The sequence below is a fragment of the Triturus cristatus genome, chromosome 4_2 (genome assembly GCF_964204655.1).
Source record: "Triturus cristatus chromosome 4_2, aTriCri1.1, whole genome shotgun sequence".
Classification (NCBI taxonomy): domain Eukaryota; kingdom Metazoa; phylum Chordata; class Amphibia; order Caudata; family Salamandridae; genus Triturus; species Triturus cristatus.
The window spans coordinates 892,653,614-892,725,702 of NC_140586.1; the positions used below are offsets into that span (position 1 = coordinate 892,653,614).

Consider the following 72,089-nt stretch of genomic DNA (forward strand, 5'->3'; position numbering starts at 1 on the left):
CAATGTAGGGAATCGTGCATGGGGTGGTGTTTTAGGGTTTAAGGCAATGCAGTGGTGTTCGGGCAGTGTAAGGGGCCATGCAGGGGGGTGGTGTTTTAGGGTTCAGGGCAATGCATTGGTGTTCAGGCAGCGTAGGGGGTCATGCAGGGGGTGGTTTTGTAGTGTTTAGGGCAGTGCAGTGGTGGTCGGGCAGTGTAGGGGGTCGTGCAGGGGGGTGGTGTTTTAGGGTTTTGGGCAGTGCAGTGGTGTTCGGGCAGTGTAGGGGGTTGTGCAGGGGGTTGTGTTTTAGGGTTTAGGGCAGTGCAGTGTTGTTCGGGCAGTGTAGGGGGTTGTGCTGGGGGTGGTGTTTTAGGGTTCAGTGCAGTCTAGTGGTGTTCGGGCAGTGTAGGAGGTTGTGAAGGGGGTGGTGTTTTAGGGTTCAGGGCACCGCAGTGGTGTTCGGGTAGTGTAGGGGGTCATGCAGGGTGTGGTGTGTTAGGGTTAGGGTTAAGGGCAGTGCAGTGTTGTTCGGGCAGTGTAGGGGGTTGTGCTGGGGGTGGTGTTTTAGGGTTCAGGGCAGTCTAGTTGTGTTCGGGCAGTGTAGGGGGTAGTGCTGGGGGTGGTGTTTTAGGGTTCAGGGCAGTGCAGTTGTTTTTGGGCAGTGTAGGGGGTCGTGCTGAGGGTGGTGTTTTAGGGTTAAGGGCAGTGCAGTGGTGTTCAGGCAGTGTAGGGTGTCATGCAGGGTGTGGTGTTATAGGGTTTAGGGCAGTCCAGTGTTGTTCGGGCAATGTAGGGGGTCATGCATGGGGTGGTGTTTTAGGGTTTAGGGCAGTGCAGTGGTGTTCGGGCAGCGCAGAGGGTCTTGCAGGGGCTGGTGTTTTAGGGTTTAGGGCAGTGCAATGGTGTTCGGCAGTGTAGGGAGCTATGCAGGGGGGTTGTGTATTAGGGTTCAGGGCAGTGCAGTGGTGTTCGGGCAGCATAGGGGGTCATGCAGCGGTGGTTTTTTAGAGTTTAGGGCAGTGCAGTGGTGTTCGGGCAGTGTAGGGGGTCATGCAGGGGTGGTGTTTTAGGGTTTAGGGCAGTGCAGTGGTGTTCGGGCAGTGTACGGGGTCGTGAAGGGGGTGGTGTTTTAGGGTTTAGGGCAGTGCAGTGGTGTTCGGGCAGTGTAGGGGGTCATGCAGGGGGTGGTGTTTTAGGGTTCAGGGCAGTGCAGTGGTGTTCGGGCAGTGTAGGGGGTCGTGCTGGGTGTGGTGTTTTAGGGTTCAGGGCAGTGCAGTGGTGTACAGGCAGTATAGGGGGTCGTGCAGGGGTGGTGTTTTAGGGTTCAGGGCAGTGCAGTGCTGTGGTGTCCAGGCAGTGTAGGGTGTCATGCAGGGTGTGGTGTTATAGGGTTTAGGGCAGTCCAGTGTTGTTCGGGCAATGTAGGGGGTCATGCATGGGGTGGTGTTTTAGGGTTTAGGGCAGTGCAGTGGTGTTTGGGCAGCGTAGGAGGTCATGCAGGAGAAGGTGTTTTAGGGTTTAGGGCAGTGCTGTGGTATTCGGGCAGCGCAGAGGGTCTTGCAGGGGGTGGTGTTTTAGGGTTTAGGGCAGTGCAATGTTGTTCGGGCAGTGTAGGGAGCTATGCAGGGGGGTTGTGTATTAGGGTTCAGGGCAGTGCAGTGGTGTTCGGGCAGCATAGGGGGTCATGCAGGGGGTGGTTTTTTTAGCGTTTAGGGCAGTGCAGTGGTGTTCGGGCAGTGTAGGGGGTCGTGCAGGGGAGTGGTGTTTTAGCGTTTTGGGCAATGCAGTGGTGTTCGGGCAGTGTAGGGGTTCGTGCAGGGGTGGTGTTTTAGGGTTTAGGGCAGTGCAGTGGTGTTCGGGCAGTGTACGGGGTCGTGAAGGGGTGGTGTTTTAGGGTTTAGGGCAGTGCAGTGGTGTTCGGGCAGTGTAGGGGGTCGTGCAGGGGGTGGTGTTTTAGGGTTCAGGGCAGTGCAGTGCTGTTCGGGCAGTGTAGGGGGTCGTGCTGGGTGTGGTGTTTTAGCGTTCAGGGCAGTGCAGTGGTGTACAGGCAGTATAGGGGGTCGTGCAGGGGTGGTGTTTTAGGGTTCAGGGCAGTGCAGTGCTGTGGTGTCCAGGCAGTGTAGGGGTTGTGCGGGTGTGGTGTTTTAGGGTTTAGGGCAGAGCAGTGGTGTTCAGGCAGTGTAGGGTGTTTTGCAGGGATGGTGTTTTAGGGTTTAGAGCTGTGCAGTGCAGTGGTGTTCGGGCAGTGTAGCGGGTCGTGCAGGGGGTGGTGTTTTAGGGTTCAGGGCAGTGCAGTGGTGTTCGGGCAGTGTAGGGGGTCGTGCTGTGTGTGGTGTTGTAGGGTTTAGGGCAGTGCAGAGGTGTTTGGACAATGTAGGGAATCGTGCATGGGGTGGTGTTTTAGGGTTTAAGGCAATGCAGTGGTGTTCCGGCAGCGTAGGTGGTCATGCAGGGGGGGGGTTTTAGGGTTCAGGGCAGTGCAGTGGTGTTTGGGCAGCGTAGGAGGTCATGCAGGAGAAGGTGTTTTAGGGTTTAGGGCAGTGCAGTGGTGTTCGGGCAGCGCAGAGGGTCTTGCAGGGGGTGGTGTTTTAGGGTTTAGGGCAGTGCAATGGTGTTCGGACAGTGTATGGAGCTATGCAGGGGGGTTGTGTATTAGGGTTCAGGGCAGTGCAGTGGTGTTCGGGCAGCATAGGGGGTCATGCAGGGGGTGGTTTTTTAGAGTTTAGGGCAGTGCAGTGGTGTTCGGGCAGTGTAGGGGGTCGTGCAGGCGGGTGGTGTTTTAGGGTTTTGGGCAATGCAGTGGTGTTCGGGCAGTGTAGGGGGTGGTGCAGGGTTGGTGTTTTAGGGTTTAGGGCAGTGCAGTGATGTTCGGGCAGTGTACGGGGTCGTGAAGGGGGTGGTGTTTTAGGGTTTAGGGCAGTGCAGTGGTGTTCGGGCAGTGTAGGGGGTCGTGCAGGGGGTGGTGTTTTAGGGTTCAGGGCAGTGCAGTGGTGTTCGGGCAGTGTAGGGGGTCGTGCTGGGTGTGGTTTTTTAGGGTTCAGGGCAGTGCAGTGGTGTACAGGCAGTATAGAGGGTCGTGCAGGGGTGGTGTTTTAGGGTTCAGGGCAGTGCAGTGCTGTGGTGTCCAGGCAGTGTAGGGGTTGTGCGGGTGTGGTTTTTTAGGGTTTAGGGCAGAGCAGTGGTGTTCAGGCAGTGTAGGGGGTCGTGCAGGGATGGTGTTTTAGGGTTTAGAGCTGTGCAGTGCAGTGGTGTTCGGGCAGTGTAGCGGGTCGTGCAGGGGGGTGGTGTTTTAGGGTTCAGAGCAGTGCAGTGGTGTTCGGGCAGTGTAGGGGGTTGTGCTGGGTGTGGTGTTGTAGGGTTTAGGGCAGTGCAGAGGTGTTTGGACAATGTAGGGAATCGTGCATGGGGTGGTGTTTTAGGGTTTAAGGCAATGCAGTGGTGTTCCGGCAGCATAGGTGGTCATGCAGGGGGTGTGTTTTAGGGTTTAGGGCAGTGCAGTGGTGTTCGGGCAGCGTAGGGGGTCGTGCAGGGGGTGGTGTTTTAGGGTTTAGGACAGTGCAGTGGTGTTCGGGCAGTGTAAGGGGCCATGCAGGGGGGTGGTGTTTTAGGGTTCAGGGTAATGCATTGGTGTTCAGGCAGCGTAGGGGGTCATGCAGGGGGTAGTTTTGTGGTGTTTAGGGCAGTGCAGTGGTGGTCGGGCAGTGTAGGGGGTCGTGCAGGGGGGTGGTGTTTTAGGGTTTTGGGCAGTGCAGTGGTGTTCGGGCAGTGTAGGGGGTTGTGCAGGGGGTGGTGTTTTAGGGTTTAGGGCAGTGCAGTGTTGTTCCGGCAGTGTAAGGGGCCATGCAGCGGGGTGGTGTTTTAAGGTTCAGGGCAATGCATTGGTGTTCAGGCAGCATAGGGGGTCATGCAGGGGGTGGTTTTGTAGTGTTTAGGGCAGTGCAGTGGTGGTCGGGCAGTGTAGGGGGTCGTGCAGGGGGGTGGTGTTTTAGGGTTTTGGGCAGTGCAGTGGTGTTCGGGCAGTGTAGGGGGTTGTGCAGGGGGTGGTGTTTTAGGGTTTAGGGCAGTGCAGTGTTGTTCGGGCAGTGTAGGGGGTTGTGCTGGGGGTGGTGTTTTAGGGTTCAGTGCAGTCTAGTGGTGTTCGGGCAGTGTAGGAGGTTGTGAAGGGGGTGGTGTTTTAGGGTTCAGGGCACCGCAGTGGTGTTCGGGTAGTGTAGGGGGTCATGCAGGGTGTGGTGTGTTAGGGTTAAGGGCAGTGCAGTGTTGTTCGGGCAGTGTAGGGGGTCATGCATGGGGTGGTGTTTTAGGGTTTAGGGCAGTGCAGTGGTGTTTGGGCAGTGTAGGATGTCATGCAGGAGAAGGTGTTTTAGGGTTTAGGGCAGTGCAGTGGTGTTCGGGCAGCGCAGAGGGTCTTGCAGGGGGTGGTGTTTTAGGGTTTAGGGCAGTGCAATGGTATTCGGGCAGTGTAGGGAGCTATGCAGGGGGTTGTGTATTAGGGTTCAGGGCAGTGCAGTGGTGTTCGGGCAGCATAGGGGGTCATGCAGGGGGTGGTTTTTTAGAGTTTAGGGCAGTGCAGTGGTGTTCGGGCAGTGTAGGGGGTCGTGCTGGGTGTGGTGTTGTAGGGTTTAGGGCAGTGCAGAGGTGTTTAGACAATGTAGGGAATCGTGCATGGGGTGGTGTTTTAGGGTTTAAGGCAATGCAGTGGTGTTCCGGCAGCGTAGGTGGTCATGCAGGGGGGGGTGTTTTAGGGTTTAGGGCAGTGCAGTGGTGTTTGGGCAGCGTAGGAGGTCATGCAAGAGAAGGTGTTTTAGGGTTTAGGGCAGTGCAGTGGTGTTCGGGCAGCACAGAGGGTCTTGCAGGGGGTGGTGTTTTAGGGTTTAGGGCAGTGCAATGGTGTTCGGGCAGTGTAGGGAGCTATGCAGGGGGGTTGTGTATTAGGGTTCAGGGCAGTGCAGTGGTGTTCGGGCAGCATAGGGGGTCATGCAGGGGGTGTTTTTTTAGAGTTTAGGGCAGTGCAGTGGTGTTCGTGCAGTAAAGGGGGTCGTGCAGGGGGTGGTGTTTTAGGGTTTTGGGCAATGCAGTGGTGTTCGGGCAGTGTAGGGGGTCGTGCAGGGGTGGTGTTTTAGGGTTTAGGGCAGTGCAGTGGTGTTCGGGCAGTGTACGGGGTCGTGAAGGGGGTGGTGTTTTAGGGTTTAGGGCAGTGCAGTGGTGATCGGGCAGTGTAGGGGGTCGTGCAGGGGGTGGTGTTTTAGGGTTCAGGGCAGTGCAGTGGTGTTCGGGCAGTGTAGGGGGTCGTGCCGGGTGTGGTGTTTTAGGGTTCAGGGCAGTGCAGTGGTGTACAGGCAGTATAGGGGGTCGTGCAGGGGTGGTGTTTTAGGGTTCAGGGCAGTGCAGTGCTGTGGTGTCCAGGCACTGTAGGGGTTGTGCGGGTGTGGTGTTTTAGGATTTAGGGCAGAGCAGTGGTGTTCAGGCAGTGTAGGGGGTCGTGCAGGGATGGTATTTTAGGGTTTAGAGCTGTGCAGTGCAGTGGTGTTCGGGCAGTGTAGCGGGTCGTGCAGGGGGGTGGTGTTTTAGGGTTCAGGGCAGTGCAGTGGTGTTCGGGCAGTGTAGGGGGTCGTGCTGGGTGTGGTGTTGTAGGGTTTAGGGCAGTGCAGAGGTGTTTGGACAATGTAGGGAATCGTGCATGGGGTGGTGTTTTAGGGTTTAAGGCAATGCAGTGGTGTTCCGGCAGCGTAGGTGGTCATGCAGGGGGGTGTGTTTTAGGGTTTAGGGCAGTGGAGTGGTGTTCGGGCAGCGCAGAGGGTCTTGCAGGGGGTGGTGTTTTAGGGTTTAGGGCAGTGCAATGGTGTTCGGGCAGTGTAGTGAGCTATGCAGGGGGGTTGTGTATTAGGGTTCAGGGCAGTGCAGTGGTGTTCGGGCAGCATAGGGGGTCATGCAGGGGGTGTTTTTTTAGAGTTTAGGGCAGTGCAGTGGTGTTCGGGCAGTGTAGGGGGTCGTGCAGGGGGGTGGTGTTTTAGGGTTTTGGGCAATGCAGTGGTGTTCGGGCAGTGTAGGGGGTCGTGCAGGGGTGGTGTTTTAGGGTTTAGGGCAGTGCAGTGGTGTTCGGGCAGTGTACGGGGTCGTGAAGGGGGTGGTGTTTTAGGGTTTAGGGCAGTGCAGTGGTGTTCGGGCAGTGTAGGGGGTCATGCAGGGGGTGGTGTTTTAGGGTTCAGGGCAGTGCAGTGGTGTACAGGCAGTATAGGGGGTCGTGCAGGGGTGGGGTTTTAGGGTTCAGGACAGTGCAGTGCTGTGGTGTCCAGGCAGTGTAGGGGTTGTGCGAGTGTGGTGTTTTAGGGTTTAGGGCAGAGCAGTGGTGTTCAGGCAGTGTAGGGGGTCGTGCAGGGATGGTGTTTTAGGGTTTAGAGCTGTGCAGTGCAGTGGTGTTCGGGCAGTGTAGCGGGTCGTGCAGGGGGGTGGTGTTTTAGGGTTCAGGGCAATGCAGTGGTGTTCGGGCAGTGTAGGGGGTCGTGCTGGGTGTGGTGTTGTAGGGTTTAGGGCAGTGCAGAGGTGTTTGGACAATGTAGGGAATCGTGCATGGGGTGGTGTTTTAGGGTTTAAGGCAATGCAGTGGTGTTCCGGCAGTGTAGGTGGTCATGCAGGGGGTGTGTTTTAGGGTTTAGGGCAGTGCAGTGGTGTTCGGGCAGTGTAGGGGGTCGTGCAGGGGGTGGTGTTTTAGGGTTTAGGACAGTGCAGTGGTGTTCGGGCAGTGTAAGGGGCCATGCAGGGGGGTGGTGTTTTAGGGTTCAGGGCAATGCATTGGTGTTCAGGCAGCGTAGGGGGTCATGCAGGGGGTGGTTTTGTAGTGTTTAGGGCAGTGCAGTGGTGGTCGGGCAGTGTAGGGGGTCGTGCAGGGGGGTGGTGTTTTAGGGTTTTGGGCAGTGCAGTGGTGTTCGGGCAGTGTAGGGGGTTGTGCAGGGGGTTGTGTTTTAGGGTTTAGGGCAGTGCAGTGTTGTTCGGGCAGTGTAGGGGGTTGTGCTGGGGGTGGTGTTTTAGGGTTCAGTGCAGTCTAGTGGTGTTCGGGCAGTGTAGGAGGTTGTGAAGGGGGTGGTGTTTTAGGGTTCAGGGCACCGCAGTGGTGTTCGGGTAGTGTAGGGGGTCATGCAGGGTGTGGTGTGTTAGGGTTAGGGTTAAGGGCAGTGCAGTGTTGTTCGGGCAGTGTAGGGGGTTGTGCTGGGGGTGGTGTTTTAGGGTTCAGGGCAGTCTAGTTGTGTTCGGGCAGTGTAGGGGGTAGTGCTGGGGGTGGTGTTTTAGGGTTCAGGGCAGTGCAGTTGTTTTTGGGCAGTGTAGGGGGTCGTGCTGAGGGTGGTGTTTTAGGGTTAAGGGCAGTGCAGTGGTGTTCAGGCAGTGTAGGGTGTCATGCAGGGTGTGGTGTTATAGGGTTTAGGGCAGTCCAGTGTTGTTCGGGCAATGTAGGGGGTCATGCATGGGGTGGTGTTTTAGGGTTTAGGGCAGTGCAGTGGTGTTTGGGCAGCGTAGGAGGTCATCCAGGAGAAGGTGTTTTAGGGTTTAGGGCAGTGCAGTGGTGTTCGGGCAGCGCAGAGGGTCTTGCAGGGGCTGGTGTTTTAGGGTTTAGGGCAGTGCAATGGTGTTCGGGCAGTGTAGGGAGCTATGCAGGGGGGTTGTGTATTAGGGTTCAGGGCAGTGCAGTGGTGTTCGGGCAGCATAGGGGGTCATGCAGGGGGTGTTTTTTTAGAGTTTAGGGCAGTGCAGTGGTGTTCGTGCAGTAAAGGGGGTCGTGCAGGGGGTGGTGTTTTAGGGTTTTGGGCAATGCAGTGGTGTTCGGGCAGTGTAGGGGGTCGTGCAGGGGTGGTGTTTTAGGGTTTAGGGCAGTGCAGTGGTGTTCGGGCAGTGTACGGGGTCGTGAAGGGGGTGGTGTTTTAGGGTTTAGGGCAGTGCAGTGGTGATCGGGCAGTGTAGGGGGTCGTGCAGGGGGTGGTGTTTTAGGGTTCAGGGCAGTGCAGTGGTGTTCGGGCAGTGTAGGGGGTCGTGCTGGGTGTGGTGTTTTAGGGTTCAGGGCAGTGCAGTGGTGTACAGGCAGTATAGGGGGTCGTGCAGGGGTGGTGTTTTAGGGTTCAGGGCAGTGCAGTGCTGTGGTGTCCAGGCACTGTAGGGGTTGTGCGGGTGTGGTGTTTTAGGATTTAGGGCAGAGCAGTGGTGTTCAGGCAGTGTAGGGGGTCGTGCAGGGATGGTATTTTAGGGTTTAGAGCTGTGCAGTGCAGTGGTGTTCGGGCAGTGTAGCTGGTCGTGCAGGGGGGTGGTGTTTTAGGGTTCAGGGCAGTGCAGTGGTGTTCGGGCAGTGTAGGGGGTCGTGCTGGGTGTGGTGTTGTAGGGTTTAGGGCAGTGCAGAGGTGTTTGGACAATGTAGGGAATCGTGCATGGGGTGGTGTTTTAGGGTTTAAGGCAATGCAGTGGTGTTCCGGCAGCGTAGGTGGTCATGCAGGGGGGTGTGTTTTAGGGTTTAGGGCAGTGGAGTGGTGTTCGGGCAGCGCAGAGGGTCTTGCAGGGGGTGGTGTTTTAGGGTTTAGGGCAGTGCAATGGTGTTCGGGCAGTGTAGTGAGCTATGCAGGGGGGTTGTGTATTAGGGTTCAGGGCAGTGCAGTGGTGTTCGGGCAGCATAGGGGGTCATGCAGGGGGTGTTTTTTTAGAGTTTAGGGCAGTGCAGTGGTGTTCGGGCAGTGTAGGGGGTCGTGCAGGGGGGTGGTGTTTTAGGGTTTTGGGCAATGCAGTGGTGTTCGGGCAGTGTAGGGGGTCGTGCAGGGGTGGTGTTTTAGGGTTTAGGGCAGTGCAGTGGTGTTCGGGCAGTGTACGGGGTCGTGAAGGGGGTGGTGTTTTAGGGTTTAGGGCAGTGCAGTGGTGTTCGGGCAGTGTAGGGGGTCATGCAGGGGGTGGTGTTTTAGGGTTCAGGGCAGTGCAGTGGTGTACAGGCAGTATAGGGGGTCGTGCAGGGGTGGGGTTTTAGGGTTCAGGGCAGTGCAGTGCTGTGGTGTCCAGGCAGTGTAGGGGTTGTGCGAGTGTGGTGTTTTAGGGTTTAGGGCAGAGCAGTGGTGTTCAGGCAGTGTAGGGGGTCGTGCAGGGATGGTGTTTTAGGGTTTAGAGCTGTGCAGTGCAGTGGTGTTCGGGCAGTGTAGCGGGCCGTGCAGGGGGGTGGTGTTTTAGGGTTCAGGGCAATGCAGTGGTGTTCGGGCAGTGTAGGGGGTCGTGCTGGGTGTGGTGTTGTAGGGTTTAGGGCAGTGCAGAGGTGTTTGGACAATGTAGGGAATCGTGCATGGGGTGGTGTTTTAGGGTTTAAGGCAATGCAGTGGTGTTCCGGCAGTGTAGGTGGTCATGCAGGGGGTGTGTTTTAGGGTTTAGGGCAGTGCAGTGGTGTTCGGGCAGTGTAGGGGGTCGTGCAGGGGGTGGTGTTTTAGGGTTTAGGACAGTGCAGTGGTGTTCGGGCAGTGTAAGGGGCCATGCAGGGGGGTGGTGTTTTAGGGTTCAGGGCAATGCATTGGTGTTCAGGCAGCGTAGGGGGTCATGCAGGGGGTGGTTTTGTAGTGTTTAGGGCAGTGCAGTGGTGGTCGGGCAGTGTAGGGGGTCGTGCAGGGGGGTGGTGTTTTAGGGTTTTGGGCAGTGCAGTGGTGTTCGGGCAGTGTAGGGGGTTGTGCAGGGGGTTGTGTTTTAGGGTTTAGGGCAGTGCAGTGTTGTTCGGGCAGTGTAGGGGGTTGTGCTTGGGGTGGTGTTTTAGGGTTCAGTGCAGTCTAGTGGTGTTCGGGCAGTGTAGGAGGTTGTGAAGGGGGTGGTGTTTTAGGGTTCAGGGCACCGCAGTGGTGTTCGGGTAGTGTAGGGGGTCATGCAGGGTGTGGTGTGTTAGGGTTAGGGTTAAGGGGAGTGCAGTGTTGTTCGGGCAGTGTAGGGGGTTGTGCTGGGGGTGGTGTTTTAGGGTTCAGGGCAGTCTAGTTGTGTTCGGGCAGTGTAGGGGGTAGTGCTGGGGGTGGTGTTTTAGGGTTCAGGGCAGTGCAGTTGTTTTTGGGCAGTGTAGGGGGTCGTGCTGAGGGTGGTGTTTTAGGGTTAAGGGCAGGGCAGTGGTGTTCAGGCAGTGTAGGGTGTCATGCAGGGTGTGGTGTTATGGGGTTTAGGGCAGTCCAGTGTTGTTCGGGCAATGTAGGGGGTCATGCATGGGGTGGTGTTTTAGGGTTTAGGGCAGTGCAGTGGTGTTTGGGCAGCGTAGGAGGTCATCCAGGAGAAGGTGTTTTAGGGTTTAGGGCAGTGCAGTGGTGTTCGGGCAGCGCAGAGGGTCTTGCAGGGGCTGGTGTTTTAGGGTTTAGGGCAGTGCAATGGTGTTCGGGCAGTGTAGGGAGCTATGCAGGGGGGTTGTGTATTAGGGTTCAGGGCAGTGCAGTGGTGTTCGGGCAGCATAGGGGGTCATGCAGGGGGTGGTTTTTTAGAGTTTAGGGCAGTGCAGTGGTGTTCGGGCAGTGTAGGGGGTCGTGCAGAGGTGGTATTTTAGGGTTTAGGGCAGTGCAGTGGTGTTCGGGCAGTGTACGGGGTCGTGAAGGGGGTGGTGTTTTAGGGTTTAGGGCAGTGCAGTGGTGTTCGGGCAGTGTAGGGGGTCGTGCAGGGGGTGGTGTTTTAGGGTTCAGGGCAGTGCAGTGGTGTTCGGGCAGTGTAGGGGGTCATGCTGGGTGTGGTGTTTTAGGGTTCAGGGCAGTGCAGTGGTGTACAGGCAGTATAGGGGGTCGTGCAGGGGTGGTGTTTTAGGGTTCAGGGCAGTGCAGTGCTGTGGTGTCCAGGCAGTGTAGGGTGTCATGCAGGGTGTGGTGTTATAGGGTTTAGGGCAGTCCAGTGTTGTTCGGGCAATGTAGGGGGTCATGCATGGGGTGGTGTTTTAGGGTTTAGGGCAGTGCAGTGGTGTTTGGGCAGCGTAGGAGGTCATGCAGGAGAAGGTGTTTTAGGGTTTAGGGCAGTGCAGTGGTATTCGGGCAGCGCAGAGGGTCTTGCAGGGGGTGGTGTTTTAGGGTTTAGGGCAGTGCAATGGTGTTCGGGCAGTGTAGGGAGCTATGCAGGGGGGTTGTGTATTAGGGTTCAGCGCAGTGCAGTGGTGTTCGGGCAGGATAGGGGGTCATGCAGGGGGTGGTTTTTTAGAGTTTAGGGCAGTGCAGTGGTGTTCGGGCAGTGTAGGGGGTCGTGCAGGGGTGGTGTTTTAGGGTTTAGGGCAGTGCAGTGGTGTTCGGGCAGTGTACGGGGTCGTGAAGGGGTGGTGTTTTAGGGTTTAGGGCAGTGCAGTGGTGTTCGGGCAGTGTAGGGGGTCGTGCAGGGGGTGGTGTTTTAGGGTTCAGGGCAGTGCAGTGCTGTTCGGGCAGTGTAGGGGGTCGTGCTGGGTGTGGTGTTTTAGGGTTCAGGGCAGTGCAGTGGTGTACAGGCAGTATAGGGGGTCGTGCAGGGGTGGTGTTTTAGGGTTCAGGGCAGTGCAGTGCTGTGGTGTCCAGGCAGTGTAGGGGTTGTGCGGGTGTGGTGTTTTAGGGTTTAGGGCAGAGCAGTGGTGTTCAGGCAGTGTAGGGTGTCGTGCAGGGATGGTGTTTTAGGGTTTAGAGCTGTGCAGTGCAGTGGTGTTCGGGCAGTGTAGCGGGTCGTGCAGGGGGGTGGTGTTTTAGGGTTCAGGGCAGTGCAGTGGTGTTCGGGCAGTGTAGGGGGTCGTGCCGGGTGTGGTGTTGTAGGGTTTAGGGCAGTGCAGAGGTGTTTGGACAATGTAGGGAATCGTGCATGGGGTGGTGTTTTAGGGTTTAAGGCAATGCAGTGGTGTTCCGGCAGCGTAGGTGGTCATGCAGGGGGGGGTGTTTTAGGGTTCAGGGCAGTGCAGTGGTGTTTGGGCAGCGTAGGAGGTCATGCAGGAGAAGGTGTTTTAGGGTTTAGGGCAGTGCAGTGGTGTTCGGGCAGCGCAGAGGGTCTTGCAGGGGGTGGTGTTTTAGGGTTTAGGGCAGTGCAATGGTGTTCGGGCAGTGTATGGAGCTATGCAGGGGGGTTGTGTATTAGGGTTCAGGGCAGTGCAGTGGTGTTCGGGCAGCATAGGGGGTCATGCAGGGGGTGGTTTTTTAGAGTTTAGGGCAGTGCAGTGGTGTTCGGGCAGTGTAGGGGGTCGTGCAGGGGGGTGGTGTTTTAGGGTTTTGGGCAATGCAGTGGTGTTCGGGCAGTGTGGGGGGTGGTGCAGGGGTGGTGTTTTAGGGTTTAGGGCAGTGCAGTGGTGTTCGGGCAGTGTACGGGGTCGTGAAGGGGGTGGTGTTTTAGGGTTTAGGGCAGTGCAGTGGTGTTCGGGCAGTGTAGGGGGTCGTGCAGGGGGTGGTGTTTTAGGGTTCAGGGCAGTGCAGTGGTGTTCGGGCACTGTAGGGGGTTGTGCTGGGTGTGGTGTTTTAGGGTTCAGGGCAGTGCAGTGGTGTACAGGCAGTATAGGGGGTCGTGCAGGGGTGGTGTTTTAGGGTTCAGGGCAGTGCAGTGCTGTGGTGTCCAGGCAGTGTAGGGGTTGTGCGGGTGTGGTTTTTTAGGGTTTAGGGCAGAGCAGTGGTGTTCAGGCAGTGTAGGGGGTCGTGCAGGGATGGTGTTTTAGGGTTTAGAGCTGTGCAGTGCAGTGGTGTTCGGGCAGTGTAGCGGGTCGTGCAGGGGGGTGGTGTTTTAGGGTTCAGAGCAGTGCAGTGGTGTTCGGGCAGTGTAGGGGGTTGTGCTGGGTGTGGTGTTGTAGGGTTTAGGGCAGTGCAGAGGTGTTTGGACAATGTAGGGAATCGTGCATGGGGTGGTGTTTTAGGGTTTAAGGCAATGCAGTGGTGTTCCAGCAGCATAGGTGGTCATGCAGGGGGTGTGTTTTAGGGTTTAGGGCAGTGCAGTGGTGTTCGGGCAGCGTAGGGGGTCGTGCAGGGGGTGGTGTTTTAGGGTTTAGGACAGTGCAGTGGTGTTCGGGCAGTGTAAGGGGCCATGCAGGGGGGTGGTGTTTTAGGGTTCAGGGCAATGCATTGGTGTTCAGGCAGCGTAGGGGGTCATGCAGGGGGTAGTTTTGTGGTGTTTAGGGCAGTGCAGTGGTGGTCGGGCAGTGTAGGGGGTCGTGCAGGGGGGTGGTGTTTTAGGGTTTTGGGCTGTGCAGTGGTGTTCGGGCAGTGTAGGGGGTTGTGCAGGGGGTGGTGTTTTAGGGTTTAGGGCAGTGCAGTGTTGTTCCGGCAGTGTAAGGGGCCATGCAGCGGGGTGGTGTTTTAGGGTTCAGGGCAATGCATTGGTGTTCAGGCAGCGTAGGGGGTCATGCAGGGGGTGGTTTTGTAGTGTTTAGGGCAGTGCAGTGGTGGTCGGGCAGTGTAGGGGGTCGTGCAGGGGGGTGGTGTTTTAGGGTTTTGGGCAGTGCAGTGGTGTTCGGGCAGTGTAGGGGGTTGTGCAGGGGGTGGTGTTTTAGGGTTTAGGGCAGTGCAGTGTTGTTCGGGCAGTGTAGGGGGTTGTGCTGGGGGTGGTGTTTTAGGGTTCAGTGCAGTCTAGTGGTGTTTGGGCAGTGTAGGAGGTTGTGAAGGGGGTGGTGTTTTAGGGTTCAGGGCACCGCAGTGGTGTTCGGGTAGTGTAGGGGGTCATGCAGGGTGTGGTGTGTTAGGGTTAAGGGCAGTGCAGTGTTGTTCGGGCAGTGTAGGGGGTTGTGCTGAAGGTGGTGTTTTAGGGTTCAGGGCAGTCTAGTTGTGTTCGGGCAGTGTAGGGGGTAGTGCTGGGGGTGGTGTTTTAGGGTTCAGGGCAGTGCAGTGGTGTTTGGGCAGTGTAGGGGGTCGTGCTGAGGGTGGTGTTTTAGGGTTCAGGGCAGTGCAGTGGTGTACGGGCATTATTGGGGATCGTGCAGGGGTGGTGTTTTAGGGTTTAGGGCAGTGCAGTGGTGTTCAGGCAGTGTAGGGAGTCGTGCAGGAGGTGGTGTTTTAGGGTTTAGGGCAGAGCATTGGTGTTCGGGCAGTTTAGGGGGTCGTGCAGGGGTGGTGTTTTAGGGTTTAGGGCTGTGCAGTACAGTGGTGTTCGGGCAGTGTAGAGGGTCGTGCAGGGGGTGGTGTTTTAGGGTTCAGGGCAGTGCAGTGGTGTTCGGGCAGTGTAGGGGGTCGTGCAGGGGGGTGGTGTTTTAGGGTTCAGGGCAGTGCAGTGGTGTTCTGGCAGTGTAGGGGCTCATGCAGGGGGTGGTGTTTTAGGTTTCAGGGCAGTGCAGTGGTGTTCGGGCAGTGTAGGGGGTTGTGCACGGGGTGGTTTTGTAATGTTTAGGGCAGTGCAGTGGTGTTCGGGCAGTGTAGGGGGTCGTGCAGGGGGGTGGTGTTTTAAGGTTTTGGGCAGTGCAGTGGTGTTCGGGCAGTGTAGGAGGTCATGAAGGGGGTGGTGTTTTTTTGGGGTCAGGGCAGTGCAGTGGTGTTCGGGCAGTGTAGGGGGTCGTGCAGGGGGTGGTGTTTTAGGGTTCAGGGCAGTGCAGTGGTGTTCGGGCAGTGTAGAGGGTCGTGCAGGGGGTGGAGTTTTAGGGTTTAGGGCAGTGCAGTGGTGTTCGGGCAGTGTAGGGTGTTGTGCCAGGGATGGTGGTTTAGGGCAGTGCAGTGCTGTTTGGGCAGTGTAGAGGGCCATGCAGGGGGGTGTTGTTTTAAGGTTTAGAGCAGTGCAATGGTGTGCAGGCAGTGTAGGGGGTCGTGCAGGGGGTGGCGTTTTAGGGTTTAGGGCAGGGCAGTGGTGTTCGGGCAGTGTAGAGGGTGGTGCAGGGGTGGTGTTTTAGGGTTTAGGGCAGGGCAGTGGTGTTCGGGCAGTGTAGGGGGTCATGCTGGGGGTGGTGTTTTACGGTATAGGGCAGGGTAGTGGTGTTCGGGCAGTGTAAGGGGTCATGCAGGGGGTGGTGTTTTAGGGTTTAGGGCAGTACAGTGGTGTTCGTGCAGTGTAGGAGGTCGTGCAGGGGGTAGTGTTTTACAGTTTAGGGCAGCGCAGTGGTGTTCGGGCAGTGTAGGGGGTCGTGCAGGGTGTGGTGTTTTAGGGTTTAGGGCAGTGCAGTCGTGTTCGGGCAGTGTAGGGGGTCGTGCAGGGGGTGGTGTTTTAGGTTTTAGGGCAGTGTAGTGTTGTTCAGGCAGTATAGGGGTCATTCAGGGGGTGGTGTTTTAGGGTTTAGGGCAGTGCAGTGGTGTTCGGCCATTGTAGGGGGTCATGCAGGAGGTAGTATTTTAGGGTTTAGGGTAGTGCAGTGGTGTTTGTGTAGTGAACAGCACATGCGCTGCATCACTAGGCGAGACCTATAAAGCATTGCACCAAGATGGCTGCCAACACTTCCTGGATTGAAGGGTTGGCATTCAATTAGAACCAAGCTTGTGCTTGTGTAGTTAGGTCTAGCCCAGATATATAAAGATTTCTTTCCTTTAATATCTCAAAAACTAAGGAACGGATTTTCACCATTTAAACAAAACGAACGCTTTCTGAACCAAGCACTACCTTTTTGGCAAATTTGGTGTAATTCCGTTCAGCAATTTGAGCCGTAGCAGTGTCTAAAGTTTCCTATGGGAAATTGATTTTCCGAACTCTATATTTCAAATTCCTCAGGAACTACTGAACGGATTTACACCATTTAACAAAAAGGGCTCTTTCTGACCCAAGGGCTACCTTTTAGCAAAATTTGGTATAATTCCGTTCAGCAGTTCGGGCTGTAGCCGTGTCTAAAGTTTCCTATGGAAAATAACATGGAGAAAACACGTTTTGGGACCCCCGTTTTATCTCGGCCCCAGCTTGGCGAATCACCCCAAAACTTTCAAGGGAGAAGCTGACTGGAGCGCCCCACTAGTTTTGAAACTTTCACGATGATTTGTCAAACGATGCCAAATTTATTGGGAAAACAAAAAATGCTTTTCCTATATAATACATGACACACTTTGATTGCCCAGTTCCCACCCATGCGTTCCCAGTAGTATTCGCTATTTTCTTTTTCTTCCAGAGTGTGAGAAGTTGGCCTGGTATATGCTGTCCATTAGTTATAGTGGGCACCCTGCACCAGTCCAACCAAACCCTTATTGATGATAGGTGAAAGACAACCTTTATTGAAAGCTATCCTAGTGGTAGCTATGGAGAGCAGCATCCAGGCTAAGTCTTGAAGGAATGTAAAGCAGCTTGTTTTACCAGTCTATAATCTCCTGAATGACCAAATGAAAGGCAACCACACCAGGTATATATATAAAATATATGTATTTATTTCTAAACACACCCTACTAGTCTCTTTATGAGGCTAGAGGTCTAAACACATAAGTTACACTTCAAATATTACAGTAAAATAGCACAAATACACGTTATGCCCTAGCGGCGAGCCAAACCGTATTCTAAAATAGTGGTATAAGAACCACGACTTAACTAGACACAAGGCCTAGGGCATGTAGAATCGCTGGGACCCCAAGGAACTACCCAAGGTAGTGACACAGGGGACCCACGGGTGCCGTGTGCAGTGTGAGAACACAGCCGCGAGCTCCCGTTAGCTTCTATGGGTTAAGTCGCGGTTAGATTTTTAAAGATTAGGGACACTTAGAGATGAGCTAGGACCAAACCCTTTTAGACTTAGGAAGTTCTAGGGTCAACACCCATGAGAGCACTGGAGTACTCGTGTTACCCCGCCCAGGGAAGCCGGGTGCATAGGTGTCAAATGGACGCTACATTGATGACATCTTTATGATCTGGCACGGCACAGTTGAGAGTCTAAACATGTATAATGATTATCTGAACATGAACAGCTTCAATGTCAAATTAACCATCCAACACTCTGAGGTCAGCATGGAGTTTCTTGACTTGAGACTGTTTATAAGTGGGACAAATATACATAGTGATATGTATAAGAAAAAGACATCTTGCAATAGCTATTTACATGCCACCAGCGCTCATCCTCAATCCACCATTAAAGCCATACCATATGGTGAAATGGTACGCGCTAGACGTAACTGCAGCATGGACAAAGATTTCACTAAAAATATTCATCAAATCAAAACGAATTTCTCTAAGAGAGGTTACAATCAATCATGTTTCGACAATGCAGAGAAAAGAGTTTTGTCTCGGAATAGGAAGGAGACATTGACGTCCAAAGTTAAGGGTAAACAATAAACCTATTATTGACTCTAGTGTAAAAATAGACCCCGTATAGAATTGGACATGGTGCTGTAACTGTTTTTGAAACCCTTATATCTCACTTACTATCGTCCTTTTCGTCTGTATGACAGATACGTGGTCATGATGTCTCTGTACCTATATTTCTATTTGCTTTACACATCATGCAAGCAGCATTGTATGATTAAGATATTGTGCCTATTCCATCCATAATAATGTTTTTGACCACTACTTTTGACATTTTCGGTCCGTGTGTACTATTTAAAGATGGCCGCCGCTTTTATAAGTTGTATGTGGCGTTTGAGACTCGTATTTGATTTATGTGAGACTCCCGAATTATACTGTTCATCGGTCTGATGTAATCTCTATTCATAACTGTTGATATTAAAGCATAGAGATAATCCCAAATAAAATCTGTAATTTGGATTTTCGGAACTCATGGTATAACATACAATAACATCTTAGCTGATTCGCTTATTTTACTATTTAAAGATGGCCGCCGCATTTACTTTTCATTTTGCTGCGTTCAAGGTCGTCGTTGATCCTTACTCCTCAACAGGTGGTGCATATCATAGAGCGGGGGATTTAAATACGCCCACGTTTAGGTGCTCGGTTTACTATCTGAAAACGATGAGACCGGGAGTCACGGGCCACCATGCCACTTTGGTGAGTTTATTTAGGAAATAGTAACCTTTCCTTTTGTAGAAAAGATAGTGCGATTCTTCTATCAATAAGTGGGGAGCTGTGCACTGAATACGTTCTCAGACCAACAGAGTAGGTTTTTAATTTCCATATTGATAGTATGTCATGCTTATATTGTTTTTACAATTATAACATCGTGCGCACCCTGATCAATGCTTAATGTATACATTTAATTTTGTGGTCCTTGTTACCATGGTACTTTGCACCAACCCGCAACTATTGACACAATAAGCCAATATATTTATATCAACTTGATTTGGTTTACCATGGACAGTAGATCATTATACTTCTCGTTCTTTCTTCGTTTATGTTGGACGTTGCTAAATATGATATGACATTGTGTGCGCTGATATTTTTGAACAATATAGCTTGTCTTGATTTAAACCAATTTTGTGTATAATGGCATTGATAGTTTTGGGCAATGTTAATGTAGAGACAATATTTGATGACATCTATACTTATATGGGCATATGTGGGTAGATCTAGATTTTATCTTGCCCACATATTTTATGGGATTATACTAAACATGTTTTTTTAAGATAGAACTAGTTGAACATACAGGAATGCTAATTAATTTTTTTCTGCTATTGGTGTTTACACAGACATTCAAACTATTGTATTTTATGTTTTTTGTATATATAATTGCACCGTCATCATATACCAAATATTAGATTACGTTGGCGGCTTTAAGCCGAAAATGAATATTTAGGAACTTTTTGTAGATCATGGTTCTTATTAATGAATATATGGACAAATACTTGACTGTTCGTTTCGATTAAATGGCAGTAGCAGCTATTTTGTAGGTAGCATGATATAGCGGCTGGCTTGCCATTTAAGGTCACATAACATTTTAATGTGATTTTCCCAGCTTTTGCTCTCATTTCCGAAATCTCTTAAATATTTCTCTTCATTGTTGCTTGAACATCAAATGACAAAATACTGATAATTATAGACATAAAATGTTTATTCAAATTGGGTTTCGAGAATATCATGTCGCTTGTACATGCGCTGAGAATTCATAAAATGGTGATATATTTATGTATAGATATATTGAGTAGACATTAATTGATGTTATCTTACCAGTCATATATTTACTCTTTTAGATAATGTTCATCATACAAGAAGTTTATTGAAATATTGGAATTTTCAGTCATCAGTTCGAATTACATTAATAATGAATCTGAACACCCTCTATATTGATCTTTGAAGAAATTATATCAATTACTATACAAAGATTTATGGTGATATTTTTGGATCAACAAATGAGCATCCGAATAGGGTGTAAACTTCACTAAAGTTTGTCTTATCATATTTAGATTTTTTTGATAAAAAAACTTTGTCAGTATACAGGACTTTCTTCTTAAATCAAGAGATAATTATTGCTCATTCTTTATAAATGTTAACTATTCAGTAATTTAAGTTACTAGATTTGTCTTTTTTTAAATGTTTTGGTTTTGCATTTGTATGTATGTTAATATTCTCTGAGAAGTAAATTATATTTTACATATGTTTTCTCAATAGCTCTGAAGAAGTCTCTTTTTAAGAGATGAAACGCTTCGGCTATGATTCTTCATGTCTATAAGGCTATGATTCTTCATGTTTATGAAAATACGAAATAAAGAAAAGAATTTTTCAAAGAAAACTACATCGACGTTTTGGACATTCCTTCATATATTCATTGACTTTTCTTGAATAGTGCTGAACCCTGTTGTGTTTAATTTTGTGATAGGACTTGTTCCTGGTTGAGGAGCGTAGAGGGGAGTGCTCCTTGGTTCGTTGCACTGTATGATTCTTAAATAAAAACACTATTCATCTGTCAGGTGCGGTATCAACAGCCTTCACCCTCATTTTGTTTGCTTTAGATGTCAAATGGTGTCGGGTCGCATCGTCGTTTTCAATGGGAGCCAGCGAAGAAGTGCTGCTGCCGGGAAGATGCGAAGTGTTCAAAGAGATCCAAGCCTGGATTAAAGTTGAGAAGAACCTGAAACCAGAGGGGACAGAGTCTAGGTCACTAGCCAGTGACCAGGGGCATGATAGGCGAATGCCCACCGATGTCGGGTGATTTCAGGTGAAGAAGGTGAAGCTTGACTCTTCAGCCACGAGGACCAGGTGCTGTCGAGGACAACCAGGAGCTGGATTCGAGCTGTCCCACGAAAGATGTCGAGTGCTGCAGCGTCGGTGCCTGGATTGGACACAACAAGCCTTGGCAACAGCAACCCACACAGAAAGAAGAAAGATGCTTCGGTGCAGACCAGCAAGGTCTGAGGTACTCACCACTTGGTGGGGAGTCAGGGCACATCTGGAGCAATCAGGGAAGCCCAAGGAAAATCAAAGTTGCTTTCACAGTGACCCACCAGTCAACGGACCAGGGATCACGAAGGGACCTCAAGAGGAGTCACAAAATGGTAGCCCACGGGTCATTCGGGGTGAATATGCCGAAAATCTTCAGTGGATTCTCTGCTCGAGGTAGGGGCTACAAGTAACCCTAAGCTGAATTTCAAGAGACGTTGAGAAGTCAATGCACTTGCAAATGTGCACGGTGACCAGGAGTTCTGGTTCCACGTTACTCACGAGGGCTGCGCATCTCAGCCTTGCTGGGGACTCGGGTCAGTCTCTGAGAAGTCTGGAGATCCTCTTCCTGGGCTGCAAATAAATCGGAGTCCGGCGGTAGCTTTGTAGATGCAGACCGGCAAAATGCTTCGTTGGTGCCTGCCAAGCAGGGGAGTCACTCCTTGACCCCAAGGGAGATTTCTTCAGTCCTCTAGTCTTGAGTAGAGCGTTGAAGTTCCAGGATTCAGTTGGAGAATTTTGTCTAGGGATATCTAAAGTCCTGTTGCCAGGGGCTCCTTACTTATACCTAAGGAAGGGGTTGGGCTAACTCTAGGGACCCACTTATGGGAGGGTTTGGAAAGAGGGGTGGTGCCAGAGCAGGGGCTGGAAGCCCCTGAACCAGTTTGAGCTGGACTATGCATAGAGACGCCAAATGTGCCCCCAGTACAGGGCTTCAAAGCACTCTGAGAGTGCTCCCACCCAGCCCCAATACACATCAGCCTGTCTGTCTGAGAGGTGGTTACACCTCCCTGTGACAGGAAACCTTTTGTCCAGGCCTCCCATGCCGGAGATCGGTCAGCAGCAGGTGGCCAGACCCGTGTCTGTGGCTGCAGCATCCATTTTGTGATGCCAGGGCTTTGTTAAGTTGGTATCTGGTATACCGGTGCTGTCATGTCTCTCCCTCTAGAAGGGTGGAATCATATCCTCACATCAGGAATTGATGTGGGGGTATGATTCCAAGGTGTTTGACATCAAACACGACATGTTTCCGAGCAGCCAGTCCAAAGTTAGCATTAACCGTTTTAGATATAATGCACTTAAGAGTATACGGTCAGGCTGCACTACTGACAGCCCCGGGGAAGAGATTCCGAAGGCTGCAGAGGGGCTCAGCAAATGCCTGGGCACCCTCTCACATATAACCAAGCACCCTGCCTTCAGGATTGATAAGGCCTGCCATAGGGGTGACTGATAGGTTTCTATGTGCAGTATTAAGTGAGATATAGTGAACCTATATCTCAGTAAGGGGCGCATGCACCACCTTACCCAGGCTGCAGTAGCAGACCTGTCATTTTGGAGAGCTTCCCGGGGGTGGCATAATACATGCTTCACCCCTGGTAGGCCTCTGAGGTACCTATGCCCTGAGTACATAGTATACGATATACTAGGGACTCACAAGGGTACCGCAGAATCCAATCTGGAGTGCACCTAAAGTACATGGAATCAATTTGTAAGAGAAATCAGATAGGCTGGGGACCTGAATAGCAGGTTCCCAGCCAAACTAAGTCACAAACCATCAAACCACCAGAAAAAAAGAGGGGGCAACCATGTAGTCAGATTCCACCTTCCTAAAGAGTCTATAGATATAGAGACATATTATCCTAACAACTGAAATTCCCATGATTGGATGGCTTCATACTAAGGTCATAATAGTGTCTGATGCTCATTATTGTAATATTTTTAAGTTACCGGAAGATACAATAGTCCTAAGGAAACTATTTTATGTGAAGAAAACTCACGAGGGACTGGTGTATAGGCGCGTCTCCAGACGTTTTCAATAGATTTAATGATTCACAAAATATTTAGCAGTAGATACAGCCATCATGTGTTGGTTGTTTTGTAAGGTAAATATATTCCATAGTGTGTATTTATGCAAATTACGGACAAGTTAAATTAGTGTCCTTATTATAACTGCATACTTATGGATCATAATAGTAATTTTATCTGTTATCCCCCAAGCGGTGAAATAAGATCATACTTAGATAAGAAGGTGAAAGGAGACAGAAACACAAAGAATGGTGATCAGATGGTGATGATTCCATCCCGTATTAGAACCAGAAGTATTAAAAAATTACAGTACATTGGAAACAGTAGTATGTACATAATATCTAGGAAATGACCTCTCTTTGTAATAATTGGACAACTGTGTGCCATTAGAGGCCACTATATAAATGTAATGAACATGTATTAGATGTGACAACCAATAGTATTGGCATATTGTCAACATTCAGTATGCATTATCGTTACTGTGATGTGATATACGACTTTGTGAAATGTGATGATTAATGGTATTGGTATATTGTCATCAATCAGCATGCTGTATATTTTTGTGATGTGCTATACGACCTTGTGAAATACTACAAATATAGGTCATTTCCTAGATATTATGTACATACTACTGTTTCCAATGTACTGTAATTTGTTTATACTTATAGTTCAAATTTGGGACGGAATCATCACAATCTGATCACTATTTTTTGTCTTTCTATCTCCTTTTACCTTCTGATTTAAGTCTGATCTTATTTCACCCCTTGGGCATCACAGATAAAATTACTATTATGATTGACTAGTATGCAAAATGACCAAACCTACAGCATTTATAATTAGGACACTAATTTAGCTTGTCCGTAATTTGGATCAATACACACTATGGAATATATTTACTTCACAGAAAAGCCAACACATGAGGGCTGTATCTACTGCTAAATATTTTGTGAATCATTAAATCTATTGGAAACGTATGGAGACGCGCATAGAAACCAGTCCCTCGTTAGTTATCTTAACATAAAATAGTTTAATTTGGAATATTGTGTCTTCTGGTAATTTAAAAATATTAGTATGATGCCCTCAAATCATGTGGAGTTCAGCTGTTACGATAATATGTCTCTATCTATGGACTCCATGTACCACGCATATTGTCAAAGGGGAACCAGACCTATTGCACGGAGAGATTAGATATTTCTCATGGACAGTTTCGTAAATAGGTAATCACAATTTCTCATGGGCAGTTTCTGACACCGAACAGTGAGTAACCACAATCTAGTAAACTTTGAGATCAATCTGGGTGATAATATATACTTGCTAACAAGGCCGCCACAGAGGATAGGAGAAGACGTGGATATGAACCACACAAGTATAAAAGGGAGAACCAATATGGGGGCATATCAACAACAACCTACGATAATTATCGCTAAGCGCTCTTAGCGTGAGGATAATTATCGCCGGCTAGCGTGGATTTTTATCGCTGAGATAGCGTGCTATTAGCAACGCTTATCTCAAAAACGATAAAAATCCTACCGCTAACTGCCTAACGTGAGATTATCGCTGGAAACCCTATGATAATCTCACAAAATGTGGTGTTAGCTTGTTGATAGGGCCTCACAAACCTAGCCATGATATCCACCTTCCATAGGATATCATGGCTAAGTCAGTCCTGAAGCAGGCGTAAGGAAAGTAGCGATAACAGGGGTTATCGCTACTTATCTTGCCGCTATGCTTCATAGCGTGGGGCTTGATGATAGGAGAAATGTCGCTTAGCGACATTTCTCCTGTCATGTTAGGTCAGGAACGCCCACTTTGCATCTCATTATAGATGCAAAGCTGGGCATTAAGATTTCGTACGCTAAAGCAAGGTTTCACGTGTTAGCATGACCTTGCCAATTAGGCGATAAAATTATCGCCGCTTTTCGGCCAAAAACAGCCGCAAAAGCGGCGATAATTTTCTATCGCCTCGTTGCTGATATGCCCCATGGCACTCACGCTGAACGCCATGGACTGGTTACATGGCTTTCCCACAGTAAGAGCTGAAAATTATGCCAGCTAATGTCCTCTAAGCATTATTTAGCTAAGAACGAGTAATATCTTGGAAGGGTTCGTTTTTTTTGTTCACGTATGGTTAATTGAAACTTTACAGGTAAGGTCAGAGTTACGAGGGTATAGATTGGTTTGTGTGACAAATAGTGCCTTTGTCTTCATTTTTAGATATGAAGATGCACTGACTACTTATTATAAATTCCTTTGCAACCAGACGCTTGAGAATTTGGTAAGTGAGGCAATATTATGAGATAATCTGAATCGATAGACAAATAGCTCATAACAGTGTATAAACATGGGCTTTACATTTCACATAATTTGATGACTTATAGGAAGCAATATCCATTACAGCGAAAAGGAAAATAGAAACTACTGTGATGGTGAGCTCTCTCCCCTTGTATACGGCTATACAATATCTACTAGCATGAGTTTGAGTCATTGAGGACACATTTGGGAGTTAATGGTACCATAGGTGACTGAACACTTTAGTCTGGCTAGGACCCTGCTATTCAGGGCCACCGCCTAGCTGCCTCCTCTCTAAATTGATTGTATGTACTTTAGGTACACCACAGATTGGATCCTGAGGTGCCCTTGTGAGTCCCTAGTATATGGTATACTAGGTACCCAGGGCAAAGGTACCCCAGAGGCCTACCAGGGGCTGAAGCATGTATTATTCTACCCCTGGAAAGCCACCCAAAATGACACCACAGGTTTGCTACTGCAGCCTGGGTAAGGTGGTGCATGCACCCCTTACTGAGGTATAGGTTCACTATACGTCACCTATCACTGCACATACAAACCTATCAGTCACCCCTATGGCAGGCCTTATCAATCCTGAAGGCAGGGTGCTTGGTTATATGTGAGAGGGTGCCCAGGCATGAGCTGAGACCCTCTGCAGCCTTCGGAATCTATTCTCCGGGGTTGTCAGTGGTGCAGCCTGACCATATACTCTTAAGTGCATTATAACCAAACTGTAAATGCTAACTTTGGACTGGCGGCACGGAAACATGTCATGTTTGGTGTTAAACACCTTGAAACCATACCCCCACACCAGTAACTGGTGTGGGAGTATGATCCCACCCTTCTAGAGGGAGAGACATGGCAGCACTGGAATTCCCGGTAGAAACTTAATTGAGCCCTGGCATCACAAAATGGATGCTGCAGCCACAGACACAAGTCTGACCTCTTGTTGCTGACCGAAAATCCGGTAGAGGAGGCCTGGACAATACGTTTCCTGTCACAGGGAGGTGTAACCACCTCCCAGACAGGCTGATGTGTATTGGGGCTGGGTGGGAGCACTCTCAGAGTGCTTTGAAGTCCAGCACTGGGGGCACATTTGGTGTCCCTGTGCATAGTCCAGCTCAAACCGGTTCAGAGGCTTCCAGCCCCTGCTCTGGTGTGAAACTGGACAAAGGAAATTGGTGTAGTCAGCCCTCTTTCTAAACCCTCCCATAGGTGGGTCCCCAGAGCTAGTCCAACCCCTTACTTAGGTGTAAGTAAGGAACCTCTGTAACCAGAACTTTAAATATCCCTGGACGAAAATCTGAAGATGAATCCTGGAACTTCTACGCTCTACTAAAGACTAGAGGACTGAAGAAATCTCCCTTGGGGTAAAGGAGTGACTCCCCTGCTTGGCAGGCACCAATGAAGCAATTTGGCGGTCTGCATTTCAGAAGCCCCCGCCGGACTCTGAAGTATTTGCAGCTCAGGAAGAGGATTTCCAGACATCTCAGAGGCTGACCCGAGTCCCCAGCAAAGCTGAGATCTGGGGCCCTTGTGAGTAGCGTGGAACCGGAACTCCTGGTCACCGGGCACTTTTGGAAGTGCATTGACTTCTCGACGTCTCTTGAAGTCGTGCTTGGGGTTACTTGTAGCCCCCACCTTGAGCAGCACAGCCACCGAAGATTGTCGGCCTAGTCACCCCGAGTGACCCGTGGGCGCCATTTTGTGTTTCCTCTCGAGGTCCCTTCGCGATCCCTGGTGCGTTGACTGGTGGGTCCCTGAGGGGGTAACTTTGCTTTTCCATTGGGCTTCCCTGGTTGCTCCAGACGTGCCCTGACTCCCAATCAAGTGGTGAGTCCCACTGACCTTGCTGGTCTGCAAAGCATTTTTCTTGTTTCTGCGTGGGTTGCTGTTGGCAAGGATTGTTGTGTCCAATCCGGGCACCGATGCTGCAGCACTCGACATCTTTTGTGGGACAGCTCGAAACCAGCTCCTGGTCATCCTCAATGCCTCCTGGTCCTCGTGGCTGAAGAGTCAAGCTTCAACTTGTTCACCTGAAATCACCCGACATTGGTGGGCATTTGCCTTTCGCATTCCTGGTCACTGGCTAGTGACCCAGAATCTGTCCCCTCTGCTTTCAGGTTCTTCTCATCTCCAATCTAGGCTTGGATCTCTTCAGACACTTCTCATCTTCCTGGCAGCAGCACTTCTTTGCCAGCTCCCATTGAAATCGACGACGCGACCCAACACCATTTGACACCTATGCACCCGGCTTCCCTGGGTGAGGTAACACGAGTACTCCAGTGCTCCCGTGGGTGTTGGCCCTAGAAAATCCTAAATCGCAAAGGGTTTGGCCCTGACTCAATTCTAAGTGTCCCTAAACTTTAAAAATCTAACTGCGTCTTTCCCCATAGATGCTAACGGGAGCATGAGGCTGTGTTCTCACACTGCACACGGCCCCCGTGGGTATCCTGTGTCACCACCTTGGGTCCCAGCGATTCTACAGGCTCTAGGCCTTGTGTCAAGTTAAGTCGTGGTTCTTATACCACTATTTTAGTATATGGTTTGGCTCGCCCCTAGGGCCTGACGTGTATTTGTGCTTATTACTGTTATATTTGAAGTGTAACTTATGTGTTTTGACCTCTAGTCTCATAAAGAGACTAGGAGGGTGTGTTTAGAAATAAATACATATATTTTATATATATACCTGGTGTGATTATCTTTCATTTAGCCATTCAAGAGATTACAGACTGGTAAAACAAGCTGCTTTACATTCCTTCAAGACTTAGCCTGAAGGCTGCTCTCCATAGCTACCACTAGGATAGCTTTCAATAAAGGTTGTCTTTAACCTATAACCAATAAGGGGTTGTTTGGACTGGTACAGGGTGCCCACTATAACTAGTGGACAGCATATACCGGGCCAACTTCTCACAGTGCCGTGATCGCGCTGAGATTGAGCCGAAGTCGAGACTTCGGCGTACTTTTAAAGTTGAATAAATTACTATAGAAAGTTTGAATATGATATTAGACTGAACAGTTTTGCTAATATACTTATTAAAAGTTTATAGAACTTTTTATTTATAGTGTATAATGATATATATGATTTTCGCGGGTGTGCGAAGGGTGTGTGATGAGTTTGTGCACCCTACGCGACTTCATGTCAGCAAAAGAAAAAAGGAATCTGATTGGTTGAAATCAATTTCATTGTGAAAGAGGGAGGATCCATCCTTCTGATATATCCCTTACTTTTTGTCCTTGATAGAGAGAAGACCTGTTTCTTGCTTCTTTATATTGATATATCTTTTTTGTGTGTTTGTTTATTTTTAATACAACTATGGCTTCTAATTTTGCCGAAGTTGATCCACATGCAGTAGAGGAGGAAGAACAGAAGGGAAGGGGTGTGGTGCCGCAGCCAGGGCGACTGACTCCGGAATCTGGGGATCACGGTTCAATCCCCGGCTGCAGATTAGCCCAGCACCATGTGACTCTGGGCAATAACTTGCTTAATCTTCCCGAAGGCCCCCAGCGCCTAGAGACCCTTACGGGTGATAGTTCGCGCTTTACAAATGTGGATTATTATGGTGCAGCAGAAGAACAGAAAAAAGGAAAGCATCGTTTGGTCCTTTTTTAGTGTACAAGAGGACCTGCGATGGATGCCGCTTCTGCCTCAAGTAACCTAGAACGGCACACTACGGTCAAACTTCGTTGACCTCTCATGGCACTGCTCCACACTTCGGGGAGGACGCTTTCCATAAGCTGTGTTTTCTGATGACGTGTCGCGCCGGCCCCGTCCAACAACAGAACTCCTTTAGATCGAAACGGACTCTTTCACTCTCTCACCGGAAGTGAAACCAGGCCACGCAGACACTTTCACAATACAACAGCCGGGAATGCACTTTTCGGTAAAAAAACTCATTCCTTCCTCCTAATCAAACAAAAGACTCACTGAAGAACAGGGAACAGGGGCCAGCTTCGATCGGTAAACAGCTGTTACAACAACTTTTTTATTTTGCAATATCATTACAACGCATGCATTACCATGCATGTGTTGTACATCGAGAAGTCATTACTACGCATTTTTTTAGAACGCATGGTCATTTACCACGCATGCCTTTACAACGAAACATAGGCTGTTCCGTTTCCTCACAACGACATGCACCGCCCCTCAGAAGCGACGTGAAGCAGGAACCACGAGGAGTGACAGGTAAGTAGGATGGGCATGGGGTGAGGGTTACTTTTCTAAGGGTTAGGGTAGTGCAGTGGTGTTTGGGTAGTGTAGGGGTCATGTGGGTGTAGTGTTTTAGGGTTTCGGGTAGTGCAGTGGTGTTTGTATAGTGTAGAGGGTTGTGCTGGGGTAGTGTTTTAGGGTTTAGGGTAGTGCAGTGGTGTTTGGGTAGTATAGGATGTCATGCTGGGGGTAGTGTTTTAGGGTAGTGCAGTGGTGTTTTGGTAGTGTAGGGGGTCGTGCTGGGGGTAGATTTAGGGTTTAGGGTAGTGCAGTGGTGTTGGTGTAGTATAGGGGGTCATGCTGGGAGTAGATTTAGGGATTAGGGTGGTGCAGTGGTGTTTGGGTAGTGTAGGGGGTCGTGCTGGGGGTAGTGTTTTAGGGTTTAGGGTAGTGCAGTGGTGTTTGGGTAGTCGAGGGGGCCGTGCTGGGGGTAGTGTTTTAGGATTTAGGGTATAGGGTTTAGGGTAGTGCGGTAGTGTTTGGGTAGTGTAGGGGGTCGTGCTGGGGTTAGTGCTTTAGGGTTTAGGGTAGTGCAGTGGTGTTTGGGTAGCATAGGGGGTCGTGCTGGGGTCGTGTTTTAGGGTTTAGGGTTGTGCGGTGGTGTTTGGGTAGTGGAGGGAGTTGTGCTGGGGGTAGTGTTTTAGGGTTTAGGGTAGCGCAGTGGTGTTTGTGTAGTGTAGGGGGTCTGTGCTGGGGGTAATGTTTTAGGGTTTAGGGTAGCGCAGTGGTGTTTGTGTAGTGTAGGGGGCCGTGCAGGGGGTAGTGTTTTAGGGTTTAGGGTAGCGCAGTGGTGTTTGTGTAGCGTAGGGGGTAGTGCTGGGGGTAGTGTTTTAGGGTTTAGGGTAGCGCAGCGGTGTTTGGTTAGCGTAGGGGGTCGTGCTGGGGTAGTGCTTTAGGGTTTAGTGTAGCGCAGTGGTGTTTGGGTAGCGAGGGTGTCGTGCTGGGGATAGTGTTTTAGGGTTTAGGGTAGCGCAGTGGTGTTTGGGTAGTGTAGGGGGTCGTGCTGGGGGTAGTCTTTTAGGGTTTAGGGTAGCGCAGTGGTGTTTGGGTAGTGTAGGGGGTAGTGCTGGGGATAGTGTTTTAGGGTTTAGGGTAGCGCAGTGGTGTTTGTGTAGTGAAGGGGGTCATACTTGGGGTAGTGTTTTAGGGTTTAGGGTAGTGCAGTGGTGTTTGTGTAGTGTAGGGGTTCGTGCTGGGGGTAGTGTTTTAGGGTTTAGTATAGTGCAGTTGTGTTTGTGTAGTATAGGGCTAGTGTTTTAGGGTTTAGGGTAGTGCAGTGGTGTTTTTGTAGTGTAGGGGGTCATGTTTTAGGGTTTACGGTAGTGCAGTTGTGTTTTGGTAGTGTAGGGAGTCGTGTTTTAGGGTTTAGGAAAGTGCTGTGGTGGTTGGGTAGTGTAGGGGGCCGTGCTGGTGGTAGTGTTTTAGGGTTTCGGGTAGTGCAGTGGTGTTTGTGTAGTGTAGGGGGACATGCTGGGGGTATTGTTTTAGGGTTTGGTGTAGTGCAGTGGTTTTTGTGTAGTATAGGGTGTTGTGTTTTAGGGTTTAGGGTAGTGCAGTTGTTTTTGGGTAGTTTAGGGGGTCATGCTGGGGGTAGTGTTTTAGGGTTTAGGTAATGCAGTGGTGTTTGGGTAGTGTAGGGGGTCGTGCTGGTGGTAGTGTTTTAGGGTTTAGGGTAGTGCAGTGGTGTTTGTGTAGTATAGGGGGTCATGCTGGGGGTAGATTTAGGGTTTAGGGTAGTGCAGTTGTGTTTGGGTAGTGTAGGGGGTCATGCTGGGCGTAGTGTGTTAGGGTTTAGGGTAGTGCAGTGGTATTTGGTTAGTGTAGGAGGTCATGCTGGGGGTAGTGTTTTAGGGTTTAGGATAGTGCAGTGGTGTTTGGGTAGTGTAGGGGATCGGTATGCTGGGGGTAGTGTTTTAGGGTTTAGGGTAGTACAGTGATGTTTGGGTAGTGTAGGGGGTCATGCTGGGGTAGTGTTTTAGGGTTTAGGGTAGTACAGTAGTGTTTGGGTAGTGTAGGGGGTCATGCTGGGGTATTGTTTTAGTGCTTAGGGTAGTGCAGTGGTGTTTGTGTAGTGAACTGCGCTTGCGCTGCGTTGCTAGGCGAGTCCTTAAAAGCATTGCACCAAGATGGCTGCCAACACTTCCTGGATTGAAGTGTTGGCAGCCAATTAGAGCCAAGCTTGTGCTTGTGTAGTTAGGTTCCGCTCAGATATATAAAGATTTATTTCCTTTAATATCTCAAAAACTACTGAACAGATTTACACCATTTAAAAAAAGGACACTTTCTGAACCAAGCACTACCTTTTTGCCAAATTTGGTGTAATTCCGTTCAGCAGTTCGAGCTGTAGCCATGTCTAAATTTTCCTATGGGAAATGCATTTTCAACATCTTTATTTTTCAATTTCTCAGGAACAACTGAGCAGATTTACACCATTTAACAAAAAGTTCTCTTTCTGAACCAAGGGCTACCTTTTTGCCAAATTTGGTGTAATTCCGTTCAGCAGTTCGAGCTGTAGCCGTGTGTAAATTTTCCTATGGAAAATAACATGGAAAAAACGCGTTTTGGGACCCCCTTTTTTCTCTGCCCCTTCTTGGGAAATCACCCCGAAACTGGATGAAATCAGGATAGGAGCTGACCGGAGCGGGCCATAAGTTTTGAAAATTTCATGAAGATTCGTCAACCGGCTCCAGAGTTATTGGGAAAACAAAAAACGCTTTTCCTATGGAAACTAGGTCCTAACTATAACTATCTACTGGCGACCGCCAGTAGATAATATATATATATATATATATATTCACTGAAAAAAACATAGGTTTCAAGGGCGTTATAGTTAGTTGGACATTTCACTCGTAGAAAACCATTGAAATTCCCCTGTTATAGTTAGTTCAGCTAACTATAACTCGCGCCCCCTCAATGCTCTGCTGATGACGTCATGTATTACATCACTCATGACATGGTCAGTGACATCAGTCATGACATCACTGATGACATCCGATTCTCAAATGGCATCACTGATGACATCACTGATGACATCATCCAGTGAATGTGTGTTTTTCTGAAAATTAAATGTTTTATATATGTATATCTCAAGGTCGATGGAAGAATAAATGGGTATATAAGTGTCGAAATGGATGTTTTTTTTTTGTAAAATTGATTGTATAACTGACTGATTAAGTGTATCTTAGTGAATACATGGGTTAGTGAGTAATGTTTAAATATGTAAATATCTGTATCAGTCTCTCACTTTGTATATAAGTGGTTGCATGGGTTGGTGAGTAGCTACATGAGTGTCTATATAGGTTATTAGTTGGTTTTTTGAGTATCAGTATGAGTGTCTGAGTATCTTAATGGTTCGGTGGGGGGTTCGGGGGATGTGTGGCCCCCTTCTATTCCTATTTTATTGGCCCTGGGGACCCCATCCACCAGGGCCTGACCCCTATTTATTTATTTACTTATTTTTTAAATTGGAAGGGGGCCTCCCGAAGCCATAATCGCCCCGGGGACCCCATCCCCTGGGGCATGGCCAGTCTTTATTTTTAAATTTATTTGGAGTGGGGCTGCGCTGCCCCCCTCGTCAGGCCATTTATGGCCCCGGGGACCCCATCCCCTGGGGCCGGCCTTTGTTTAAAAAAAAAAAAAAATTAATTATTGAGGAGGGGGGCCGCGTGGCCCTCCTCCCGGGCCACTTATGGCACCGGGGACCCCATCCCCTGGGGCCGGCCCTATCCATTGGGGACTGTGGGGGTCCCCCAATTTCCCCCACGGTCTCGCCTGCTCCCAGCATCCTGCGGGAGCCGGCATTGCTTTTCCACACGGGGAGCTGCTAAGATGCAGCTCCCCATGTGGAAAACCAATCGGCTTTGGTTTTTGGAAGAGAGAGCAGGTTTCCTGCTCTCTCTTCCAAAAACCAAAGCAGCTTGCTATGACAGGGCTATAGCAAACAGCAGTGTCCCGGGGGTAGGCACCCCGGGACACTGCAGGAGCCGGCCCGAGGGGGTGGCGGTCCCCAGGGCCATCACAGGGCCCCCCTCCCAACATGTGCAAAGCCCCGGGAGGTGGTGGTCCCCGGGGCGTGTGCAGGCGGATCGCGCCCCCTCACACAGGTAGTAAATTCTTTTTTTAAAACAAGCCCCGGGGGTGGCGGTCCCTGGGGCTGCAGGGGGGCCATGAGCCCCCCAGCAAATACTATACTTTTGAAAAGCCCCGGGGGTGGCGGTCCCCAGGGCTTGGGGGGGTCTTGGATGCCCCCCATGTAAAAAATCAAAGCCCCGGGGTTGGCGGTCCCCGGGGCTGCGGGGGGCTCTGTGCTCCCCATAAATCATTGTGCAAAGCCCCAGGGGGTGGCGGAACCTGGGGCAGTGTGGGGGGATTGGGGCCCCCCACACTTTTTTTTTCTGCCCCCGAGACCTGGCCCACCCGGGGGCTTTATTTAAACGAAGCGCGGGAACCCACACTTTGTTTTGTTTTATTTTCGAGGCCGGATCCGCGGATCCAGCGCACATCCCGCGATTTAAAAAATATATATATATCTATATCGTTTTTGGCCCTGGGGGTCCTTGTGGGACCCCCTAAGCAGGCCTAGGGGGTCAGGGTGTTTCTACCCCTTTTACGCGTTTGTTTTTCTCTTTTTTTGTGCCTCGGTTCTACCGAGGCACAAGATGGCTGGCAACACTTCTTGGTTTGGAGCGTTGGCAGCCAATTAGCATGAAGCTCGTGATCGGGAGGGTGCGCGGATCCTCCGCGGATCCTCCGCGGCCATAGATATCACTATCTTTATTTCTTCATTTCTCAAAACCTACTGAACGGAGTTACACCATTTTTTCAAAGGTCCCTTTCTGAGCCAAGCAGTACCTTTTTGCCAAATTTGGTGTAATTCCGTTCAGCAGTTTTTGCTATAACAGTGTCTAAAGTTTCCTATGGGAAATTGATTTTTTGACCTCTATTTGTTTAATTTCTCAGGAACTACTGAACGGAGTTACACCATTTAAAAAAAGGTCTCTTTTTGAACCAAGGGCTACCTTTTTGCAAAATTTGGTGTAATTCCGTTCAGCAGTTCGGGCTGTAGCCTGTTACAAAATTTCCTATGGGAAATAACAAGGCGAAAACGCTTTTTGGGCCCTCCTTTTTTCTCTGACCTCACTTGACAAATCACCCCGAAACTTTCAGGATAGGAGCTGACCGGAGCGACCCACCAGTTTTGAAAATTTCGCGAAGATTCTTCTTCCGGTGCCAAAGTTATTGGGAAAAGAATGTTACAATTTTCCTATGATAATTAGGTCCTAACTATAGCTACCTACTGGCGACCGCCATATATATATATATATATAATACATACATACATACATATATATATGTATACACACACATATATGTATATATTATTACCTACTGGCGGTCGCCAGTAGGTAGTTATAGTTAGGACCACGTTTCCATAGGAAATCCGCAACATTCTATTTTGAATAACTTTGGCGCCGGTCGACGAATCCTCGCGAATTTTTCAAAATAGGTGGGGCGCTACGCTCCGCTCCTTCCCTGAAAGTCTCGGGGGGATTCGTCAAGCGGGGGCTGAGATAAAAGGGGGGTCCCAAAACGCGTTTTTCCCATGCATTTTTCCATAGGACCTTTAGACAGGGCTACAGCCCGAACGGCTGAACAGAATTACTAGAAATTTGGCAGAGAGGTAGTCCTCAGGTCAAGGAAGTGCCTTTTGTAGGTTTGGTGTAAATCTGTTCAGTAGATTCTGAGAAAATAGCCTTTAAATCAATATATATATCTGAGCCAGCTTACGGTGCGCTTACGGTACGCTTACCGTACGCGTACGGTGGCGTGCGCGAGCGCGATTCTGATTGGCTCTTAGATCTTAGTAAACATTCGAATGGGCCGAAACCAGGAAGCGGCGGCTGCCATTTTCTCTCTCGCACTGAGAGTGATGTTTAAAATATAAAGCACAAAAACATGTAAAGGGGCTGTTTAGACAGCTCCCACACACATAGCAATGTTGAGGGAGTCCCCAAAGATCCCCCAAGGCCAAAGACAGAATTTTTATTTTCTTGCTAATTTCGCCGATTACGCTTACCGTACGCGTACGGTAAAAAATTATACAAAAAAAAAATTATCCACAATCTCCCCACCCCGTGTGCAATTGGTGCCCGACGGGCACCAATTGTGCATGGCTTATTTAAGCTGAGTTAAACTAAAATATTAAAAAAAAAAATAATAAAAAAAAAAATTATCCACACTCTCTCCACCCCGTGTGCAAATGGTGCCCGAAGGGCACCATTTGTGAATGGCTTCTAACATATCTGAAAAATTAAAATATTACCTTTCAAAACGAAGTGCATCATATGTCCTCCATGTGCGCACGGTGCGCGAAGCGCATCGTGCGTACATGGCCCATCTAGCGTAACGTGGGCACGCGGTGCGCGTAGCGCACCGCGTGCCCACCGTGCGTGCACGGCACTAACTGCGTAAAGTGGGCGCGCACGCCACGAATGGCGTAAAGTAACTTAGCATTTAAAAAACCGTACAAATTCACTGAAAAAACCATAGGTTTCACACACGTTATAGTTAGGAATTAGCATTTAAAAAACCTTGCAAATTCACTGAAAAAACCATAGGTTTCACACATGTTATAGTTAGCGGAAATTTTACTGATAAAAAACCAATGAAATTCCCCCGTTATAGTTAGTGCAGGCAACTATAACTCACGCGACCGCAATCTTCTGCTGATGACATATGTGTATTTATGAAAAAAAAATATTTGTAATATATGTATAGCTAAAAATGTATGGAAGAAGACATGGGCAAATAAGTGTCTAAATACAGTATTAGCATCAGCAGAGGATTGCGGTCGCGTGAGTTATAGTTGCCTGCACTAACTATAACGGGGGAATTTTATTGGTTTTTTATCAGTAAAATTTCCGCTAACTATAACATGTGTGAAACCTATGGTTTTTTCAGTGAATATATATATAAACACACACACACATATACAAATACATGTATATATATTCATGAAGTAGCAGAATGTAGACTCATGAATCAATAGGAATTAGATATGTCTGGCAAAATATCAAGCAAGAAAAAGTACTCAGCAGAAGGATCACTCCGTAGTCAGGTGGAGCTTACAGTACGCATAGATCTACCTGGCGAAACGCACCCACGGACCCTTCTCCTGCCACACCTGCAACTTCACATGCGACAGAACCACCAAACCTCCAAGGACCGAACCCAACCACCTCCGCTGCATACTCCTTAACACCCGCTCCGCACGCAAACACGCCATCGAGCTCTGGGACCTACTCGACACCTCCGCCCCAGACGTTGCCTTCCTGACCAAGACCTGGTGGAACGACTCCTCGGCACCTGACATCGCCATAGCCATCCCGGACGGCTACAAGATCTCCCGCAGAGACCACACCAACGGAATAGGAGGAGGAATAGCCATTGTCCACAAATCCACCCTCCAGGTCCACACCCTCGCAGGTGACTCCCTCAACTCCGCAGAACACCTGCACTTCTGGATCCACACCGACCCCAACACCACCCTCAGAGGAACACTCATCTACAGACCCCCTGGATCCCGGGCCCTCTTCAGCGACTCCATCGCCGACCTCGCCAGCACCCACGCACTCGCCTCCATGGACTACATTCTCCTTGGGGACCTGAACTTCCACATCGAGACCAACAATGACGCCAACTCCGCCACCCTGATCGACAACCTCACCAACCTCGGCCTTCGACAACTTGGCACCGAACCCACCCACACCGCCGGCCACACGCTCGACCCCGTCTTCTCCACAACCTCCCACGTCCCCTTCAACCACACCACTGAACTCCACTGGACGGACCACCGATGCATCCACTTCACCTTCAAGAAACCAACCACGCACCAATGCACCCAACAGCTGCCTCGCCGTCACCGAAGACCAGTTGACTTCCACCCTCACCCAGAACCGTCCCACCGACCCCACCGAACAAACGCCGCAACCCAAAACTTCAGACAGTGGATCAACGACTGCGCCAACACCCTAGCCCCGATCAAGAAGCCCTCCAGCAACAACCCCAGCAAGAAAGCCACCTGGTTCACCGAAGAACTCCAGATCTCCAAACAAGCATGCCGGAAGCTGGAGAAGAAATGGCTCAACGACCACGCACCAGACAGCCACGCAGCCCACAAGGACGCCATCCGCAGACATCACCACCTCATCAGAACAGCCAAGAGATCGTCCTTCAAAGCCCGACTGGACAAAAACGCACACGACAGCAAAGAACTTTTCAATATAGTGAAGGAACTCTCCAACCCCAACGGCATGCCACCCTCGCAAGATCTGTGCGACTCACTGGCCACCTTCTTCCATCGCAAGATCGCCGACATCCACGACAGCTTCAACTCCTCTCCCGCCCCGGCCGCAGCAGACCCCACCTCAAACGCCACCTGCACCAACCACCTGGCTTCCTGGTCCCACGTCAACGACGAAGAGACTCGCAAGGTCATGAACTCCATCCACTCAGGATCCCCATCAGATCCCTGCCCGCACCACATTTTCAACCAAGCTGGCTTAACCATCGCACCCCACCTGCAGAAGATCATCAACATCTCCTTCAACACAGGGACATTCCCGGAAAGCTTGAAGCACGCCAAAATCAACGCCCTCCTCAAGAAGCCCAAGGCGGAACCCAAAGACCTCAAGAACTTCCGGCCCATCTCCTTGCTCCCCTTCCCGGCAAAGGTCATCGAGAAAATCGCCAACATGCAACTGACCCGCCAGCTCGAGGACAACAGCATCCTAGACCCATCCCAGTCCGGATTCAGACGCAACCACAGCACCGAGACTGCCTTCATCGCCGCCACAGACGATATCAGGCACCAGCTTGACAACGGCAAAACTTCAGCCCTCATCCTCCTGGACCTGTCAGCCGCCTTTGACACGGTCTGCCACCACACACTAAGAACACGCCTCCAAGAAGCCGGAATCCAGAAGAAGGCCCTGGACTGGACCACGTCCTTCCTCTCCGGCAGAACCCAGAGAGTTCGCCTCCCGCCCTTCCGATCCGAAGCCACCGACATCATCTGCGGCGTACCCCAGGGTGCATCCCTCTGCCCGACCCTGTTCAACGTCTACATGGCCCCCCTCGCACAAGTGGCCCGCCAGCACGACCTGAACATCATCTCCTACACCGACGACACCCAGCTCATCCTCTCCCTCACCAAGGACCCACACATCGCCGAAACCAACCTCCACGAGGGAATGAAGGCCGTCGCCGAGTGGATGAGGAGCAGCCATCTGAAACTGAACTCGGACAAGACAGAGGTCCTCATCCTAGGTCCCACACCCTCTGCATGGGACGACTCCTGGTGGCCGACCACACTGGGAGCAGCTCCAACACCCACGGACTACGCACGCAACCTAGGATTCATCCTCGACTCCGCCCTCTCCATGTCGAAGCAGGTCAACGCCATCTCCTCCTCCTGCTACAACACCCTCCGCATGCTCCGCAGGAGCTACAAATGGATCCCGACCAAAACAAGAAGAACAGTGACCCAGGCCCTTGTCAGCAGCAGGCTGGACTACGGCAACGCACTCTACGCTGGAACCCCAGCTAAACACCTGCGACGATTACAACACATCCAAAATGCCTCCGCCAGACTGATCCTCAACATCCCCCACCGCAACCACATCACCCCCCACCTAAGAGACCTGCACTGGCTCCCCGTCAACAAGAGGATCACCTTCAAGCTCCTCACCCACGCACACAAAGCACTCCACAACACCGGACCAGCCAACCTGAACAGCAGACTCAACTTCTACACCCCCGCCCGCCAGCTCCACTCCTCTAGCCTCGCCCTTGCCGCCGTCCCGCGCATCCAACGCACAACCTCCGGCAGAAGATCCTTCTCCTTCCTCGCCGCCAAAACCTGGAACACCCTCTCTACCCATCTACGACAGACCCAGGACCTGCTCACCTTCAGAAGGCTCCTCAAAACCTGGCTCTTCAAACAGTAGCAGCACCCCCTCCCCCCCTCAGCGCCTTGAGAGCCTCACGGGTAAGTAGCGCGCTCTACAAATACATTGATTGATTGATTGATTGGCATTTTTCCCTTTCTGAATGAGGAGCCCAGCTCTGCCCACCAACTACCTGAGAACTGTTCAAATAGCATAGAGGATGCAACAAAATATAACACAGAAGCAGAAGTGTTTAGATGGAGCCATGACACCCAGACCTTACTCTAGGGGGTCTCCCACACTCCATGTCCCCTCCAGGCTCCCCCCTGCAGACACTCCGCTAGAAGCAGACGTGTCTCCCTCAGGTTAAAGCCTGGCATGGCACAGCTGCTTGGAGCACTCTTCCCCAGCTCATTAACCACTTCCAGCAGTGACTAATTAACGAGACGCCGTGCAGCCAGACATAAGAGCATCTTTGTGCTCATCTCTGCTTCCCCAGACAGCACTTTTGTTCTGTCCTTTGACAGGAGCCTTTAGAATCATAGCCTTGTTGTTCTAAAACACTCAGCTGTTTCTACCCTTCCGCACACGAGGCGACCGAACCCGATTCTTTGTTGCTCTGGTCGACACATATGCACAGAGAAGTGGCCACAGGGCATTGCACGTGCTTTTCGAATACCCTGTAAGACAACATTCTCAGAATTATTTTTCCAAAAATATACAGAGTACACTTAGCAACTTATGAAGATGTCCTCCATCCATGATGTGCTCAGGCTCCACAGAAGAGTGGAGAAACTGTACAACTGATCTCAGCCAGCTGCCTAAAATGTAATCCGCAAAAGACAATGCCTATATTTACTATAATTTTGTGCCAGGGTTGTGCCACTTTTGTGGCGCACTCCTGGCACAAAAAAACCTTTTTGGCATTTACTAAGCCATGCAAAGCCACTTTGCATGACTGTGCGTCAGGTAGGCATTACATTGATGTAGCGCATGGACATTACCTTGCATCCACTCATGTATTTTGACTCAAAACCATATTTACTAAGACTTGTAAACCTATGTTTGTGCCAAATTGGTGTGCCTACCCGACAAACGGATAATGAAGAGAAATATCTTTATTTTTTACATGTTACTTCCTCTGTCTATGTGTGGTTCAATTTGCAGCATGCATAGAAAGAGGAATATGCCTCTATGGATTGTTTTTGTGCAGGATGGTTTCCTTCCCGCACAAAATTATTCCTGCCCTTTATACAGGCACCGATGCACTATCGCTTAAGGATGCCTATGTTGGGGAAAGGCTGCACACAGTGTACCAGTGCTATGAGACAGCAGACATTTTGCCATTTGTAAATATGGAGCATTTCTGCTCACTCCCTTTGCATTGTATGAAAAAATAGTAAATGCACCCAAGGGTTTTACTAATGTTAAGCAAATCTATGATCTGCACCAATTAAAAAGAATTAATCCCGTATTACTAGTACGGCGTACCATTGGACCACCATACTCGCGGTGGTGTTCCAACCACCACCACACTAAGAGCATGCCTGCAGTATTTTGAGTGTTGTGGTCAGACTGCCACAGGACCGTTGCAGCCGCCAGGGATCCAGTATCCCGTGGCGCTAGCGGTTAGACGCTAAAATATGCTGATGGTGCTGCAACTGCACTGCCAAGCATATTTCGAGTTGCCTCTTCATCGTCCTTTTCATAGCGGTGAGCCCGCCATAAAAAGGGACGCAGAAATGCAACAAAGGGGGCCCTAACAGAGTCGCCTACCAACTTTGGGGCCTGGGGGTGCATGCAGGGGAGGGCACATATAGTGCCCCCCTGGATCTGCATCGCCAGTTCCTGCATAGTGTGGTATGTATGCCACACCATGCAGTAAGGTGCAGTAAGGTGCAGTTGGTGCTATAAGCCTAACTGACCGCCGCTGTTAGACCGCCACATGACCACCAGTCAGACCAGGATTAAAGTCCTAATCTGGCAGCGGCAGCACCACGGCTTTGTGGTCCTACTGCAGACCGGACCGTCTGCTGTAGGACTGCCAAAGCTGTAATAAGGCCCTTAACTTCCCTCTCTACAACAATCTGTAGTTCCTTTATGGTTCCGCAACTTTCTCCTAGAATCTCTCCCTCCAAACTTAAGATCAAACCAAACATTCTTTCTTTTAAAAAAAAAGTCTTAAGTCTCACTTTTTCAAGACCTTCCTTACCTCTATTTTAGATTTGCGCTTTTTTTATGGTAGTCTATTTGTTACATGACTCTCAATATTATTTCCTCTCACTTCACATTCACTGTTAAAGTCATAGATCTATATTACTTGTCCACATTCCCGTCCACACAACATCCCCACCTCACCACCATACCTGCTTGTATCGTGTTCCCTCTTGTTGAGGAAGTAATTCTCTCTTGCTGATTGACCTTCATAATTGTCTCTTTCAGTAAAGCCCTCTATTAATGTTTGGTGTTGGGGTGATATAGAAAAAAGCTCTTAATAAATAAATAAAATAATAGTCTTTGGAGTGAATTACCAGTGCTAAAGTGCATGTGCTTCTCCTCTAAACATGGTAACATTGGTAAATACACAATGGGCATATTTAGTTTACTAAAGTCCCTTGCAAAGTGGAATACCATATACCCATATACTTACGGCCTGTAAATTAAATGCTACTAACGGACCTGCAGCACTCATTGTGACACCCACACAAGTAGCATTTCCAACCTGTCTCAGCTTGTCACTGCAGAGCCTGTATGTGCAGTTTTACTGTCACTTCGACTTGGCATTTAAAACCCTTTGCCAAGCCTTAAGTGCCCCTTTTTTTACACATAAGTCAACCCTAACGTGGGCCCTATGTAGCCCATAGGGCAGGGTGCTGTGCAAATAAAAGGTAGGACATGTACTTATAAGTTTTTCATGTACTGGTAGTGACAAACAGACACACTCGTTTTTCATTACTGTGAGGTCTACTTCTTTCATAGGTTAACACTAGGAATTACTTATCACACTTTTAAGCTGTAATTCCCGATTGGAAAGGAGCAGTTTTGTCAAGTTTTATATAATTGGAATAGTAGTGATAAATCCTCTTTACTGGTAAAGTTAGATTTACTACTATTTTAGAAATGCCACTTTTAGAAAGTGGAAATTTCTCTGTTCTTACTGCCTGCAGCCTGTCTCATAGACACATCTGGGGTGAGTGACAGCTACACTTTGTGCATTCCCTCTAGACAGCTACTAATACTGGAAAGTGAGGTGTGTCAAAGTACTCATCTGCATTCATCTACATTCTGATGGCTCTTCCTAAGCAGGAATGGAGGGAGGGGCTGACACTAACATAGGTAGTGGCCTGACCCCACACAAAGTACGGATTACTCCCCACAGATAGTCTGGAGCCAGTGCTGAAGAAGAAAGGATACTGGGCACTTCAAAGACCCTTCTTTGAAATCACCCCTACTTCAAAGGCACATTTGGGTATAAGTACTGGGTCTCTGATCCTACAAATCAGACACTTCTGGACCTACAACTGGACTCTGTCAGAAGAACTGCTGCGCTGCATCAAAGACTGACACTCTACTGTACTGCTGACGTGTAAGGCCTGCTTTTCTCTTGTACTGCCTTCCTGCCTGATGCTCTTTGACTCTGCTGAGGAGAGCTGGACTCTGCTTTTGTACCAAAGTGATCTCCAACGGCTTGTTGGATTGCCTCCTGTTGCTTGAGACTCAGGCAAAGCAAATTCTCTACCCCTGCTCCTGAGCCTGGTTCACCGTAAGTGGACCAGAATACTTTCACCACAGAAATCAACGCTTCTCCAGTTTACGTGTAGCGGAACCAGAGCATCGACCCTGTTGTGGGAGTAGAATCTATACATCGCCTTGAGAGCCCTACGCTTCGGAACTGCGCATCGCAGCTGATGCAGTGTGGAAAGATCGACGCTTCTTTTGACTGCTTGAAGAACACCAGCACATCGCACTTTGGAATGAACTCCTCTCGGTTCAGTGCTTCGTCTATGGAACTGATGCATTGCCACCACTGCGGGATCAACATTGACGCATCATTTGACTGCACTCCATATTTTGCTGTTGCGATCAGGATAAGGTACTTGGTTCACTGGGACCTGCCTGAATCCTGTTGCCGGCCTGTGCTTCATCGCAGTCAGTCCAAACTATTGACTTTGCTTTTAAGCGCTAGCACTCTTTTTATTATTTAAAAATTCATAACTCAACTTCTATACATTGTATTTTTGTCATTTTGGTTTTAATTTTTTAATAAAATTATTGTCTATTTTTCTAAACGTGTGACGTCTATTTGTAGTGTCTTCATTGTATTTCCGTTTGTGTGTGTTGCACAAATACTTTCCACATTGCCTCTTTAGATAAGCCTGACTGTTCTGTGCCAAGCTACCAGAGGGTGAGCACAGCCTATGCTTAAGTGTGTATCTAGCTTACCCTGACCAGGATTGTGATTCCTGTTAAGACAGGGTGCATTTCTAGCAGCTTCCCTTCAGAGTGAATTCGCCTCTGTCCCAGTCAGCTGAGCACCCTCTGCCTGGACCTCTACCTCAGACATTATGGGGCAGATCTATGTCGGAGATGCGCCACTTTTACGCCGCCGTTGCGTCACTTTTGTGACGCAGCGGCGGTGTAAACCCTGCGCCAGGTTGCGCCATATTTACATCGTGACGCATCTATGGAGATGCGTCACGATGTAAAGCCCTGCGCCACGTAAAACCTGCGTCAGGTTTCACGTGGGCGTGTCGACATAGGGGGGGGCGTTCCGTCACAGGAACGCCCCTGAAAAGTGACTCAGTCAAATCTATAAGATTTGACTGAGTCACTTTCCCAACGCTGATGCGCCAAAACCCTGCGCCTGCTTGAAGCAGGCGTAAGGCTTGACGCACCATGTTAGGGATAGGGTTGGTTGGAACAGTGCTGGAGTTGCGTCGCGCTTGCGACGCAACTGAAGCACTGCGCCAACCTTACGCCATTGGATGCGTCACGCATCTGTTTATTCCTGCGCCATGATGCGCCGCATTATAAATGCGGCGCATCATGTGTGGCGCAAGGGTAAACTTGCGTGACGCATCATTCCTGGCGCATCCTTGCTGATTTGCAGGGATGCGCCAGGCAACATAAATCTGCCCCTCTGTCTCTAGCCTAAATTCTGGAACAGAAAGCTGTTTCCTCATACCTGGTGGGAGGTGAGGAATATGGCTATTACCCCAACAGATAACCACTTTAATGCAGCGTGGGCAAAACCACAAGGAGCTCAAGTCAGCCCAAGCACCTATAGAGAAAGAATGCAGCTCTGGGTCCATTCATGGTGGATGGAACTGCTGCCATCCAGTGTAGCTCTCTTTGTAGCTATGAATTAGCCTGAGGCCCTGGTCTTGGAATGGCTCAGACCTATGGTAGATCTCCCTATAGGAAACTATGGACGTTAACAAGAGACAGGGCAGTTTCTCCTAAATGGATTCTAATGTCGATAGTCCCTGACATCACCAGAATTATATAGAATATATCATGCCAATGAGGCTGCTTCCTGTGATGGTCACTGGCCTTACTGTATGAAGAAACCTCCCTTCTCTAGGATCCGACTATCACTACTTAGGGTCAGGCTACCAATACTATGGGCCTGACTTCCTACTCTGGAGGTCTGACTATCACGCCAGGAGTTCTGACTATCAGCACTGGAGGTCTGACTATCACCACTGCTGATCAATCTCAAATTATGTATCTAGACCAGGAGCTCTCCCTCTCTGTTCATCTGCATTAAGCGAGAGGAGAGGGTGTGCCGCTGGGCTTCAGCTGAGACCCTACCTTAGGATCCAGGAGACTGAAGGGTGACTGTGGTGAACTGAACCTCCTTGGGTCGATGTGGGATATCTACCACTCGGCCTTCTTCCATTGAGCTGCAAACCCTCCAGATGCACTTTGGGTAACATCTACATCAGTGCATTGTCCTTATATATGACAACTCTCCGTTGTATGATTTAACTGTCTACTGTACTAGACCATCAAACCAACTTAACACACTGTTCACCCTTGACTGGGATTCTAAGGATGATAGAATAAAAGCTGACATAAACCAAATGATGAAAGGATCTTTATATTTGGTATTGTAGTTGGAAGATCCTATCATCCTTCTGAAGTTGATAACTTGAGTCAAACACTCAGAAGGTGATGGGAGGAACATGCTTGCAATAAGTCTAATCACTGGCAATTGCTTCAGGTAGCATTCCTACCCATTATTTCTTTGCTCATCATGCCACCTCAGATTAGACCCAGCCATATGAAAATCAGTCTTGGTCCCGCTCCACCAGTAATAGTCCAGCCCGAACCACTTAGGTCCTCTCTAAACTGGAAAAAATGAAACCCAAGATTATGTTTGGTCTGATTGGGCCTTTTCAGCCAGGTATGAACTTGGTTCCAGTGGCACAGTGAGCAAGGGACTAACCATGGGCAATGAACACTGCTCATAAAAAAAATCTAATCCAACTCTGCCATGTAGCAGAGTTAGCAACTACCCACAACACTTTGATAAAACAACTTTACCTTTACATGCTAAAAGCATATAACCAATTCACAAAAGGGAACTTAGAAAAATATCAGGCAATGAGAGAAGTGATGATTTTGGGGTCACCCTAACTTAGGACGAGGACCTAGCAGATGCCTTGAACACAAAGAGCACATCATGCTGAACGATTCGGTGGTGGTCTCATCCTCCTAGGACCACCCCAAGCAAAGTGATGGCCAAAAATACAATGCCAACCAAAGGACCAGCAAAGTATTATGGGGCGAGATTCTAGAGTGCAGTGAATATTATAGTAGCCAATATCAAAACATTCCTCAAGGGGCAGGCTCTCTTATAGTTTTAGCTCCCAGCTGAGCCGGAGGAGCCTGCCCCTTGAGGAATGCTATGAAATTATCAAGTTTCTCACTGCGTGCTATTTTTTCATTTTCACTTTTGTGAGATGACTATATATATTTTTGTATGTAAAGATAGAGTTGCAGTTTGTTTAATCAAAGGTATGTTAGGTTTCTGTTTTATTAGTGGGATGAGACGGAGCGAGTTATTCTGCGTAGTGGTACTCTGCCAATTACACCCATCCTTAGTGGTTATGCTCCCTAACATACACAGTTGGGGGCATATTTACAAGCAGGCGATAAAAAATTATCGCTGCTTTTGCGGCCGTTTTCGATAATTTTATCGCCTAATTAGCAAGGCCAGCTAACGCGTGAAACCTTGCTTTAGCAGCAGGATTCATAACGCCCAGCTTTGCATCTCTAATGAGATGCAAAGTGGGCGTTCCTGACCTAACATGACTGGAGAAATGTCGCTAAGCGGCATTTCTCTTATCATCAAGCCCCACGCCATGAAGCATAGCGGCAGGAAAAGTAGCGATAACCCCTGTTATCGCTACTTTCCTTACGCCTGCTTCAGGACTGACTTAGCCATGATATCCTATGGAAGGTGGATATCATGGCTAGGTTTGTGAGGCCCTATCAACAAGCTAACACCACATTTTGTGAGATTATCGCTGGGTTTCCAGCGATAATCTCACGTTAGGCAGTTAGTGTGAGGATTTTTATCGCTTTTGAGATACGCGTTGCTAATAGCAGGATGTGCGTGGAGACAGGGCAAGTGGGTGTGGCCTCCTAAAAATATTTGAGCATTTGCACATAATATTTTACAAATGAAGGGGTATATTATCAAGGGGCGACGATAATATTATCGCCGCTTTAGAGCCCGTTTTCGGGCGCAAAGCGGCGATAATATTATCACATTATCATCTAGGGCACGCTAGCGCGTGATTCCTTGATGTATCGCCCCTTTTTCACACGCCTCGCCTCGCATCGATAATGAGATGCAAAAGAGGCGTGGCTGTGAAAAGCAACATGGGATAATATCACGAAGTAAGCTTCGCGATATTATCAAGGAGGGTTAGCGATAAATAAAATCGCGTTAAGTATGCCTTAACTCAGGAATTTAACGTCTGTTAAATTCCTGACTAAGGCATACCTAACATGGGGGGTGGATTGTGTGGCTAAGACCACAGGCCCTATTAGCTAGGATATTGCCGTTTTCCACCATGGAAAACGGCGATATCCCACCTATCTCTGGAATTTTATCGCCTCGGCGATGCGCGTTGTTAATAACGCGCTAACCGGGCGATAAATTCCAGAGATAGCCGGCGATAAATATGCAAGCGCTAAGTGCGTTTTGCGATATTTATCGCCGGCCCTTGTTAATATGCCCCTTAGCACTGTTGGATAGAGTTAACAACTGAGTGGATAGGGGTTACTGTAATTGGCCTATCTTAAGTGGTCCATGTTTCTGCCAAGGACGACTTAAAAAAGTTCAAAGGCATTCGTCAGGACCAGAAGATGTATGTCACTCTGCTATTGCGTTACAAAAATATACATACAAGCTATACATTCAACCTTGATGGCTATTCTTGTGGTCCAGTCACAGCAGTAGGGTCCAACACAGGCCTGGGTGTGTATAAAAACTCTGCATTACCATTGTCAGTCGTCACCCAGATTACAGAGATTCTCTGCTTCTGTGTGTGGCTTCTTTTTGGGAGGGGTAATGCTCCTAATAGACCCTATTTGTGTTTATAACTTAGGAGACAGGTGTGTAGAGCATTTAAAAACAACAACACATTAAATAAGTAAGACACAACACACAGTAAAAATTCAACACCAATTTATAAAAATGGGAAATATTGTTATGATTAAAATGACACCTAAACTATAAGAATCCAATGTTGTGAACTGGAGAAAGGAATTTATAAAGAATAAGCACTATCTAGTACCTAGAAGCCAAAAGCACCAACTTGGGACATCTGGTCACGCTAGGCCGGGGTAAAGCCAAAGTTTAAGGCCGACTGCAATAGAGCACAGGTCAAATTCAATGAGCCTTAGTGCCTGGTCAAGTTTTTGCCTTCTTACTTACTCATTTTTTTTTTAGCTTTTTCTCTCGAAGTCCAGCGACTCTCCTCGGCAGGCCAGGTTTGGGTTTGACAATGGCGGCTTGCTTCAGCGGGATCCCTCAGTCTTTTCCTGGGAGTCTTGTCGATGACAAAGAGCTCCGGAGCTTTAGTGGGGCAAACCTGAATTCCAGGCCCGGTTGTGGTTCGACGCCGGAGGCTTGACTCTCGACAATGGGTAAGTCAACTTATGGAGCTTTTTATTAAAACTTCTCCAAATGATCTCAAACTTCTGGATCTTCTTCAAGAGGGTCCTTATGATGTTCTAAAGTGTCCACAACACCAATCAAGGTTCTAAAATCTCTGAGTTGCTCCTTGACATTGAGACTACAATTCCCACAATGCACCTGGCCAAATTTTTAAAAGTCCAGTTGAAGGTGGTCAGTTGGGTTCTTCCTGGTGTTGACAATGCAGATGGATCTCTTTTAACCTGTTGCTTTTAGGAAGTCCACTCCTTAAACTTATAGAGCAAGACAAAGTCCTTCTTTTGGTAAAGCCTTAAGTGTGCAGCAGGTGCAGTTATTAAGAGTGCACTCCTCCTGGTGCAGGCCAGGGTTTATCAGAGCAGTCCTTCTTCTTGTTTCTTCTTGATCTGAGTTTCTGGGCAGCTCTCCCGCATTTATCCAGGCGGGGGCACCCCTGACCAATGGAGTACTGGGTGCCACCCTCTGGTATGACAACTTCCTTCAAAGTGTGGCATATGTTTGTCCCGGAAAGCACTGGTTGTCAAATTCCAAACTGGAGAAAATCTCTTGTGGAGCTTAAGGTGTGGCTAACCCAACCTAATGGTGTGGCGAACTTTCCCTAACACTCCTTTTCCAGCCACTCTGCTAATTCAATCACTGGGGCTCCCATCTGACTGGGGGTGCAGGAAGTGGGGGTCGGCCTGAGTTCTGTTCTAAGTTTCTTTCCCTCTTTGAAGACCAGTTTGGCTACCCAGCCCCCTTCCTACCTTTTGTGCTGCAGCTTGAAGATCTCCTCCCATCAGACGTGTCTTTGTTTCCTTTCAGGCCACTTCACCCCTCATTAGAGCAGTCTGGCTCAGCTTATCAAAGGCTGGCCAATCAGAAGAGGGTGCTACAGGGCGGAATTCATGCACACCAGAAAAGCAAGCTCTATAACTTATTTTCTAACAAAGTTATAATAAATCCAACAATGGCAAGCTGTTGGATTCATTCTAACTATTATTTAGACACTTTGAAGTACCATTTTAGCTCACTCCTGACAATAGTTATACTTTATCAAAGTTTAATAAAGACTCTCCTTGTTAGCCTATGAGGCAAATGTACTACAAAACAGAACTGGCACTTTTTCCCTCACTAGGGCATATAAAACATCTTTAATATTGTCCCTGCTTAAAACCAGGCACCCTACCCCTGGGGCACCTAGGGAAGTCCTTAGGGGTGACTTATCAGTAAACATAAGGTAGTTTAAGGCTTTGGGTGTACCTTTAATTCCAAAATCGAAATTGCATATACTTTTCCTCTAGAGAGCCAGTGGGAGACCGGGACCACCATCGAGCCGTTGACGTTGAATCTCCAGTCGAATTCAACTTGCTGGTCTGCCCTGCTGAAGAAGATCTAACTTCCAGAAAGGTTTCTAAGTCCAAACATAGAGGGCTTCATCAACACCAACGGCAAGCAGAAATCCATTGATGTTGATGTCGAGGTTTCCTGGACACATACTTTGAACTTTGCCCGCTCAGAGCTTTCCTACATTCATTGACGACCACACCAGGGCCTACCTCTTCAGCAACCTGCCGTCACTGAGCTCATCTTCGGATACAGCTTGCAGTTTGCCCTGCCAATAATCAGTCAATAACCACTTTTGCCTCAGAAAAATATCAAAGTCAGAAAGCAAATTTTCCACCAGGGCTAAACTCTTCCCTGTATCTGACCTGCACTCCATCGTGGTTGGACTTAACTTTTGACTTTGACCCCGACTAGCATGAACAGATAATCATGGTTGGCGCTTTGTGCTTTTTGGCATTATTTTTTAATCAAACTTTTCAAATTCATATCTCTGTTTCAATTTAAAGGTGTTTTGTCATTTTTGTGTCATTTCATGTTTTAAATATTCTTTATTTTTTTTTATTGGTTTGGAATTATTTTGTGTTATGTTTTCACTTTATTAGTGTTTGAGTGCAGCATGCATACTTTATACTTTGCCTCTAGGTTAAGTCTGACTGTTTTGTGCCACGCTACCAGAGGGTTAAGCACAAGTGACGTTTGTGGTTCACCCTGACAAGGATTGTGATTTCTATTTGAAGAGACATCTAATCCTCCTCAACTAATACTCCGATATCTTACACACCCTAAGTGATAATCCAATTTCTTACAAGCACCATGTGGCCAGACTGTGATTATCACCATCTTGCAAGTTCCAACTCACACAGAACACATGTAGCATAGAAAACAGCTGTGCATGAATCCCTCATATAAAGTAGGTAATCATTATCAGTGGCTATACAATCTCTCCTCACACACAGTAGAAAAAGGTAGAACTTTGTTTTCAGATTTGCAAGGTTTTCTCACACAGAACAGGCATGGCGACCAAGTAGTCCTACACTTTTGATGGATGAAGCGTCACAAACTGAAGGTCTCACTCATGATACTTGATATATGCGAACACTTAGAGACTAATTCAGAATTTGGCGGATGCGTTACTACGGTGACGGATATCCTGTACAACAAATCAATCCCACAGGATATTTTGGGATTTATATTTCGGCGGATAGGATATCTGTCACCGTTGTGACGGAGTAACCCGTCTGCCGAACTCTAAATCAGGCTCTTAGATTTTGAAAAGCAACTTTACAAGACTCCCTGATACCAGGAGCATACTCTTTACAGCTCCTTGACAATCAACGCATGTGGGGATGCGTCAGGAGGAAAGCTTGTGGTCAGCTCCTTCCAGTGTCCCTGGGTGGCTGTCACCCAAGATTGAGTGCTGGACTGGATGTATTTTGGCACCTGGGTGTTGATTGGCAGTTTGGATTTCAAAGCAGCATTTAGGGCACTGGTGAGGTGATACTAGGGCCACTCTCCCCCAAGACACAGTTTGGCAGCAGATGCTGATTCAGGGTTACTGCAGATCCGGGAGTTTAGAGGCGATGGGTTCGGACGCCTTCCTCAGGTCAAGTGGGGCATTTGCAGGGTTGGTTGGTAACAGACCTGGAGATGTCCCTCAAAGTGTTACTAACGGGTCCTTGGGGCAGAGGTTGTGATTGGAGATGTTCCTGTTCCATCAAATCTTGGTGGCTGATGCTGAGTTCACGCATTGGGCCTTTTAATAGTAGGCCCGAAGGTGAGTGAAGAGAGGGCTGCTGTGCAAGCATTCGGGGGAGGGAGCAGCCAGAAACTCCTTTCTGCGGCTTGAAAATGGTGGAAAGCATTATTGGTCACAAAACAACTATCAAAGTCAGAAAACTCCAACTCCTGCACTGAGTGTCTGTGATTACCACTTTGTAGCAGCTTAGGTCTGGCCATTATGACTGAACTTAGAGGTAAGCCCCTTGTGCCACCCTTACGTCACTTTTCCCATGTTAAAAATGACGCAAAAGTGGCGCTAGGGGCTTGTAAATACGCCCATATATCTTCAGCATGTTAATGGACATCGCTGGAGGGATTTTTTCAGGGCTTCCTTTCATTTCTCAATTTTAATCGGCTTTGAAACTGCCCATAAGATGTTTTACAACATACTAATGTCTTGTAGGCTGGAATTGGAATGTTGTAAGGTGGGCTGGAATTGGAATGTTGTAAGGTGGGCTGGAATTAAAATGTTGTACAGTGAGCTGCAATTGGAATGTTGTACAGTGGGCTGGAATTGGAATGTTGTAAGGTGGGCGGAATTGGAATGTTGTACGGTGGGCTGGAATTGGAATGTTGTAAGGTGGGCAGAATTGGAATGTTGTATGGTGGGCTGCATTTGGAATGTTGTATGGTGGGGTGGAACTGGAATGTTGCAGAGTGTGCTGGAACTGGAATGTTGCACAGTGTGCTGGAACTGGAATGTTGCAAGGTGTTTTGAAACAGGAATGTTGTATGGTGTGCTGGAATTGGAATGTTGTACGGTGGGCTGCATTTGGAATGTTGTATGGTGGGTGGAACTGGAATGTTGCAAGGTGCGCTGGAACTGGAATGTTGCACAGTGTGCTGGAACTTGAATGTTGTATGGTGTGCTGGATTTGGAATGTTGTACGGTGGGCTGCATTTGGAATGTTGTATGGTGGGGTGGAACTGGAATGTTGCAAGGTGTGCTGGAACTGGAAAGTTGCACAGTGTGCTGGAACTTGAATGTTGTATGGTGTGCTGTAATTGGCATGTTGTACGATTGGCTGGCATTAGAATGTTGTTTGCCTGCTGGGCGCTTCTTTGCTAGGATTCCAGGCTAGGAAGTTACGGTTGGACCTGGGACGCTGGCAGACGGACTTTGTGTGCCATCTTCCTTGCCACACAATAAAGCTTCTGAAAACTTCCCAGAGGGAGTTCTGTTTCTTCTCTGGGGTGGAATACACTGGATTGCCCTGAAAAGGTTCCCACTGACGTGGAACGAAACAAGCTGACTGGAAAATAATGATTTGTTATTTGAAATAAAAATTGAATCATAGTTAAATACAAATACAAGGATGATGGATTTCCTTCTTTGGACTGCCTACTTTGTTCTGCAAGTGCACATAATATACATCCGATGTGCACTATTGAAAAGAAGGTGTACACCAACGCTGGGCTCAGGTAAGTGGAATGTTGTCTTGAAGAACAGTGCAAGCAGGAATACCCACTGTTAATGTTACTCCAGTACCTCACAGAAGGGTAAAGCGCTATTGCAGCCATCCATGCCAACTCTATCTGTCAAATCCCCCTCAAGCATTTCATACAACATAGACAGCATTCTACACAATACTCATACCAGTCCAGACTCCACCACCTTCGCACTGGGGTCCCCACACACTGACAACCTAGAAGATAACACGTACAAGATTAGACCCCGACAAAGATTCAAGAATTGTGCTTCTTGCTGTAACAATGTGACCAGTGTTCAGTGATGTGCTTGTCTATGATGCCCTATGAATACCTACCAGTCCTACATGCAGCACTGGACACACACAACCTGCCACATGAAAATACAAGTGCCATGATGCTGCATGGTGCACTCAGAATCATATTTTAGAATTGTGCTCTCTCGATAAGCACTTCACCTTCCAGCAATGGCCCCCTCTTCTCTTACTTGCCAATATTACAGGAGTGTAACCTCCTATAAAAGGCTGGAACTCTTGTAACAGGTACAGTGTATGATGCTGGTGCAGTGTTACTCAAGTCTTAGCAGTGCCTTAAAAACACTGAGGTGCTTCTGCACGGCAGGAAAGATGATACCCGCGACCAAATGTGAAGCTTAAACTGAAAGTAAATTAGAAGATGTTGCCAGGTGTAAGTGGCTATCCGTGGAACTAGGAAACCAGACTTGCGGAGGCTTTCCCTACAGTGGCGGCTTCGCCGCAATGGCGGAGGTGCGTCGCCCCACTGCCTGCCTCAGAGACAGCAAATTTAAAATAAAACGATGTTCTTGCATCGTTTTATTTTACATTTGCCGGCTGGTAGTCAGCTGTGTTGGGAGGGGCGGGGCCAATTCATGGGAGGGGGCAGAGGAGGCAGACCAAAATACACATGCCCACTTAGGTTTTCTCCATCCCAGCTGCATGGTGCAGCCGGGCTGGAGAAACCCCACATACTCCCTGGTCAAAGCAGCCTTTCCCTGGTCTTTTCAGCCTGCTCAGACCAATCCCTGAGCTGCTCTGCAGGGCGGGGATTGGATAGGCAGTCTATCCCAGGGGTTGCTGGGACCAGGCAGGAAGAGGAGAGGAGGCGCGACGAGACGCAACGCTGGAGGCGGCCGGTGGCAAAAGGAAAGATTTTTTTACGTTGTATTCCCCCCACCCCACATGTGATGCCTCCCACGTGACACTACTCGCCTCACCACCCTTTGTCTATGGTGGCCGCCGCTGTAAAGGCCCCATGCATGAACCCTGTTTAGGACAGCCGCGCTTGTTCAATTTGCTCACTCACAATGGCAAATTCATGGTTTCATTTTATGCCCCAACACTTTCAAACTTCACCATCCCCACTGGCCGGATTTGTTCATTTCATGTACTTGTTACACAGTGGCGGCTGACAGAGTGGCAAGGTGGTGAGGCGGGTGGAGGAGGTTCCGGGAAGCATGGTTATTAGGGGAAGTGTGGGGGGGGGATAGTAATAAAAAACACAACACTTACCTGAAGCATTCATGCAATAGACCAGATTCAGGCGAGAGACTCCCAATTTCTGAAGCTAACAAGCATTTTCAATGCAATAGGTCTCGCATTCGCAAGCATTTAGCCTACTGGCATTGTAAATGACAATGCCTTTTATTCATGTGTTTTTAAAAGCTGGACGGATTGCCTCCAGTAGCTCCAATAGCGATTGGACAACAATAACCAACATGAAACGCCAACTGATGAAGATCATTATGCATGGGGCCAAAAAGATATCGCTAGATTTAGCAAAGAAAAGGTCTACCCATACCTCAAGGACGACTTTGTGCCAACAAGAGAAGACTATTTGTCTGATGAAAGCACCAGCTCACGCAGACACACCTACTCTTCAAGCAGCAACTCAAGAACTGAGACCCGGGGTGCCAACCAACAACAACACAACATGATGTATGGCTATGGTCCACTCCCCTATCAAGGACCACCGCCCTTCCACGGCCAACAGATGTGGCAGTACCCTCAATATCAACATGGACCTCAACCCCTTTTTGCCCCCTTTCAACCACAACCTTTTTTAGGCAGAGGCTGGGGCAAAGGGCACGGCAGAAAAAGAAGAGGGACACAACAACAACAAAAACAGGTCCAATGGCAGGATCAAACTCAACAACTACAAATGGAATTGAGGGGCTGCCTGGAGAAGAAAAACTAATCGGCAATCTCTCCGAGAGACAACTGACCGAGATCGAAACCAACATACTCAAACGCGGGTTGGGATTTGTGCCCCACACCCAGCACCGAAAACTTCCGCACCCACTGTGAATTGCAGAGTTTGTTCAGAAAAATACGGCTAAAAGCCTTTTTTGGCGACCAACTAGCAACCACACCTGATGACACAGGATTGCGCAAACCATCCACCTTCACCCCGACATCCAGTATGGTTCCACCAGAGAGCCTTACCTTCGAGAAAGCCATCCTCAAAGAGATTGCAGACAAACGAGAAAAAAAAATCTACCTTCATGAACATGTCTAAAACTGAAACTGAGGCACCCAAACAGCTTGCTAGTGACCCAACAATCACCATCAAAGAGGCCGACAAAGGGGGTGCAATCATGATTATGGCAACCACTGATTACAGAAATGAGTGCCTCCGCCAACTACATAAGGAACACTACTACACACCCCTCACCGATGACCCTACTCCACACCTGATCACACAGATCAAATCCATGGACTCCGCAGCCCTCAACCAGGGGTGGATCACACAAAATGAAGCAGATTTTCTTATCAATGACAACCCCAGACTACTCTATTTCTACACATTGCCGAAAATACACAAAGGAGTAAACCCACCCCCGGGTAGACCCATCGTATCAGGCATAGGGTCAGTTCTGGAGCCACTCTCAAAATTCTGCAACCTTTTTTTCCAACCCCTTGTTCACATTACACCCACTTTCTTACAGGACACCAGGGATGTCCTCAAACTCATTGAGACCACCAATCAAGAGGGCCTACTTCCAGACGTCCTACTAACTCTGGACGTAGAGGCCCTCTACACAAACATCCCCCAACAAAGCACACTGGAGATAGTAGACTCCATCTTGTGCAATGGGACATGGACCTCGGCCAATCCTATCTCTTTCGCCATGGAATGTGCCCAGATTGCCCTGCCTGAAAACTTTTTTCAATTTGAAAATGGCTTGTTTCACCAAACTCAGGGTACATCTATGGGTAGTACTTTTGCCCCAAGCTTGGCGTGCCTTTACATGTCAGAGTTTGAGGGCAAACACGTACTTACCAACACTGACCCATTTAGGGACAATGTCCAATTGTGGTGGCGCTACATAGACAACATTCTCGTGTTTTGGAAAGGCACAAGAGACAATGGGCCCGATTCACAGAACTAACTTAAGACAAAATCCTAAACTTACTACCATTTTCGTATTCACAGAAGGCACTTACTCATTTTGGTATTCACAGAAGACACTTACTCACTTCGGTATTCACAGAAGTTAGGAGTCCTAACTTTAGGACTCCTAAATGCCTTCTGTGAATACCGAAAGTCTTAAAATTAGGATTTTTCTCAGTTTAGAAGTCCTAAAGTTAGGACTCCTAACTTTACTACTACTAAACTGAGAAAAATCCTAATTTTAAGGCTTTCGGTATTCACAGAAGGCATTTATGAGTCCTAAAGTTAGGACTCCTAACTTTACTACTACTAAATTGAGAAAAATCTTATTTTTAAGACTTTCGGTATTCACAAAAGGCATTTAGGAGTCCTAAAGTTAGGAGTCCTAACAATACTACTACTAAACTGAGAAAAATCCTAATTTTAAGGCTTTCGGTATTCACAGAAGGCATTTAGGAGTCCTAAAGTTAGGAGTCCTAACTTTACTACTACTAAATTGAGAAAAATCCTAATTTTAAGACTTTCAGTATTCACAGAAGGCATTTAGGAGTCCAAAAGTTAGGAGTCCTAACTATACTACTACTAAACTGAGAAAAATCCTAATTTTAAGACTTTCGGTATTCACAGAAGGGATTTAGGACTCCTAACTTCTGTGAATACCGAAATGAGTAAGTGCCTTCTGTGAATACCAAAATGAGTAAGTGCCTTCTGTGAATACCAAAATGTTAGTAAGTTTAGAATTTTGTCTTAAGTTAGTTCTGTGAATCGGGCCCAATATCTCTACCTTCCTCACCTGGATCAACGGCCTCAACCCATACCTCAACTTCACAGCAAACAGCTCGGTGTCCGAGATTGCCTTCTTGGACCTACTCATTACAAGACAACCCGACAAATTGGTGACCACTACCTATAAAAAACCGATAGACAGTCACTGCCCCCTGCTTTACCTGAGCTTCCACCCCAAAGCACTTATGGCCAATTTCTACGTATTCGCAGAAATTGTAGCAGTATGGATGACTGCAAGAGACAGTCATATGAACTGAGTACAAATTTGGCACGTAGACATTACTCAGTCAACCAAATCAAACAGGCACAAAAAAGAGCACAAAACACGAACAGAACAACTCTCCTTGAGAGTCAAACCAAACAAAAGACCGATCTACACACTTGCATGACCACTTACACCCCAGAATCAAACATGATCAAGAGTGTGATTAACAAACACTGGAAAATCTTACAAGCAGGGGAACTATCCTTTAACAAGCCAAGGTTTGCATTCAAACGCACAACAAACATTAAGGACCTACTGATTAACACAAGACCCAGGAAACACAACACACCACAGAACACACTCTGGGATCTACCACCCATCACAGGTCATTACCCCTGTGGGCAATGTGTTGTATGCCCCCTGACAAAAGCAAGCAAAGCGATCGCATTGACTGAAACATGGGTATGGAAACAAAATAAACACACCAATTGCAATACCAGCAATTGTGTGTATTTGATCACATGTCCCTGCAGACACCAGCACATTGATATGACAACACGACCAGTAAAAACAAGAATTGGGGAACATAGGAGCAACATCACGTGTAAAAGAACCAACACCAAGATGTGTGCTCACTATGCAGAAGAACAGCCACACCAAACGACCTCAGTTGGACCATCCTGGAATCATGTAAAAATATCACCAAAGAAGCACTGTTCAGGAAAGAACAACGCTGGGCGTTCAGACTGTCCTCCCACATTGTGGGACTTCACGACGACATCCCAGGGGCAGAACTGAATCGGTGACTGAATAGTACCTTCAAATGCCTTACATTTACCTTAGTACACCTCACATGGCCAAATAGACTCGTCTACGTGTACCTAACAGACCTTGTGTACATTAACAGGACACTTTTAATCAAATTTAACCTCCCTATAAGTGTCTACCCTTTTGAGCTAGCCACCTACATATAGTGACTAATACAATACAGCGTCATACACGATTATTGAGGGCTACATCCACCCTTGAGTCACAGCTGCACCTTCGCCAAGCATGACAAATCATCATTGCTGCATCCACTAACGGACACCCACTATACACTCCCACCACTGGATATATATTTTCCATTACTATTGTTCGTGATGTCATGTCATATTATTCTAGCAAGGAGGCAGTGCCACCCATTACGGTCCAACTGCACATCGATACCTGCTGTGCATTCCCCAGTACCGCATTATGTGTCAACACGACCTTAGGCAGGCATGATTAGGTCCTGACTCCTTAAAACCACTCGCCTAGCACTCCGCTACCACCAAAATGACCACCCCAGTTACCGCTCTAGCCTTCCAGGCGTGTCCGTGCTCTTAAGACGCATACCCGAAAGTCTCTGTTACGGGGCCCAGAGCGAGAGTAGGAATACAGCTAGTTGCTACTTCCCGAACCGTGAGTATACCACGCCAGAACTATACTTGGAGATCTCCGGTAAGCCTTGTCATTTGACCCCTTGTTAAACAGGCATGCATATTTCCTTTTTCTTTTCAGCTATAGAGCAACAATGTGCTCTGTCACCAGCCCCGTCAGCCTATAGACCTCTTTACTAAGGGTGAGTAGCCCGTTCAACCCTTCCCGTCGCAAGGCACAGCGAGACACCCACTGCTGCCGTACTCGTCAATATAGCTCACTATTTTTAATGGTTTACCAAGCTGCACACGGGCTTATCCTCACCACTCATGATGCATTCAGTTTGCATAGTATTGTGAATCGGTGGAACCCTTGAGCAGTAGTCATGTTGTGTGTACTATATATTTTTGGCAACTCCTTGTCGTTTCCGTGGCAAGTGCTAATACTCCGATGCACCTTGGTCACCCGGCTGCACCAGGATGCGCTCAAGCTGGTGCGGTGGTTCTTAACTACCACGGTGTGTCCTTGGGCTATCACCTCCAATAAAGCAGCTTGTGAATCGGCGGCAGCCGCGAGTGGATGTGTGCATGTGTATATTTGTATATTTGCAACTTCTCGCCGGTTCCATGACAAGTGCTATACCTTCAATGCACTTTTTTCATCCGGCCACACCAGACCATGGCCAACCTGCTGTGGTCTTATTTTAAACTACTACATAGAGCATTTGAGAAATCGCAATCGTTTTCCACTAGCGCAATAATTTTCCATACACTTTTGAACCACGCGGTTTCACTGCTAGAACTACGGTGACGTGACATCAGTACTGCCTCCACCGCTCTTTTTCTGGCATTTGTTACCCACTGTTCCCTGCTTGGTTTACCGGCATAAATGAGTTCCTATGTACTGCATAGGAACCCTACCTAACCAAGTACGTACTCGTACGGGCATCTGAAACCCTTGAACTACATCAGTCAGGACCAGTACGGGCCATAGGTGGCCACCACCATCCACCCATTTACCTCCACGTTAGATACTACTAGCGCATGCTTTGACACAGCACCTCTTAGTGCGACACTAGGTCTCAGTTATTACAGAGACTCTTCACCTACACTCTTCAGGTTTTTAATTAATCACCATTGTGTTTATATTTTTTTCCCCTCCCCCCCCCCCTTTTTTTCTTCTTCTCCCCCTACTGGTCTTACGCTACTGCCCAGTAAAATTCTACTAGGGCAGCACTCTGTTTCTGCCTGGCTACAATCTGACCAACTAGGAGCCAGACATCTAGGAGTGCAATACAAACCATTCACTTAGGTCCTAATGAAGTGCCAATTGACTCGTTAGGAGCAACAGAGACACGAAACATGTTGACCCTTCCTACAGAGATAGCCCTCTAGGAACATTACTTCCACATAGGGCATCCTTACACCTTTTAATTAAGCTGGATCTACCTTGAACATTAAAATAGTTTCAATTAGGACTGATCCTGACTTATTTTAACATCCACTATCCTTGCACTACCCTTGCCCTCTCACCCGCACACACCTTACGGCTGCTTCACTAAAAGATCTCCGCCAAAGAGCCCCGTTCATGGTGAGCCCGTCGGGCATTGCAGCGCCGGCCCGACGAGGAGCAAAACCTAATGATGAAGCATGACATCCCTCGGAGTGTGTGAGGGCATCACGAAGCAAGACCTGTCTTTCCCTAGAACTGCATACCCCTTGTAGCACAGCTTACTAGGAGCCCCGTATGCAGGACCTATTTAAATAACGGCTCCCGGTCCCAAACCCTCTCCTCGGTGTTCTGCAGCTTCGTGGTCCCAGCTGACACTGGAACAGCAGCAGAGACTCACTATGCAATCCCCGCGCAGCTCTCATGACATGAGAACAGCGCAGGGATTGGCCTGAGCGGGCCACATTAACCCTCCACTCAGGACAGGGAGCCTGTGCTGTTTCTCCAACCCGGCTGTTCACTACAGCCAGTTGGAGAAACCTAAGTGCGCATGTGTGTTTGGCCGGCCTGAGACGGACAGCCAAACACACATGCGCACTTAGCAGTGCACAGACCAGTCGTCCTCCCCCCTCCCATGGACCCGGCCCCTCCCTGCACACCCTGGCTCAGAGCCGGCAAATTAGAAATAAAGCCATCATAGCATATTGATTTATTTTTCACCTGCTGGCTCTGAACCAGTAGGGCGATGCTCATCCGCCATTGTGGAGGAGCCGCCCCTGGTTCTACAGGCTCCATCTCAGGGAAGGCTCCTACCCTGTTTCCAGTGAAGAGTTCACAAGCCGTCATGGTCCCCTCGCCACTCTACGCTCAGCCCATGCAGCTATTTAAATGGGGAAGTCTCTTAAAATAACTAGATACGGTCTAAACCCTGCGGGAGAGGAGCTGCATGCAATAAGCCGCCATTATCCCAAAGCGGCGCCACTTTGCTGTCCTCCCGCGCGCTCTTCCGCTGACATCTGGGACGTCACAGGAGAGCGCGCGCCTCTGCTCTCCATTCCCATTAGTGGCGCTTTCCCTCTGGAGCTCAAGCTTTTCACTTAAAATGACAAAAGAAGTGTAGTGCCGCCGCCTGCCTCGGGATACATTTGTATTCATGTTTCTTCTATATCGCTAGATGTGCAGAGGTATGGGGCAGGGAGGTGAGCGGCCATGCCTGTGCGTTTCATAGTTGCTTATTATGCATGTGTTTATAAAAAAATCAGTATTACTAAGCGATTGTGCAACCCGGTCTCTTTCTACACTCAAAGGGGCAGATTTATGAGCCCCTTGCGCCACTTTTGCGGCACTTTTCCCATGTTAAAAGTGACGCAAAAGTGGCGCAAGGGGCTCATAAATTTGCCCCAAAGCACTTAACTGCGCCCCCCTGTTTAGATTTTAAAAAGTATGGGAACTGTGATACTGAATGCAATGGGGCAGGGCGGGGTCCTTGACCGTAAAAAAACAAAATACTCTGTACTTTTTTGTGCTTACACTTTCAGGTACCTACATATAAAATAGAGCGCAGGTTAAATGAGAAATACATTTTAAAAAGTTAAGTTAATCACTGGGAATGGCACTATAGTACATTGTGAAACCCCTATGGGATAATGCACTTAAGAGCGCAAACAGAGACACACATAATTAAATCTTGGGTGGTGCAGTGGAGAATAGTGACGTGTATATTTAGTGCTGCGCTATAAGGTCCCAGCCTGTAACAGGAAGCACTGTGGATATGTAAGACATTATTTTATACTTGCATTACACACATATAAGATAAACTGCTACAAAAGCACAAAACGGTTTAGGATAAAATAGTGCTTCCAAAATATAGACTTTATTAGTACTCACACTGTATATAAAGATTTTTTTTTTAATACATAATTGTCCCTTAAAAACAAGCACTTCACACAGTTATCAATATTATCAATAGAAGAGCAAGCAGGAGCGAGGAAAAACAGACAGCTGGGTGAACCCAACAGGGAAAGAAAGAAGGAATTTGGGAAGTTAGACTGAAAAGAAGGGAGAATGGATGAATGAGTATGTGGATGAATGAGTTGGTGAAAGGACGAATGAATGATAAGTGCATGGGCAGGTAAAGGGATGCAAGAGTAAAGGGATGGGTGAATGGATGAGTGAATGGATCGGTGGAAGAACAGGCGAAAGGATGGTAGAGTAAAGGGATGGATATATAGGTAAATGGGTGGGTGAATGGATGGTAGAGTAAAGAGATGGATGGATAGTGCATGGACAGGTGAAAGGATGGCAGAGTTGAAGGATGGGAGTGAATGAATAGGTGGTTGGACAGGCGAAAGCAAAGCAGAATAAAGCGATGGACAGGTGAAAGGATAGCAGAGTAGAGGGATGGATGTGTGGGTGAAAAAAAGAGTGAACGGATGGCAGAGTGGGTGGATGGCAGTATTGTAGAGTATATGGATGGGTGGCAGAGTTGACAAATGTATGGAGGATTGACGGATGGATGGCAGAGTTGATGGATGATGGATGAATGGATGGATGGCAGAGTTGACGAGTGGCTGGATGGAGGGCAGAGTGGATAATGGATGGAAGAGTGGATGGATTGATGGGTGAATGACAGTGGATGGGTGGCTGAGTTGATGTATGGGTGGCAGGATGGATGGCAGAGTGCAGGAATGGATGGTAGAGTGCCTAGAAGGATGGATCGCAGAATGGATGGATTGGTGGCAGAATGGATGGGTAGATGTGTGGAAGGATGGCAGGCTGGATGGGTTGATGGATGAATAGAAGAAATGGGGAAGAATAAATGATGGATAAAAGAATGAATGGATGACAGAATGTAGCGGCGAAATAGTGAATATCAGCAGGTGGATGGAGGGGTGAAAGAATGAACAGATGCATGGACGGAAGAGACAAGGAAGCTGTTCTGGGGAGGGTTCGGCTCCCTTGCTTTGCTTGTTTGGTGGCATCAGTGCTATACTTCAAAATGCGGGCGATTTACATTTTCTGTCTACTCCCCTGACTTCACAGTTCAGCTGGTAAGTCCCTTGCACTACCACTCAAAAAGAGTATATCTTTGTCATCACAAAGCTTCAAGTTATTCTATCAATTAAAGCCAGTACCAGCTGCCAAGCAATCTTTACATTTGCAGATTAACCAGCTGCCACATTTGTAATTCTCTCAGGCAAGCAGGATCTAGCAAACTACCACCCCTGATGTGTTTTCAAAGCACTAGTGGATCGAGCCAACATTTTTCTGTTAAGGAGCATTCTTAGAAGCCTGCAAGGCTTGGATGGTCCACGCGCCTGCGTATGTTCAGGACCACTTGAAAAATGTGATTCAGAAGCTGCCGCTTTTTCCGCATAAATATGAAGTTGACCTTCCCATTAGATAATTCAACATATACTGCATACTTTCCAGATTGAACCACACAACACTGGGGGAGGCAGATTTACAAGCCCCTTGCAATACTTTTGCACCACCGGTGCGTCACTTTTTGTGACACAGTGGCGGTATAAACAATGTGCCACGCTGCTGCCCATTTACAACGGGATGCATCTAGGGAGATGCGTCACCTTGTAAAGCCCTGCGCCAAATTATACCTGCGTCAGGTATAATGTATGCAGGGTAGGCGTTCCCATGCAGGAAAGCCTCGTAGAAGTGAAGCAGTGAAATCTTATAAGATTTCACTGCGCCACTTCTAGGACGCCACTGCGTCAAAACCCTACGCTTGCTTGGAGAATGCGTGAGGAGTGATGCGGTGTATTGGGAATAGGCCTCCCCGTGCATTGCTGGAGTTGTGTCGTACTTGCGACGCGACTCCAGCAATTTGTGACTTTTGTACCAACAGATGCGTCAGAATTTCTGATGCATCTGACATTGCGCCATGGTGCGCTGAATTGTAAATACACACATCCACGATGGCGCAAGGATTGGGCCTAGAAGCGAAGAAAACTGATGCATACGGACAGATGAGTCAGTTTCTTGTAAATATGCCCCTTTGTTTCTAGCTCAAATGGATGAAAAGTTATTGAATCCCTGCACAAGTGATGTAACACTGCACCTGACACGTCAAAACACTGCATTTCAAGAGGTGACAATTTTCTTTAGGTTGCCCTGACTTATGGACAAAAGCAACGACTTTTGTCTGCAGCATGAAGGTAAACACTTCAAAGCAATTCAAATGGGATGGAAAGAATACATCTACATTTTCATGGAAACATTTTGTTTGTCTGTCAGCACAATTTTATGTTTACATCACAGGCGCTCCTCTCAAGTTTGTTGGTAACACTCTCGGGTATCAGACACACCGAAGAGAAATGAAAGAGAGAGAGAAGTTGGTGGGAAATGCCTTCGGGAATAATTACGGAAAACATTAAAAAGCCTACAGTACTTGTTCAAGAAAGAGTAGACAGAAGGCTAGTTTCAGAGGGAATGACTGGGTAGTCCATAGTAAAAAAAATAGGGGCCTCATTTATGAGGGTTTTACCGTAGTGCAGCCTGTTACGCTGCCCTACGGTAAAAGGGCAGGAATGCGCCGTATCTGATATGGCACATTCCTGTCCTTTTTCCCTGCGCCAACGCACAATTGGCTGCCATGCACCAACGCAGGGTGGCTTTTCCTGTCCTTGTAAATATGGGGCAGAAAAATGCGCTGCTGGTGCGTCACAAAAAGTCACGTACTGGTGGTGCAGGGGGCTTGTAAATCTGCCCCTAGGTTTTTTCTCAGTATGGATCTGGTCTTCACACAGGGTGGGCTAACTGGAGGACCAGGTTGGAAAGTGATGACAGCATGACTATATGGTTGTCTCTCAGGAGCAGTCCTTCATGAGTCATTGCTCGTTTGAGACATGGCGCAGAGGTAGATGAAAGTAGCGGCTTCCCCTGTGCAGCATGATGGATCATGAACACCAGTATTTCAAGAGTCATGTTGGGTTGCCCGCTTTGCAAGCTAAAAGCTGCGATAGCTGCTTGAATTTCAGATAACAACTGTAGTACTCGTGGCCTCTACACTACTAGGCGAAGCTACTCCCGCATCTCTTGGGAAGTCTCTCCTTCGTGTTGGTGTCGGGTGCAGCAGCCTGCGGGGGTTTGTGATTGGCTGGTAGCTGATGGTGAAGGAATACTCTTTTTTTCAATGTGACCTGGAGGTTTGGATGGTGACCTTGAAAGAGAGGTGCTAGTGCTTGATGGTCAATTGATACTTGGATCTTGTGTGCATACAGATGGAGATGGGAAGCGCATAGACCCCCAGTACATGGGAACGGCTTCTTTGTTTGTTTTGTGAGTCATCTTCAGCGGGTGTGAATGTGATGCTGGCATTGGGGGCCATTGCCACACCTTTGTTTTTGAAGGACAGCCCTAAGTCCTGTAGGCCAGCGCCTATGAACAGTTCTTTCTTTAAAGGCATCTAAACACTGAGGGTTAATGTCAGCCAAGAGGGCATCTTTGGTTGCCTGACATGTTTGTTGATGGTCACCTGTCCGCTTCCGGTCTCCCATAGATTTGAGCAGGTCCATGAGCACTTCAAGGGGTGGAAGAGGTGATGCTTCAGGTGAATTCAGCACAGGGTGTGACTGTGTCCGGGGCTCTGCATACTTCAGAGATCAAGGATGGTGAAGCAGCAGATTTTATATCTTCCATTTTAGGTAGTTTGTTGCCACTTCTTCTGCCGAGAAACAGTCGCCAAAGAAGTCTGTGTTGGGTCCGTCACTCACACGTCTTGTTCAGTGTCGGGTTGCAGTCTTGGAGGTGATGCCGGGTGCCTCAAAGATGGGAGCTATGCTCTTCAACAGCCATGGGGAGGATATTATGGCTGAGTTTTGGGAGAGCTCAGCGGCACTGGAGAAGCCAAGTCTGGCATTGGCTCTAAAGATGGTAAGTCTTTCCTATGTACGAAGAAGACTCTCCAAGCATTGCCATGAAGACCAGCTCTTGACAACTAGAAGTCAGAATAGAATAATGTCAGTAGCTATAAGGAAAGAAAGACATCTACTGTCCAATAGCGCTGCGTTCCTCTGCTGCCCGCCGAATCCCAAGAGATTGCTAGAACGCAAATATCGAGTGGGCAGATATAATTTTATCAAGCCATTCAGGTGGTAGTGGGCAGTGCCAGCCCTGGCATTAAGGACATAGCACAAATCCTTGAATTGCGCTATATTTAGCCAATGGACCTCACGGCGAAGAGAAGTGGCTGAGATATATTCTCGCAGTTTGTATATAAGCCTAGCGGTTTCATTTTGTACCACCTGCAGATGTTTCGGTAAACACCCAAAATATTGATTCCAAAATATCGACTGCCCAGAATATCGAAGTAAAAAAATATAGAGTGGACAGAATATCGACTCATCAAAATATAGATAGGTCAGAATATCGAAATTGGGGTCCAAAATATCGATTACCAAAATATAGACCTTAAAAATATCGAATACCATAATATCGAATCTTAAAATATAGATTACCATAATATCGAATTTTTTTTGTGTGTTATGTATGGTAGTATATGTGTTAAAATGATGCATTATTTTTGTAATGTATGTTAAATTTATTTCAACAAATGAATGTTATGTAATTTAATTATTGCGTAATTTAATTCCGTAGCGGGTTGTGGGTTTATAGGGGAATAGGGTGTGAAGTAATTTAATTATGGTTAATTAAATGTTAATTATATTTATATGTTTTGATAATTAATTAATTGATAATTAATTATTAATTGGTAATTTATTTTTATTAATTGGTAATTAATTTATATTAATTGATTAATTGATAATTATGTTAATTGTATTTGTTATTAATAGGAGCAGGTTGTGGGTTTGTAGGGGAATTGGGTGGGAAGTAAATTAATTGTAATAAAGTAAATAATTAATTTTGTATTTATGTGTATTGATAATTAATTGATAATTAACTAATAATTGGTAATTAATTTGTATTAATGGGTAAATATTTTGTATGAATTGCTAAATAATTTTTATTATTTGCAAAAATATTTTTATTAATTGATTAATTGATAATAATGTTCATTGTATTTTTTATTATTGGGAGTGGGTTGTGGGTTTATAGGGGAATTGGGTGGGAAGTAAATTAATTGTAATAAAGTAAATATTAATTTTTTTATTTATGTGTATTGATAATTTTGTAATTGGTAATTAATTATTATTAATTGGTAATACATTTTTATCCATTGATAATTAATATTTTTAAATGGTAATTAATTGTTATTAATTGGTAATTATTTTTAATTAACTTTTTATCGGTATTGATAATTAATGTTATCTTATATTTAATTTAAATCATTACTTTCCCTACTTTTGCACTCTCAGGAGTGGGAATAGTATTTTTTACCCTCTGCTATCCAACTCTTTCCCTACTGCTGCACTCATTGGAGTGGGAATAGTAATTTTTACCCTCCTGCTATCCAACGCTTTCCCTACTGTTGCACTCTTTGGAGTGGGAATAGCAATTTTTACCCTCCCGCTATCCAACGCTTTCCCTACTGTTGCACTCACTGGAGTGGGAATAGTAATTTTTACCCCTGCGCTATCCAACGCTTTCCCTAGTGTTGCACTCTCTGGAGTGGGAATAGTAATTGTTATCCTCCCGCTATCCAACGCTTTCCCTACTGTTGCACTCTCTGGAGTGGGAATAGTAATTTTTACCTCTACGCTATCCAACACTTTCCCTACTGTTGCACTCTCTGGAGTGGGAATAGTAATTTTTACCCCTACGCTATCCAACCCTTTCCCTGCTGTTGCACTCTCAGCAGTGGGAATAGTAATTGTTACCCTCCCGCTATCCAACATTTTCCCTACTGTTGCACTCTCTGGAGTGGGAATAGTAATTGTTACCCTCCCACTATCCAACGCTTTCCCTACTGTTGCACTCACTGGAGTGGGAATAGTAATTTTTACCCCTGCGCTATCCAAGGCTTTCCCTAGTGTTGCACTCTCTGGAGTGGGAATAGTAATTGTTACCCTCCCGCTATCCAATGCTTTCCCTACTGTTGCACTCTCTGGAGTGGGAATAGTAATTTTTACCTCTACGCTATCCAACGCTTTTTCTACTGTTGCACTGTTTGGAGTTGGAATAGTAATTTTTACCCCTACGCTATCCAATGTTTTCCCTACTGTTGCACTCACTGGAGTGGCAATAGTAATTTTTACCCCTATGCTATCCAACGCTTTCCCTACTGTTGCACTCACTGGAGTGGGAATAGTAATTTTTACGCTCTCAGTATCCAACAAAATCTCAACTTTTTAAAATTACTCATATTATGTTTTCATTTTAAGCTATTTTATATTATATTATGATGCCAATTACGATCCAGTAAAAAAATTCCCCGTACGACTCATATCCGGTCTTTTTACCGTACGAATCGTACAAGTGCCGTACAAACTGCCAATTACGATTCGCATGGGAAAAAGACCATACGAATCACATTGGGAATCATTCCCCACACGTCCTCGGGTCGGAAAATGTGTCCGACACGTCCTCGGACGATTCACTGTACAAATGTGAAAAGTGAAGTCCGACCGCGGAATCACGATCCATCCCGTGCGTCAGAAGTTACAACCGAATGGAAAAAACACCGTCCGCACCGAACACCCATAGCAACCATGGAGACATGTGCCCGCATACGCGCCGACCCCCCCCAGCCCCCGTACGTACGCGCCGACCCCCCCAGCCCCCGTATGTACGCGCCGACCCCCCCCCCAGCCCCCGTACGTACGCGCCGACCCCCCCAGCCCCCGTACGTACGTGTCGAACCCCCCGTGTATGTACACCCGTGTACGTGTCCTACCCCCCCGTGTATGTACACCCGTGTACATTAGAGTCGTACCCCCACCCGTGTATGTACACCCGTGTACGTGTCGTACCCCCGTGTATGTACACCCCTGTACGTGTCGTACCCCTCCGTGTATGTACACCCCTGTACGTGTCGTACCCCCCGTGTATGTACACCCGTGTACGTGTCCTACCCCCCCTGTATGTACACCCGTGTACGTGTCGTACCCCCCGTGTATGTACACCCCTGTACGTGTCGTACCCCCATGTATGTACACCCCTGTACGTGTCGTACCCCCCCGTGTACACCCGTGTACGTGTCCTACCCCCGTGTATGTACACCCGTGTACGTGTCCTACCCCCGTGTATGTACACCCATGTACATTAGAGTCGTACCCCCACCCGTGTATGTACACCCGTGTACGTGTCGTACCCCCCGTGTATGTACACCCCTGTACGTGTCGTACCCCTCCGTGTATGTACACCCCTGTACGTGTCGTACCCCCCGTGTATGTACACCCGTGTACGTGTCGTACCCCCCGTGTATGTACACCCCTGTACGTGTCGTACCCCCGTGTATGTACACCCCTGTACGTGTCCTACCCCCCGTGTATGTACACCCGTGTACGTGTCATACCCCCGTGTATGTACACCCGTGTACGTGTCCTACCCCCCGTGTACACCCGTGTACGTGTCCTACCCCCGTGTATGTACACCCATGTACATTAGAGTCGTACCCCCACCCGTGTATGTACACCCGTGTACGTGTCGTACCCCCGTGTATGTACACCCCTGTACGTGTCGTACCCCCCGTGTATGTTCACCCCTGTACGTGTCGTACCCCCCGTGTATGTACACCCGTGTACGTGTCGTACCCCCGTGTACACCCGTGTACGTGTCCTACCCCCGTGTATGTACACCCGTGTACGTGTCCTACCCCCCGTGTATGTACACCCGTGTACATTAGAGTCGTACCCCCGTGTATGTACACCCGTGTACATTAGAGTCGTACCCCCACCCGTGTATGTACACCCGTGTACGTGTCGTACCCCCGTGTATGTACACCCCTGTACGTGTCGTACCCCCGTGTATGTACACCCCTGTACGTGTCGTACCCCCCGTGTATGTACACCCCTGTACGTGTCCTAGCCCCGTGTATGTACACCCGTGTACGTGTCGTAGCCCCCCGTGTATGTACACCCCTGTACGTGTCGTACCCCCGTGTATGTACACCCCTGTACGTGTCGTACCCCCTGTGTATGTACACCCGTGTACGTGTCGTACCCCCCGTGTACACCCGTGTACGTGTCCTACCCCCCGTGTATGTACACCCGTGTACGTGTCCTACCCCCCGTGTATGTACACCCGTGTACATTAGAGTCGTACCCCCACCCGTGTATGTACACCCGTGTACGTGTCGTACCCCCGTGTATGTACACCCCTGTACGTGTTGTACCCCTCCGTGTATGTACACCCCTGTACGTGTCATACCCCCCATGTATGTACACCCATGTACGTGTCCTACCCCCGTGTATGTACACCCGTGTACGTGTCATACCCCCCGTGTATGTACACCCCCGTACGTGTCGTACCCCCGTGTATGTACACCCGTGTACGTGTCGTACCCCCGTGTATGTACACCCCTGTACGTGTCGTACCCCCGTGTATGTACACCCGTGTTTGTGTCGTAGCCCCCGTGTATGTACACCCCTGTACGTGTCGTACCCCTCCGTGTATGTACACCCCTGTACGTGTCGTACCACCCGTGTATGTACACCCGTGTACGTGTCGTACCCCCCGTGTATGTACACCCGTGTACATTAGAGTCGTACCTCCACCCATGTATGTACACCCCTGTACGTGTCGTACCCCCGTGTATGTACACCCGTGTACATTAGAGTCATACCCCCACCCATGTATGTACACCCGCGTACGTTAGAGTCATACCCCCCACCACAACATCCTAAGTACGGAGCGCACCCCAGGCCCCAACATCACAACCGCATGTACGAGTCGTACCAAGCCACACACAAGGACAGCACTGTACAACAAAATGGCCCATGTACACCCCGTACATACGCTAAAAACGCACGTACACAACCAGGACGAACCAAAACAACACAAGAATACACCATTCGAATGGCACAAAGCCACTAAACATGTCCAACAACCACTAAAACAACACATTCACTGACCTGCAACTGCCAAAAACAAACAGAGGCCCAAAACACCACCACTCCTTATAACACACCCACCCAAACTTCAAACACAGCCACACCAACCAATGGACCAATAAAAATGGCCCACACACACAAACCATGAGCCTTTGCAACAGACTCACTGCTGCCAGACCCCACAGACAACCTACAGCACCATACTAGAAGCTTTACCACACCTTACACTTGCACACCTTCACACAACCACCTTCACAAACACCCCCTCATCCCATTCACACACACACCTGCACAACCACACCCACACACCCACAACCATCCACACACCCCCCCCACCATCCACACCCACACCCCTCACCATGCCCACTAACAAGAATCCAAAGTTCAGTAACCGAGAGTTGGAGGTCCTTGTCGATGAAATCCTCAGAGTCGAGCCACACCTCTTTGGAACATTGGTCAGACAGACCAGCATTGCAGAAAAAACAGCCATGTGGCAGACCATCGTCGATGCTGTGAATGCTGTTGCGGACACCAGAAGGAACAAGCAGGAATGCCAAGCCAGGTGGTACGATCTGCGGAGGAGGGTCCGAGCCAAGATGACGGATGAACACAACCAGGCCAACGTCACTGGAGGAGGGCCGTCCCACAGACCCGTACACTACCATCCCTGGGAGGAGAGGGTGATGGCCATACTGCCGGTGGAGGCAGTCGAAGGATTAGGAGGACTCTGAGACCCGGGTGAGTACACAAACAACGCACCTCACATGGGGGGAACGTCATCCACAACCAAACTCACAAACAGGCACGCAACCACCCCAAGCTATCGCATGACTCAACCAAACTCCATGAACACGCACATGCCACTGGCGCCACCATGCCCCATGCACCCAGCTGGACAATGTCAAGTCACAGGCCACAGAAGACACCAACACATGACACGGTAACACGGATGGCGGGAGGGTGGGCCCCAAAAATCACATAGTGCAACTCAGAAGCAGACAACAATGCCCTCTGCCCATATGGCCTAGGTCACAGCCAGACAAACAGTGTGTCCCCACACAGGAAAGACTCGCCAGCAAATGGCGGACGCCTTGCATTAACACATGGGGGTGAAGGCACTGTTTTGCACATGACAGCAGCTAATGAACAGCCAACACTGTGAAAGAGTGGCAGCACACACCACCACAGCAGCAGCGCAGACACAGACACTACACCCAATGGGTGCCTGGAGATCAGAAACAAACTCACATCAACAAGCCAAGGGCCATTCAAAGATCTGCTAACAGTGTGTGCCCAGGAAGCTGGGCTGAGGTGACAGAGGGTGACACACAGAGGGAGGGAGAGGGGGACAGAGAGGGAGGGAGACACAGGGAGACGGACAGAGGGAGGAGGCTGACACACAGAGGGAGGGAGAGGGGACAGAGAGGGAGAGAGACACAGGAAGACGGACAGAGGGAGGAGGCTGACACACAGAGGGAGGGAGAGGGGAACAGAGAGGGAGGGAGAGGGGGACAGAGAGGGAGGGAGACACAGGGAGACGAACAGAGGGAGGAGGCCGACACACAGAGGGAGGGAGAGGGGGACAGAGAGGGAGGGAGACACAGGAAGACGGACAGAGGGAGGAGGCTGACACACAGAGGGAGGGAGAGGGGGACAGAGAGGGAGGGAGAGGGGGACAGAGAGGGAGGGAGACACAGGGAGACGGACAGAGGGAGGAGGCCGACACACAGAGGGAGGGAGAGGGGGACAGAGAGGGAGGGAGACACAGGAAGACGGACAGAGGGAGGAGGCTGACACACAGAGGGAGGGAGAG

At 48.4% G+C, this 72,089-nt stretch overlaps 1 long non-coding RNA gene across 1 annotated transcript; it reads left to right on the plus strand.

The window, feature by feature from the left end:
* Positions 1-17,713: 17,713 nt before the first annotated feature.
* LOC146835364 (uncharacterized) lies at positions 17,714-49,480 on the plus strand. The gene is made up of 3 exons (XR_014960427.1): positions 17,714-17,757; positions 47,300-47,496; positions 48,808-49,480. It is a non-coding gene; the product is annotated as an uncharacterized LOC146835364 (long non-coding RNA).
* Positions 49,481-72,089: the final 22,609 nt, after the last annotated feature.